Source organism: Equus quagga, chromosome 1 (genome assembly GCF_021613505.1).
Source record: "Equus quagga isolate Etosha38 chromosome 1, UCLA_HA_Equagga_1.0, whole genome shotgun sequence".
NCBI classification, from domain to species: Eukaryota; Metazoa; Chordata; class Mammalia; order Perissodactyla; family Equidae; genus Equus; species Equus quagga.
The window spans coordinates 100,379,627-100,447,347 of NC_060267.1; the positions used below are offsets into that span (position 1 = coordinate 100,379,627).

General features: G+C 42.2%; 2 protein-coding genes across 7 annotated transcripts; both read left to right on the plus strand.

Annotated features, from left to right (window-relative positions):
• Nucleotides 1-7,272: 7,272 nt before the first annotated feature.
• Nucleotides 7,273-17,721, plus strand: CNBP (CCHC-type zinc finger nucleic acid binding protein). 6 transcript variants are annotated; one of them, XM_046648080.1, is made up of 6 exons: nucleotides 7,288-7,430; nucleotides 14,022-14,094; nucleotides 15,295-15,411; nucleotides 15,530-15,622; nucleotides 15,796-15,997; nucleotides 16,722-17,721. In XM_046648080.1, exons 3-6 carry the CDS (start codon nucleotides 15,309-15,311, stop codon nucleotides 16,837-16,839), a joined length of 516 nt encoding a protein of 171 aa, XP_046504036.1. In that variant the 5' UTR covers nucleotides 7,288-7,430; nucleotides 14,022-14,094; nucleotides 15,295-15,308; the 3' UTR covers nucleotides 16,840-17,721. The 6 variants fall into 6 exon arrangements, with proteins under 6 accessions (XP_046503772.1, XP_046503883.1, XP_046503956.1 ...); XM_046647902.1 differs by having other exon boundaries at nucleotides 7,290-7,430; nucleotides 15,295-15,432; XM_046647816.1 differs by lacking the exon at nucleotides 14,022-14,094 and having other exon boundaries at nucleotides 7,273-7,430; nucleotides 15,295-15,432.
• Nucleotides 17,722-34,046: 16,325 nt separating this feature from the next.
• ISY1 (ISY1 splicing factor homolog) lies at nucleotides 34,047-55,956 on the plus strand. The gene is made up of 11 exons (XM_046647182.1): nucleotides 34,047-34,261; nucleotides 36,309-36,331; nucleotides 36,895-36,946; nucleotides 39,645-39,710; nucleotides 39,892-39,934; nucleotides 43,560-43,672; nucleotides 47,322-47,439; nucleotides 50,599-50,721; nucleotides 51,532-51,653; nucleotides 54,436-54,522; nucleotides 55,196-55,956. Exons 1-11 carry the CDS (start codon nucleotides 34,259-34,261, stop codon nucleotides 55,301-55,303), a joined length of 858 nt encoding a protein of 285 aa, XP_046503138.1. The 5' UTR covers nucleotides 34,047-34,258; the 3' UTR covers nucleotides 55,304-55,956.
• Nucleotides 55,957-67,721: the final 11,765 nt, after the last annotated feature.

Sequence of the window (67,721 nt, forward strand, 5' to 3'; positions counted from 1 at the left end):
GACCTTTTATTGCATGAAATAGGGAAGCCACCATCTAAATAAAGGGGAAAAATTACTTCTAATCATTCTTCAGATGCAATAGCAAAACGATGATTGCCTATTCACGAGTCCAAAATACCTCCTTTATATGTAATAAATCAGTGTAGAAAAGGAATTTCATGACTTAGAAGTGTCAGGCCCACAAAAACTGATCTTAGTAGTATTTTACCTTACTAAAACACTTTGGAATTTGCAAAGCATTTTCGTATATTATACTTATTTAATCCTCACCACAGTCCTTTGAAAATATCCAAAGCCTCTTTTCTTTAACATTTATCTGTATAGCATAGGTATAAATTTCATGCTCCTAGAAATCCTAGTACTTTATGTTTTTGCCGTGGTTTAAGGGGAAATTACAAGAAACTTTATATATCAGTTTCTCCATTGCCCATCGGGGGAATTGGAATGTTCATATAAATAAACTAGTCAAGATAATTTTGGTCACTGGATGTTTTATAAGGTAATTTATTGAAGTGAGAGCTGAATTTGGAATTGTTAACTCAGCTATGCAAACTGTTTCACTGCAAGCACCACACCCCAGCCGGAACTCTCAGTGCAGATGAGAAAGACAAGTCACTGAGCTCAGGACAGTACTGGCCGTGCCAGCTCGTACAATCCACAGCTTTATGGCCAAGACTGCAGAAGAGTGGCTTCCGCTTCCGTCAAGGGAGAAAGAACAAGTAGCAGATGGGAAAGTGAGCAAAGAAAAAGCTTCACTATTACCTGAAATTGCATTGGCTTTGGCTTGTCCAAAAGCTATTTCCCTTTTCAAAGTCACTTTGTGCGCATTGACCATACCAGAATAATCAGCATTCTCTGTGGCTGGCTGAATGGTGAGTCAGGATTCTAAATTCTGGCTGCAGTGCTGGGGAAAATGGAAACACCAGTGAAGGAGTACATCACGATGTCAGCAGTTTCTGAGGGCTGGTCAAAATGCTGAAACATATGGTTTTGTGATACAATAAGTGCATCTGAATGCCCCCCAAAAATGAGGCAAAGGTTTGCTAAAAGCAAATCTAAGGACTCATGGCATTTGCCCTCAAGTAGTTAGAAGTTGTGACATGCTCTGCCTGGCATCCAACATGCTACCAGTAAAGCATTTGTTGGCATTTCTCAAATACAAAGGAAATGCTACAAAGCATGAAGGGTGCAGCCGTCTCCCCAAACCCAGTGTGGGCAGCCCTGAATGACATTCCCTGAATGAAACTCCTCTGTCCCTTCATCAATGATTCAAATCCAAGTTTCAGAAATTCTTTATCAATTCCTAAACTTTACATGATGTTGAGAAACAATGATCACCAAAATGTCAACACAATCTTGTATAACTCACAAAAGATTGGTATTTAGAACCTATAAAGAACTCTTTGAATTCAGTAAGAAAAAGGAAAACAACAAAATAGAAAAAATGAGCAAAATTGGGCCCTTCTCAAAAGAGGAAACATTCTTGAATAGCCTACAAATAAATATACGAAGAGATGTTCAACCTCACTGGTAATGTGGGAAATGCTAATTGAAAAAACGAGATACTGAATGAACATTTATGTTCACATAAAAATCTATACATGAATGTTCACAGCAGCTTTATTTGTACTAGTCAACAACTGGAAACAGCACAGGGGGCCTTCCATGGATGCTGGTTAATCTGTGGTCCATCCGTACCATGGAATGCTACCCAGCAATAAGGAACAAGCTATTGATACATGCAACAACTTGAATGACTCTCCAGGGAATTATGCTGAGTGAAAAAAGCCAATCCCCAAAAGTTACATACTGCAAAATTCCATTTATATAACATTTTTGAAAGGACAACATTTTGGAAATGGAGAACAGGGATTAGGCAGGAGGGAGAAGGCAGGAGGAAAGCAGGTGTGGCTATAAAAGGGCAACAGGCGTGAATCTTGTGGTGCTGAAGCTGCTTTTTGCCTTGAGTGTACAGGTGGATACAGAGACCTATACATAAGATACAATTGTATAGAACTAAACAAAACACATACACAGAGTACAAGTAAAATTGGGGAAATAGGAACAAAACCCGTGGGCTGTATCAATTTCAATATCTTGGTTGTGACATTGTACCATACTTTTGCAAGATGTTACCATTCGGGGAAATTGGGTAAAGGTACATGGGATCTCTCTGTATTCTTTCTTTCAACCACATGTGAATGTACAATTGTCTCAATAAAAAGAAAAAAACGAGACACCATGTTTCACCCATCAGATTGGCAAAAAATGAAATAATCTCACAGTATAAAATGTTGGTAAAGATTTGAGAAACAATGGCGCCCTCATCCATGCTGCTGGGAGTATAATTTGGTATGGCAACTTTTGAGGGTAATACGGCAGGCAACAAGTGAAATATAAAATACACACCATTCATTGGCCAACCATTTTCCTTCTGGGTTTGTATACCCTACAGAAACTCTCCCACATGTGCCTGAAGAGACCTGTATAAAAGGGTGCTTATTACAATATTGTTTGTAATAGCAAAAGAGTGGAAGCAACATAAATATCCTACAATAGGGTAATGGATAAATATATTTATAGTACACAAAAGTAAAAAATAATGAACTAGATAAGATTATATATAATTATATTATATATGTATCAGAAACAATATTGAATTTAAAAAGCAAGATGCAGGGGCCGGCCTGCTGGCACAGAAGTTAAGTTCACTGGTTTGGATCCTGGGTGTGGACATGGCACGGCTTGGCAAACCATGCTGCAGCAGGTGTCCCACATATAAAGTAGAAGAAGATGGGCACAGACTGGCTCAGGGCGAGTCTTCTTCGGCAAAAAGAGGAGGATTGGCAGCAGATGTTAGCTCAGGACTAATCTTCCTCAAAATAAATAAATAAATAAATAAATAAAAACAAATAGAAAGCAAGATACAGACTGATATTTATCCAGCAAATATTTGAGTGCCACCATGCATAAGGAGTTGTTCTAGGACCTGGAAGTACAGCAGAAAACAGAGAAAGTCCTTGCCTGTGGAGATTATGTTCTTGTTAGGGAACATAAACAAATAAGCAAATAGGTATGGTACATTTATGTAAAATTTTTAATTGTTCATGTATGGTTTGAGATTATGCATATGTAGGTATATATGTATATATAGTAATTTTATAATATATATGTATGCATTATAAAAAATAGACCAGAAGGATATACACCATTTTTATGATATTGGGAGGATGAGAAAGAAGCAGGACTTGGGTGAGGAGGTCAAAGGGAACATTGGCTGTGTCTGCGATATTTTAATTTCTTGGAAGCCATTCTTTTGCCACGTAGAAATTCAAATGTTCTCTTTTGTAGTTGTAATTCATAACTGAAAGACATTTTCCTAGTATAAAAATTTAGAGTCTAAAGTTAATGTTACTTAAATTGAAGTCTGAGAATGTTTCTTAAGATTGAGAAATTGATTATTGATTCATCCTTGCCGAACTCCTAAGTAATTTATAAACTAGAATGGCCATTTGTGTTAATTTCCAAAGAAAAAGGCTGAAGATACATGCAACAAATGCACAGTATTAGATTTGGGCTCTCCTTTTCTTACCACCAATTAATTGGATCAATCAGGTCACAAGCACCTTCTGAGGTATGGGTGGCACCCTGGTTTAGTTTGTGTTAAAAACATCAGTTGTTTTTGGGACTTGTAGGAACTCTGTGCAACTCTATAGGTCTTCTTTACTCATTTCAAATGAGGGGATTAGATGAAATACTCTGAGATTAGACTAAATATTCTTCTAGATTTTAGACTCTAAATCACCCAATTACATAGTAGTTCTTTTTCAACTTTAACAATCAATTACATTATTTTTGTAGATTAGGGGAGCTACATGATCAAATTTTACACTTTATAATGCTCTCTCAAAGAACAATTTAAGACATCTTGTAAAATACTATTTGGAAACAATTTACACACACCATTATTTTGCTACACACTACCTATTTCAAAGTTTAATGTAGATGCTTGATTCAAAATTACTTTTCTTTTTTAAATGAATGCATCTACTTCTCTTTTAAGGAAAAAAAGAATGGGTGGTTTTACTTCGAAACTTTCAAAACTATTTGCAAATAAAGTTTCTCTTACCAGTTAGTTTGCGGAAGTATAGACAGTTTCAATTTGAGGTCACAGAGGAGGAAGAATGGAATGCTCACTAAATTATTAGTCAGTGTTTCATATTTTCCTTATCACGAATTAGCATTCCTTTCACTTTAATGGGCCAATAGGAAATTGTAGGATTGGGTTTCAATAACTACTGGGAGGCAGGAAGCCTTGTGTTTAAGCACCTGGGCTGCCTAAGCATCTGGACCCGATTTCTTGTTGGGATAATAAACCTATAGGGGCTTTGTGAAAAGCACTCAATAAATAACAATAATGATAATAATGGACAACACTTTAGTAGTAATTACTCTATGCCAGGCATTGTTAAAAGAATTTTATATATATTAACTAATAGCTATTATCGGTATAACTGATCCCTATTTCAGGATTTAACTTAGTAAACCATGTTCTGCTTCAGAAGAGGAGGGGAGCGTGGAAGCAATTGATTCTCCTTTAGTTGTATACTTTCTAAGTAAAGTCAGAGACTATCTCCCTGCTGGCAGAGAAAACAACACACGGAAGGGTTTAGACAGATATATGCGATATCCTCTCCATTTAACAGCAGAAGTTAAGGCATGTACTATGCAGTTGGGCATTTTAGGGGAAATTAAGAGTTGGCAGGTATTGCTCAACTGGTACTCATTTTAAAGAATCCTGAATCATGCTGAATCACAGCATTTTACCTGGTCTTCTCTCAGGACACTTAATACTTTCTTATGGCCCTTTTCGTCCTGTAAGATCTTCAAGGACAAGGTCTACGTCTTAACTAGTCACCTTTGTAACTCCTGCAATGCTGAGCACAACACCTGGGTAAGACTGAACACTAGACCGAAGGTGGGGGAGAAAACACTTTTCTACAGGAGGGAAATGTAATAGGAGCCTCTTTCTTCAGATATGGCTGGCAGTTTATCTTTCGAGTGGGTTGGCTTTTTCCTTTATCTTCAAACATCTCTAATGAAACAGGTGTACCCAAGGGGATATCCAGACAACACAAGCTACTGTAGTTATATTCCAGTATAGACTTTCTCTGGAGACAGTCATAATGCCTCATGATCAGTCTGGTTCTATTAATAATTGTCATTACAGAAAGCTGGATGCCAGGTAGAGAGGAGCCATTAGCTGTCACTACTCCCAGAGCCAAGCAGCAAAGACTACATTGTTTCCATTCCTTCCACTTACGTCTTTTAAAACCTATAGAAAAACATTACGTCCAGTGTCTCTAATTCACACCCACTCTCTCTCTCTCTCTCTTTTTTAATATTAGGAACATTCTGTCCCTGGATCTATAATGAATAGCAAACATTTTGTGCAGCACTGTGGTTGGAATGGCAAATAAAAATCAAGTCAGGAAATATGAACTTATAATTTTAACCTGTCCTCCTAATATGGCGTGGATATACCAAGGGTGGACTTCCTACACAGCCTCTTACATTATACTGACTCACTGTTAGGGCTTAGGAAATCACTAAAGTGCCTGCGATTACCACACTACTGCTTACCTCAAGATACTATAAAAATTAATCAGTTAGGGAGGGGAAGCCTATAAAGCTGCATAAGCTTCTTGGCAATAAAACTATAAATACAAAATACCATTTTACTATTGGTAACTCTGGTGTTAAAACTCAATACATAAACTGTTACGCAGTGCAATCTTATTGGAAATGGTGCCTTTTCATACTGAATTTAAAAATATGTTTACTTTAAAATTGTCTTGGTTGAAAAAAGTTAAAGAAAAATTGGTCCTTGAAATAGTACATTCACTCTTTGATAACTGCTACCTTTTATTAAGCACTGTGTTGAGCACAATCTGCTAAATGCATTACAGTGATTAAGCACTACTGATGTGAACCCAAGTTGAACGCCTGATTCTCAGCACGTGCGCTCTTAAACCCTCCGCTATCCCGCCTCCTCACAAACACGATTTCAAAAGTCGTACAGCCTCGGGACTCGGAGGATTCAACGAGAGCAAACTGGGAGCAAAACGATAGCTCGAGTCCGCACAGCTACCAGCCGAACTAATGCTACAAACAGGGCCTGTGCGTTCCAGTTTTAACGTCTTAATAGATCTGTGCACTTAATTTCAGAATAGTCATTAAAGGAATGGAAAGTACATTCCTCGATACACCAGCCATGGGCTGCATGCTAACCTCAAAGAACATATTAAACTTAGTATGAGATTTTAGTAATTTCAGGGCCTTTTAGAACTGGAAAAACTGGAGACTTCCATTCTTTTTTCATGTTTCCAATAAAAGTCTAAAATTTTCAGAAACTTTAGTTCATATTGAACAATTTAAATTGGTTTCATCCTGACAGAGTATCTATGACCACGCAACCTTTTGGAGAAAACACCAAATTTAAACCAAGGGCCATGCCTGAATGCACGAGCTCAGGCCCGAGGGCTCTCCTGGCATTCCCTCAGCCCTCGAGTCGCTGGGACGTCACTCCAGCGCGCTCAACAGGTCACAAGGTGTGCTGTGAGGCGCAGTCTCAGTGCCATCCTGGCCCGTCCTCACGCCGCCCGGAGCCGGCCCCCGTCCCTCAGCCCGCGTTCCCGTTTTGAGGGCGGTCTCCCAGTCCCGGAGGTGAAAGCAGCAAGGCCTTCCGGGCTCTCCTCCAGCTCACACAAAACCCAAAACCAATGTCAGAGCCGGCGGCCTACGGCCACAGTCCCTGCCGCGACTCGGCGGCCACGACTTCTCCCCAAACCGGGACGTGGGTATCGGGCAATGGGGCCTGGCTCCGCGCGTCCGAGCCAAGGCCTACGGGCACATGCTGTCTTCGGAGCCCGAGAAGGCGGAGGAGTCTTCCCGGTCCCACGCTAACCACAGCCACTTCCCTGAGACCCGTCCCCTGGCACCCCTCCTCGCTCGGTGTTGGGAGAAACCTCCGGGGCCAGGAAGCCCAAATTGCCCCCGGCCGCGCGGAGCCGGGAAGAAGCAAGAGGCGCCGGAGCGCGCCCGGGAGCTGAGCCTACGAGCGGGAAAGGCCTCGCGCGGGGCACGACGGGACAGGCCGCGGCGCGCGGAAGAAGAGGCCCAGCCCACTCCGCTCCGCGCTCGGTCTGGGCGGCCCTCCGACTCTGATTGGACGCCCGAGCCCAGCGCGCTGATTGGCCGCGTGGGCGAGGCGGAGGAGAGCCGTGCGCAGCGGCGTGTGTGGGGCCGTGTGCAGACCCGCGTGTGGCGCAGGCAAGGACCCTGAAAATAAACAGCCGCTACCTTGTGAGCGGTCTTCCTCGGGCCTGCGACAGAGTCTCCGCCGCTGCGGGTCTGCTCAGACGCCGAAGGTGAGGACCCGGAGTAGGGGCCGGGGTGGAGGCTGAGGGAGCCGCGGCGCGGGACCTGGCCCGGGGCGGACGGAGAGGGTAGGGAGCGGTGAGGCGGCGATGGCGGCCGCACTTTGGCCTGCTTTGCTGCTGCGTCAGGCGGGAAACTCGGCTGCCACTGCCGCCTCGGGCCCGGGTTTCCGGCCCCCAGCAGTCGGGAGACCCCTCTGCCCTTCCTTTCATCGTGGGAAGCTGGGCCGCCGCGCGTCCGGGCCTCTCCCGGGGCCAAGGCCGCACCCCAGGCCGCAGCCTGACAGCAAATGAGGCCCGGGCCCGTGCGCCCTTGGGACTGAGGCCCTGAGACTTGAGGGTCGCGGAGTGCTGGACGGAGGGTCGATTTGGCGGGAACTTACTGGAAGGAGGCCGGGTGGTGGGGAAAGGCCCCTGGTGTGGATGCAGTGGGGGATGGGGTTGGGTCCTTCTACGGGCCATGTGCTGGGGTAGTGGGCCTGGCGGGCCATGTGCCAAGGGTTCTGGTGGGTTTAGAAAACGGTCCTTGAAGAAGCACTTGTGTTTAGGATGGTGGGACACACTGCTGCAAGGCCTGAGAGTCTTTGGAATTCATACTTTCATACTTGATAGCTTCCCGTTTCTTGAATTTTTATCGTCATTCAAGTGCTAAATTATTTGGCTCACACTGTAATTCGGAAAGAGGCAGATAGAGCCAGCTTTCCGTGAATCGACGCTATCTGAGTTGGAGGGGCCTTCTAAAAACTCAATTATCAGAAGAAAACATGAATTTGTCAAACTTCCAAAATCATAGCAGCAGCAGTAGCCTTTGCATCATTTCTGGGGTTAATTAAACGAATGCAATTTAATCTAAAAACGAGACAGGAAAGTCGATTCGCCAGCCTCCATCTAGATTTCCCAAACGTGAAAACCTATTTTAGAACGGTATAATAGCCCATATTTGGATTTGGGTGTTGATTTTATTATGGGTAAGGATTATGCTTGTTGCCACATGTTAGCCGCATGGCGTCAGCCACAGGGCACTTCCCAAGGAAGTGACTACCTCTGGTCTTGGGGGGGGGTCTTAGAAAAGGAAAACATTGCTTAGTAATCACCTGTGATTTCAGATAGTGTGTTTCACGCTTTGTTCTGAAGGGTCCGTAGAAAGGGTAAATAAAGAAGCCAAGACCAGTTTTTTGTTTGTTTTAAGGTAAAGGGAGACTCATTTATAGCCTCATCTTGCCCCCGAATTACAAGTTTTTAAAAATAAGTTTTCCTCTTTTATTGTTTGACCCAATTTTGGAGAGAAAACAGAACCAATTAACTTGTGCGTGAATGCCTTAACCTTAAGTTAATTAAATTAGCAACTTTGTTACGCTTGTTCAAGCACGCTTAAGTAAGGTTTTGAGACTTTTAAAAAGATGTGAGTGCCAAAGTTCCTACCTCTTAGGCGTTTTCTCCCCCCCCCAAGCAGTTATTTTCAAATGCTTCAAAAAAATTGCTCTCATCATGGCTTAAACACCTACAAAGTGCCACGTACTTAGGTACATACTGTTTTTAGCTTGTTGAGCCTGATTCTTGTCTACAGGGAGCTCTCTGTACTGAAATCTAAAAGGAATAATTTATTAGATTCCCAAGGGCTGTATTGAATACTTAATTTTTTTCCAAATTGGAACTCTTGGTGACAGTTTTTCTAAAAAAGCTAGCAGTATACATTTGTGTACTTATCTATATGCGTCACATTGGAAAACTTGGGTAAGTTTTTCTTAGCAACCAGAGGTCCACGTTCGTTTTCATATTAATAACAAGAGAGGTAATGTATTTCAAACAAATGTGCAGTCTGTAAAATAATTTTGAGTCAAATCAGTGGAAGACCAAAGGGTATTTATGACACTGGCATTTGAACATCTGGAACAGGCAGTCATATCTTTCTTTAAGGCATTATGAATGGGTTTTGTAATATGGTTTTTTGACTGGATCCTTTTTACCTTTCTTTTAAAATTTAATATGTGGTATGTACATGGGAAGGTACCCAATTGGTGCTCAAAAGCAATGGAACTGCAGTTTGACTTATTGGAATGGTTGGTCTGTTGGCTACATACTTAACCACAAGAGGGATTTTGGTTTTTTTCGCTGTAGGAGTGAGAGGGTTTTTTAAAAAAAGATTTTGGCTTCTTTCCTCTTCCTAGCCTCCTGACAGTAAGTGGAGAGCCAGAAGACTGATGCCAAGGCATCCTGGCTGGCTGTGTGGAGAACCCTCTTTCCATACTGTCTCACTTAACAGAACTCCTGTTCTGGCAGTGGCAAATGTTGCTGCAGTAAGGGCATGCTATTGAGGGATTCCAGTGAAGTATGCACCATTTTGATGTTGCAAAAAACTGGTGGGATAATAAAATGAAAGCTTGTGACGGACCCACTTTATAAGTAGATGGATTCTGTTAGGAGGAGAGGGTAGTACCGTGATCACCTGGAGTGGCTTATAATTAGAAATGAGGGTATTAACTAGTGACGTCAGGTGGCCAGTCTGGGTCTGTGGTGACACTCCTAAGTTCTGCCTCAAAGAAGGTTAAGAAAATCTATCTTGGCTTAAAATTCGGGAAAGCTATGAGATGGTATACTGTGAATAAATTCTTTTATGGCTGTGGTTTTTTAGAAAGTTATCAATTGTAATTTTATTTTTATTAAAGAGAATTATAGAACAAACGCTTTTTGCATTCAAATTAACGTGTGCTTTATATAATTATTTGCTATCTAGTGACAGTACCCTGTGTAAATTTTTGAAGTAAGCGGTGAATTGGTATACTCTTCTGATAATAGCATTTTCACGCACTTTATCACTTAACCCTAACAAAAGCCTCTCTACAGAGGACTTAGAGCCAGACTGTTGAAATTTTCACTCTGGAACTTTCTAGCTTTATGGCTTTGAGTAAGTCACTTGGTCTCAGATCTTCAGTTTCCATATCAGTAAAATGGAAACAAGAATACATAACTTGCAAGGTTGTAAGGAGTATAGATCATACGTTGTTTAACCCTTGGCTCATAGTAGATATTTAGTTGTTAATTAAAACCCTTTAGGGGTCAGGGGAGGCAGAAATGGATGTAAGTAACCAATGTCATGCAGTAAATGCAGGAACCGGGATAAGAATCCAGAATTGCTCCCAGTATTGTACTCTCTTTTTCACTGTTCTGGCCACAATGCAGGTAATGCACAATGTAACTTGCTTCCTTCCGGTCTATCTATAGTTTATTTTTATTACAACAGTCTGAAGTGTTTCAGTACTGTTGGAACACTAAACCCACTTATTAGAGCTTAACAGTGAGTGCATTGGGAGGGGGGTAAAAGCTCCACAGTGGTCTAAAGGCAAGTAGGTCAACAACGCAGAAGAGTCAGGAATAACCCTCAGCTTGGGGAAAATAGCTAGGGATACAGCAAATGTGATTATATACAGCTGTGTTAGGAAAAAACCATATAGAACAATAAAGCTAGATTCCCATCATACTTTGTCATCCCCCACCCCCAACTTGCTGTTGCTGTTTATTTTAAATGTAATATTTATAGAGTTATGGTCTTTTATTCATTGGCACTCTTATTGTTAGTTTTGACCATGTACTGTTTAGATTTAAGTAGTTTACTGGCTTTATTCTTGGTATCAAAAATGTGATACAATTACTGACATTATTGAAGACAAATTAATATAGCCATTTGAGTTTTGGTACCAATTCCAGGATTTGAGTGGTAAAGCCTACATGAGTGCAAAATTTGTTAATAGGCCTCTTAGCTTAGCATACATGGCCCTTCACAGTGAACCTTCCGTCTTTTTAAGACTGCCGTACTCCTGCTGCCTGGCATGCCTTGTGCTGCTACTGCATCTTTGAATGTGGTTTGTGTCATGAAAATTCAATACCGAAAAATTGAAATGGAAACAGATACCTGATCTCTGTTGAAAATGTGAAGTAATTTGAAATTCACCCATTTTTCTTTTCTTACCCCTTCTCCACTCCATTTATGAAACAGACTTTATGAGCTAGGCAACTTGAGTATAAGCAGACTTAGCCCCACTCTAAGCCTGCTCTCTAGACAGGGGAATGCTTTCTAACCTACCTGTAAGCAATCTAACTTAATTAGGGGAAGAGTAGAAAGGAAAGAATAACTATGTAAGCAAAAGAGATAAACCCTTAGAGCTTTTTAAATTGAGCATCAGGCACCTGGTAACAATTCTCATCACAGACCAGTTTTATTGTCTTCCTTTTCCAGATAAGGACAGGAGAGGGGTCAAGTGGTTGGTTAAGTGGTTAACCCAACCTTAGCTATGGTCCCCAAGTCTTTTTACTGTGTGAGGATGCGTAAGTGTAGATGCAGCAGTGATTTTTAGCAGCAAAAGGAAGAAAATATATGCTCTCCTACTGCCTGGCAACAGCGAGAACACAGTATTTTGTCTTTTATCTTGAATTAGTATAAAGTTTTGTAGCATTCCATAAAATATTACAGAGATCTAGTTGATTGTGAATTCTTGGAGTAGTAGGAAGAGCCTGGTTGCCAAGTTAGAGTCCTGTCTTGGTTGCTGACTTTTAGTGTGACTTTCCCAGTTACATGTGGGAATTTTATTAGATAATCTGAAATAAATACTAATTTAGAGTGATTGTAGTCAATCCTTAATGAGTACATAATTGAAAATACATTGTTGCTTTAAATTAATTGGTGTAGTAACTCTTGTGATAGCAAGAATGTTTTGTTGTCAGTACTTGATTAGATTGAATTGGATCTATACAAAAAACGCAATTCAGTTCATTCAGCAAATGACTCTTAGCACTCCCTCTGCCAAAAAAGGGGCAGTTAAAATACTGAGTTACATAACTGCTGCTAAATGCTTAATTATATGGGGTGTTGTGATGATTCAAAGGTGAATAACTTGGTCTCTGCCCTCAAGGAATATGCTAAAAGGCACTATGGTAGTGCCGTCAGACATATTAACAAAGTGCCCTGGGTCTATTATTTAACAGGAAGGAGAGTTCCAGGCTGGGAGATGTGGTCAGATTCTTTTATAGAGTTGGCATTTGAGTTGGCTCTTGAAGGTTGAAAGAGGTTGTGACAGGTGGAGAGGGTGGAGGCAGGACAGTACAGCAAAATTCCAGCCAAGAGCAGTCATAGGCAGTGAGAATCACAGAGCCATAGTTCTCAGCTCTGCCTTACCTAACTGCCTTTAGTTTTCCTAAGGAATAACATGAAATCCTCTAAAGAGAATACATTTGTATATGAATATTAGAATGGGGCCCTGCCTCCTAGGATAAGTAGCATGCCTCTAAAACATAGTGGAAATCAGTTGGTTTAATGTTACTAAAGAGCAAATCTATCACAAGGGACTCTGAAAATGTAGACTTGGCCAAAGAGGGAGAAGGCAGATTGCATACGCATTACCTAAGCCCACTGTGAAGACATCTTTAAAAACACGTGACCTATTAATGATGAGTCTTTCGGATGTTAATAAAATTAATGTTTCTTTTCCCTTTAAGATTGTGGGGTTTTTTTTTTTAACAGTAATTTACTCTAGTAAATAAAATTATGTGAGACTAAAATTTGTTGATGGCAAAACAAACATCTAAAACTAGTTACAGTGTATAAACTTCTGCTTTTGCCACTGAACTGTGCATATCTGTTTTACAGATTGGTTTAATTGCAGTCTAAATGGAGAGAGACTGCTTTCCTAAATAATTTGCAGTTCATATGGAAATGATTGCATTTTAACCAACTTTCAGTTAGGAATTAGGGTTGGACAAAGTAGAGCTTAATGTTTAATCTTAAAGTGTTATTTTAGCTAATCGTTGTCTTTCCAGGAATACTTTTCCTGTCATTTCTTTTTCCTCTATTCACTTTGGATCTGGGTCCCATGAATAAAAGTAAGACAAAATGGGGAAAGAAATAGTTCATGAAAAATCTACACATAGGTTAATCAGTTCTTGAGTAGCTAAATTGTTTGAACTAGTATTTCTATGCTGAAAGTAAACCTAAAATTTTAAATGCTGACTTCATTCTGCTGATAAACATTTGATGATTGATTATAACATATTTCCTTTGCACTTTACTATTATGAAATAAACAAGGTCCTTTAAGGCAGCAGTCCAGAGGGGAGATTGCCCAGAACTATTATTTCTTTAGCTTTAGAAATACATATTGAATATTGGATTGTCATATTTTCTAAAAGATAAGTATCTTGTTTAAATATTAAATTATAAAATTTTAGGATTTGTCAGATTGCCTGGATTACCTTGTAAAAGCAAGTGCTCTTTTCTGCGCAAAGAACTCATCGAGAGCCATAGTGAGATATGCTCAAATTGGTCTGACTGTAAACTAGAGGAAGATGCAGATTGTATTTGTTTATCCTGTTTTCTCTGGTGGAAACCAGCATTTCGTGTGATTGAGAATGCTAACACCAGTGTAAGAAAGCAAATGTAATCTCACATTTTACAGAAATGCATTTTTAATCCTCAATGGCTGATTTCTTCTGACTAGAAATGTGCATTATACTTCTGAAACCACTACAAGTGTCACAGGCTTCTCCCCCCCCCCCCCCCCTTTTTTTTTTTTTGGAATGTTTATATGGCAAGTGGCAAGGCAAGAGTTGGTAGAAAGATTCTTCTGAAAATTTATCCTGAATCTGATTGCAGAGAGTTGGAATAAGTAAGTATTGAGTTCTTTTTAGTCACTAGATTTCTCTTCAGCTTAAAGATGAACCAGTTACTGAGAGGAGGGAGGGAGGCCGTGCCATTTGAGTTTAGGTGCTGTGGTTGGTTTTCTAGTTCCACTAGCCAGTCTTACTCAATTGGAACAATATGTTTTGCCTAGGTCATGGTTCTTATGCTTGGCTTTGAGAAGGTATTTTTAAAACTTTGTGTACCATTGCTTAACAACTGGAATTCAGGGTAAAAATCTTTAGATATGGAAGTGTGGAAATTTAAAAGTTACCTTGTTTTTAGTAGCTGGTTTTTTTAAAGGCCACTTTACTAGGAGTTTGTCCTGCAACATTCCATTCCATTCTATTCCATTCCATTCTCTTCTATTCTAGGAAGAGCCCCTGTTTATTTTTAGATTGTTACATAAGTATAAAAGCCATTTGCTTTAGTGGGAACTTTGCTTTTATTTTGACACAATTTCCAATAAAGGAGTCTATTATGAAATTCCAAGTGGCCTTGTTTTAAATGTAAAATTACAGAAAAATTGGAAAAGAGGAAAATAAAAGTAAATAAATGGTCCCAGTGCTTTAGATGCCATTAGCACTTGGGTAGTGTACCTCTTTGTCGCTTTTCTATTATTTTTAACACAGTGTATCTTCTGGAGACTGGTCAGAAAGCAAGTGCTACAGTATAACTAGGCACACTGTGTTAGATGCCAAGGTAACAGAGAAATTATTTTTCTTCACTTACCCTTCACTCTCAGAAACTATACTACAGCTTCATGGGTCTGGGTTATTCCAATTTTATGACTAGTAAATGATTTCCAGTTGTCCAAAATAAAGTTTACTGGCTTATGACCATGAAAGTGTGTTCATTAAGTTGGACTTGAAATGAGGTATTACTAATTATTTCTGATGGATGTTCTGTAAATCCCATCACCCCATCAATAACTGAATTAATGTCTGTATTTTAAAGATCAAAAATTGTATGAAAATATGTTTTACAACGTTTTTCACTTTTAATATATTTCATAATAGGCATTATAATGCCTAAGTATATAGTTGTGATTATTTTTCTCACCAGTATATAGACTGGCTCCCCCCTGCCCCCCGAATAACTATGTCCAGAAATACACTGTAAGGGGAGGAGAATAAAGGCTAAAAGTAATTTTAAGTGGTTTAACGTTTTCATTTTTAATATTTTGAAGATCTGACTGCAGCCATGAGCAGCAATGAGTGCTTCAAGTGTGGACGATCTGGCCACTGGGCCCGGGAATGCCCTACTGGCGGAGGCCGTGGTCGTGGAATGAGAAGCCGTGGCAGAGGTGGTTTTACCTCGGATAGAGGTATTTTTGTCGAATAAAAAATTTTGAAGTACTTCAGTATTCGTTAGTATCAAGACTGGTCTAATTAGCAAAATTCTTTTGTTTCTGCCCAAAATAGGTTTCCAGTTTGTTTCCTCATCTCTTCCAGACATCTGTTATCGCTGTGGTGAGTCTGGTCATCTTGCCAAGGATTGTGATCTTCAGGAGGATGGTAAGTGTTTAACACTTCCTTTTCATACCCATCTAGAACTTGGAGAGGTGAGCATGTGCTACTGCACATAGCATTGGAAAAGATTTTCTGTCTTTGAGGTTTTGTATGGTTTAAAAACAGCAACGTTTTGTAAAGGTTTTATAGTCTTGGTCTGCTTCTTTTCCTTATTGTTGAAGCCTGCTATAACTGCGGTAGAGGTGGCCACATTGCCAAGGACTGCAAGGAGCCGAAGAGAGAGCGAGAGCAATGCTGCTACAACTGTGGCAAACCAGGCCATCTGGCTCGTGACTGTGACCACGCGGATGAGCAGAAGTGCTATTCTTGTGGAGAATTTGGGCACATTCAAAAAGACTGCACCAAAGTGAAATGCTATAGGTAAGTTGTTAGAATGTTGCTGGCGGAAAGCTCATTGCAGAGATTCTTTGAGATGAATTAACTATACAAACGGAAGGACCTTGTAAATCAGTACATTCAGTGACATTTGGCTGTGACCAGGTGAGACACATTTTAGGCATACATAGCTAGCAAGCAGCCTGTCTATACATTAGTTAGTATTCTGCCGTGATAGCTTATGGCAGCTGGACAGCCTATATAACTTTAGAATTTTTATTGTTTTAAAAATAAAAATGTAATGTTACAATACTTTGGAGTTTTCTGAGACTTTGTAGACAACTGTATAATTCATATACAGAAATCTTTTGTCGTGTAACCAGAAATCTTTGCCTATCTGTGAATGTGACATAGAATAAAATGAATATATTCAAAGTGTGAAATTTAGGTTTTGGTGTATACATACCTGTGAAATCTTAAGAATTAATTTGTATGAGGATATGACATCTTTGCTAGTGTTTCGGTTTGGTGTTTCTCTCTTACGGCGAGTATTTTAATTTTATGGTTTAGGCTGCACAATAGCTAGTTGAATTAGTTAGCTAATTCTTCCTTCCTGCTGTTATTTTAGGGGTTAATAAGACTTAATGTCTTGAAAACAAGAATGTATTGCTTCACTTGTCATTACTTTTTGTTCTGCACTGACTAGTGCTTTAGTACAGTTTTACATATTCTGAGCACCATTGTGAAAACTATTAATTTTTCTTTTTAGGTGTGGTGAAACCGGTCATGTAGCCATCAACTGCAGCAAGACAAGTGAAGTCAACTGTTACCGCTGTGGCGAGTCAGGGCACCTTGCACGGGAATGCACGATTGAGGCTACAGCTTAATTATTTTCCTTTGTCGCCCCTCCTTTTTCTGATTGATGGTTGTATTATTTTCTCTGAATCCTCTTCACTGGCCAAAGGTTGGCAGATAGAGGCTACTCCCAGGCCAGTGAGCTTTACTTGCCGTGTAAAAGGAGGAAAGGGGTGGAAAAATATCGACTTTCTGCATTTAACTACAAAAAAAAAAGTTTATGTTTAGTTTGGTAGAGGTGTTATGTATAATGCTTTGTTAAAGAACCCCCTTTCCGTGCCACTGGTGAATAGGGATTGATGAATGGGAAGAGTTGAGTCAGACCAGTAAGCCCGTTCTGGGTTTCTTGAATATGTTCCCATGTAGGAGGTAAAACCAATTCTGGAAGTGTCTTTGAGCTTCCATAAATAACTTTAATTTTAGCTTAATGATGGCCTTGGATTGTCTGACCTCAGTAGCTATTAAATAACATCAAGTAACATCTGTATCAGGCCCTACATAGAACATACAGTTGAGTGGGAGTAAACAAAATAAAAAGACAAATGTGCGTGTTAATGGCTATGTGAGAAAAATCGGGATAAAAGCCTAAACAGGAACAACTTCATCACAGCGTTGATGCTGGATATACAGATGGTGATGGCAAAGGTTTAGAACACATTTTTTCAAAGACTAAATCTAAAACCCAGAGTAAACATCTATGCTCAGAGTTAGCATAATTTGGAGCTATTCAGGAATTGCAGAGAAATGCATTTTCACAGAAATCAAGATGTTATTTTTGTATACTATATCACTTAGACAACTGTGTTTCATTTGCTGTAATCAGTTTTTAAAAGTCAGATGGAAAAAGCAACTGAAGTCCTAGAAAATAGAAATGTAATTTTAAACTATCCAATAAAGCTGGAGGAGGAAGGGGAGTTTGACTAAAGTTCTTTTTGTTTGTTTCAAATTTTCATTAATGTATATAGTGCAAAATGCCATATTAAAGAGGGGAATGTGGAGGACTGAAAGCCGACGGTTTGGACTTGTCTCTTTGTACTGACTCAGTCATGTCCTCAGTAATGAAAAACAGCTGTTATAAGGAAGCATAGGCTTTAGATATTTTGGTGTCAGTTGTTTTGCAGTGATAGAGAAATTTAATTTTCTTTCTAATCCATTATAATGGTGCCCTCCTGTGTTCATTCTGCACAGTTTTAATACTATTGCTATGTTTTAACATTTCCTGGGCTTCACAAGGATCTGAAATGTTGGATTCCTTGTTTTTTCTCCTAGCATCAGGTCTGAAGTTGAGAAAGAAGTTAGAAATCATTTAGTTGAATAAACTCACTTTATAGATGAGTTACTAGAAGCTTAACCCAGAGCCTAGAACCTTAAACATCCTTCCTACCCTGTGCCCTCTGTACTTTTTTGTCTCCCCACTGGACTAAATACAGTTAGTGACATGTGCTTTCCTGACTTAGTGTCCCCCGAGTGCACTGTGATTTTTCACCTTGGATATATTGTGGATTTTTCATCGTAAATGTAGTCTGGTCAATTTGTTACGGTACATCACTGCAGTGTTAAAATGGTGGTGTCTCAGCTGTGCTGTGTCAGTTCCAGTTTTGTCCAAAGCAGGCAAGAAAGTGAAGTCATGACATAGGTTCATTTCCTTATGAATATAAGCTTACATACTTTCTTTTTTCATTTGAAATTTTTACTGAGCAAATGGTATGCCTCAGTGTTAATTAAAGGCATCACTGCTGAATTAATTAAGTTCGGGGTTGTAGGGGTGGTGCACATGGGATGTTCCCCCCCAAGGTTTCCAGCCTCAAGTACTAAAACAAAATATAGCAAATGAGATATTTAGAACTACTTTACTTCACAGTCTTTTTTTGCTGAGGAAGATTCACCCTGAGCTAACATCTGTTGCCAATCTTGCCCTTTTTGCTTGAGGGATATTTGCCCTGAGCTAATGTCAGTGCCAGTCTTCCTCTATTTTGTATTTGGGTCGCTGGCCCAGCATGGCTGCTGCTGAGTGGTGTAGGTCCACGTGCGGGAACTAAACCCTGGCCGCTGAAGTTGGGCGTGCCAAACTTAACCACTATGCCATGGGGCCGGCCCCTTCACACACACAGCCATTTTTTGTGCTGCGTTTGTAGTACCTAGCACCCTTTGCTGGGAGACTGTTTGAGTACATAATTAGGGACTTATTCACAGCAGACCACAAAATGTTCTTTGATAAGATAGTGTTTATTTTGTTGTCCTTGATGACTCTGAGCAAGTGCAACATGAAAGTGTGTTTTTTACAGGGAAATCAAACTACTGCCAATGAGCAGTTCATGTAAGAATTAATGCCTTGTATGACCTGTTTTTAAGGCAACTTTTTAAAAAGTTTTCAGATAGTAAAGTTCCATTGATAGGTGATTGGTTTTAGAAGTGAGGTTTGCTTGGGGCTTAGCAGCTTTCACTTTTGGGTAAGAAGCCTGATTCTTAACTTGAAGTGAATTCTTCCTCCAGGACATAGGGCCTAGGAAGAGACCAGTCCCTTGTGTTTCTCCAGTATATGCTGAGATTCCCATCCAGCAAGATAGATAAAAGGTCAAAGGTTTCTCCTGTTAGTAACGTGGCTTGAGGGGATGAAGGAAAGATAAGTGGAGGTACTACAATGAATTTTGCATCGTCTAATGGATAAAACTTCATCTTGCTTTTGCATCTCTGTTGAGTTTTACTTCCTTTTTGCCTACTTTCTAGAATAGCTTTCTCAACGTCTTGAAGCTTCTTCATCAATGACTTAAATGAGTGGTTCACATGCAGCTCTTACCTACAAACATATTTTGAAGAATTTCATCAAGAACAGTTAAAAAGAATAAACCAGTACAGTGAACACTTAGGTATACTCCTAGATTTTGATAGCAAACATTTGTTGCTGAGCCATTTGAAAGTAAGTTGTAGATGTGACACTTCACCCCTGAATGTTTTGGCATGCATCTCATAAGAATTAGGATGTTCTCTCTCATGATCACAATACCCTTATCATACTTAGGAAACTTAAGGGGCCTGCTTGGTGGCACAGCAGTTGTGTTTGCGTGCACTGCTTCGGCAGCTCAGGCCTCGCCGCTTCGGATCCCTGGCAAGGACCTACCACTGCTTACCAAGCCATGCTATGGCAGGCGTCCCACATATAATGTAGGGGAAGATGGGCAGAAATGTTAGCTCAGGGCCAATCTTCCTCAGCAAAAAGAGGAGGATTGGCAGTGGATGTTATAATCTTCCTCAGGGAGGAAAAATATTTAATGTTTCCCTAGTACCATCTGATACGTAACAATATTCAGATAGCCCCACTTGTATCAAAAAAGTCTAAGCCAGTTTTTCCAAACCAGGATCCAGTTGGCGTTTATAAATTGGTATTTGGTTAATAAGTTTCTTTAGTCTCTTAATCTAATGGTTCCCTACTTTTTTCCCTCATAACCTTGATTTTTTAGACCAGAGCAGTTTTCTTGACTGTCTTATATTTACTGATTTTTTTTCCTTCATGGTGTCATTTAGCTTGTTTATATCCCCTGTATTTCCTGGCCTAGAGGCCTGATTATTAGGTTCATCTTGAACTTGTTTTGGCAAGAATGTTTTAAAAGCGTGTAATGTGGGGCCGGCCCTGTGGCCGAGCGGTTAAGTTTGCGTGCTCCACTTCAGCAGCCCGGGATTCGCTGGTTCAGATCTTGGGCGTGGACCTACACATCACTCATCAGGCTGTCCTATGGCGGCATCCCACATAGAAGAACTAGGAGGACTTACATGTAGGGTATACAACTATGTATTGGGGCTTTGGGGAGGAGAAAAAAAGGAAGATTGGCAACGGATGTTAGGTCAGGGCCAAACTTCCTCACCAAAAAGAAAAGTGTAAAGTTGCGTTACATCACTTTTACTGTTGATACAGGACTTGATCATTTAAGGCAGTCATTTTTTTCATTGTAGTGATAACCATTTCCTTGAAAACCTAGTCATCTCTTGGTCCTCAGTATCCTTTTATATACCCCTTATGCACATGTTGCTTTGAGTTTATAAAATTCTTACACAATTGATGGGAATGTAGAATTTTGCTGAACCCCACTGGTTCAGGAAAATCAAGTTATACTGAGAGTGATATAGTGCACTTCATGGTTTTGAGGTTCTTTATAAATATTGAAGAAAAATATGTGGCTAAAAAAGCTACGTAAGGAAAAGTTGGTTTTCTTAATAGAAATGGTCACATGTTGAGGTTGTGGGGAAAAAATTTCCAAAGTGAACGTTTATGGTATATAGTGCCTTGAAAGATTTTGTCTGAGAAGATTATAGCTATTGCAATGGAGTTATTTTGATTTTTTTATATGCTAAATTATTCATGGGACATGCTCTTAGCATGTGGCAATTCTAGGGTCAGGAGGTCAGACACTCGGTTTTCTAATCATGGCAGAGTATGAGACATTTTCTCCGGGAAAGGAAGTTGTCCACCTAATTGGAGGTGGAAAGCTTATTTAATACCATATTCCGATTGAGAATTCCATGTAATTTAGATGTGCATAGCAAAGAAAGCTACACTGTTAAGGTTTTTTAGCTATGACCTACCATGGAGTCTGCATTTTTTGCTTATTTAGCAAAGCAGTCTTTTTTTTTTTTTTTAAAGATTTTATTTTTTCCTTTTTCTCCCCAAAGCCCCCCAGTACATAGTTGTGTATTCTTCGTTGTGAGTTCCTCTAGTTGTGGCATGTGGGACGCTGCCTCAGCGTGGTCTGATGAGCAGTGCCATGTCCGCACCCAGGATTCGAACCGACAAAACACTGGGCCGCCTGCAGCGGAGTGCGCGAACTTAACCACTCGGCCACGGGGCCAGCCCTAGCAAAGCAGTCTTTTAAAATGATCATTTGGTCTGTGCATTTTTGCTTTGGCACTTTAAAAAGAACTAAGAAGTTCCTCCTTTTCCCTACAATAGGTAGGTCAATAATTCCCCTCCTCCCCACAGACCCAATAGGCTGTATTGCAATGAAAGGTCACAGTGATGGAATTAACTTAGTGACGCATTGTTTACATGTGGGTACCTGTGCACATTGTGTTGTGTTTTCAGGAGTCCAGTGCAGCATTGCACTGCAATGTGCAAAAAACTGCATATTTGCCTTAGATCAGTAGCATAGGGTTTTGGGATGGTTGGGTCTTTTCCAGAAAACATTTAGACTATGCTGTCTGGTACAAGTGCATTTATAACTTTGTCTACTTAAAATGCCAGAAGTAAAGCCTTGAGATTTGGGGGATGTCAAAGAAGTTTTTAGAGCTACTTTTACCATCTGTCTCTTCCTACTCCCTGTTTTGGATGTGTTTGTGTTAGTGTATATAATATTCATATTTGTTGTGATAGTCGAAACCTCCATGATTTAAAAACTGGTAAAAATCGTAAATTCTATAGGAGATTTTGAGCACATTATTTTTGCAACAGACTATGATATGTAATAATGAGCATTAGGCATTCCATTTGCTGTAACTAACGTAAGTGTTGGGCTACTGTTGTGACCCTTAGATGCTTGCTATGTAAAGCATATAACTGCATAAATCCTAACAGTCTCAATGGAATAGGAGTTAGTAACATCTTTGGTAGAATTAGAGATGCAGACCTTTGCATTGAATTTGTCAGAGTGGGTCCTGAGCATCAGTATTTTATAAGCCTCCAGGTGATTCTAGTGGCCACTGGATTGAAAACTATTGGGATAAGTAAGGTTTCCGCCTGACTGGTGCAGCTGGAATTTGAGAACAGCTCAGTCCAGTGTTTATCCTTTTAATTATAGTGGTTTAAGTTTAATTATCCTTTTTTGCTTTCCTTAGAAGTGAAAGCATTCATTAAACATAACTGCTTCACATCTAACCTTTTTCAACCCCACTACAAACCTTGACAAGGAACTTTAACTGCTACTTTTAATCTTTCAGTAAATGTTTTGATAGCAAGCTGTAGTATTGAACCTGTCTCCTAAGATAGCTGATATGTATCTGATGGCAAGGATGGTGGTAGTGGTTTCTTAAAAATAACAAACTTGGTCATTTTTGCACCTCCATTTCTACTCTTTCACTTGTGAAGCATACTTCCTAAGTAGGCCTGAGGAGACCAAGGCAGTTTCGTTGAGTAGTGTCGGTGCATTTTAGTCCTGATATTTTCCAGTCTTTTTTCTCCCTGCTATTGTGGTTCTCAGTTTTCAGCACTGGATTGAAGATACTTTGCAGTATGACCCACAAAGCAGGGCCTAAAACCTCACTACTCTTGTCTCCCCAGCAGAACATTGCCAAGTGACCAAGCTTAGGCAGAAATAATTTGGTAGCCTAGAAAGAGGTAGTTAATTCAGTGACTTAGTAAGAATTTTTCCAGTTTATTGAGTTGAATTTCTTTCATAAGCATGGCTATCTGCTCTTTTGATCATCCCATCTCATGGCCTTGCCTTCACAGAGTAACCAATCTCTTTCCTTAGGTTCAGTTTAAATATTCTTACTTGCATTCAGCTTGCCCCCTTGTGCCCCCAGTAATGATAGTCACGGGAGCAAGGTGTTACCACAGTGGGGCTTCCACTTGAAGCGGATGTGTGTGTGGTGGGACGGGGGAGCGGTTCCCCAAAGGAGAATGAGGAACTCCAGTCATTCCACCTACTACATTTATACTTCCTGGATCAGGCCACAAAGTTTCATGCTTTAGACACATGAACTCAGGATGTTTCTTGGTACTTGATACTTGGCTGATACATGTAGCATTTTATGAGGTAGCCCTATATGATCATTGGAGCTGATAGGAGCCTTCTAATCAGGAATTGATTAGACCTGGATGAATGGTTCAAGGTCAGATTTCTGGCTCATTTAGGCATAAACCTGCTTAAAGGGATGGGCTTTTCATTCAGTGCTTCCAGTGGTGTTTTTAATTTGGAAAAGTCAGAAACACATATTTGTGCAAATGATATGGTCTGGCTGGCACAGATGAGGTGACATTTGTCTCTACACTGTGACCATTTTCTTGTCCACTAATGTTTTGGGTGATAGTTTCCACACAGTGATCCTGAACAGGTAATGGCAGAGGTCAGAGCTTGAGTCACAGACCCTTTTTTTGAAAAATTCAGAGGCAAGATTTTTGTTCTGATTTTTAAATAGTACACCTGAGAGCAAAAGTAAGAACTTGGTGTCTACTTTGAAAGCTTTGCTGGTTCTCTGTTGTAGGAGGAAAAGGGTCTGTTCACTCTAGTGATTTTCCTGCCAGTTTTCGGGATTAGATCACAGTTACTCTAGCTGCCAAGTTTACATCAACTTTTTCTTCACTAGCTAGGTTTCTGAATGAAGTCAACTAAAAACTGCCTTGGAATTGGAATATTACTAAGATGATAAGTGGTCATGTATGGAAGAAACATGATTTTCCATTTGATTTCAGTTTAACTTTTAAAAACATTTTTTCACTATGGAAAATCTTGGGGGGCCAGCCCCGTGGCCGAGTGGTTAAGTGTGCACGCTCTACTTTGGCGGCCCAGGACTTCACTGGTTGGGATCCTGCGCGCGGACATGGCACTGCTCATCAAGCCACGCTTAGGCGGCATCCCACATGCTACAACCAGAAGGACCTACAAGTAAAAATACACAACTTTGTACTGGGGGGCTTTGGGAGAAAAAAGAAATAAAATCTTTTAAAAAAATTAAAAAATCTTGGAGTAGAGGCAATAATAGTACAAATTGTGTTGCATCTATTACTCAACTTCAGCAACCATCAACTTCCTGCTCTCCCCTACCCTTTTTTGTTAGACTATTTTAAAGCAAATCTCAACCATCGTATAATTTCACTCATGAATGTTTGTAAAACAACCAGACTGTTAACATTTGACCAGCTTAATAATTCTTTTGTAGCATGAAAAACTCAGTCTTCTGTTTAGTTTTCTTCAGTGGATGCAAGAATATTTTTCTAATTCGTTTGTTTGGATCAGGATCCAAATACTCTGTATACATTGCATTTGGTAGTGTCTCTTATGTCTCAAATCTGTAACAGTTCCCTGTCTATATTGGAAAAAAAATTGAAGAATTCCCATTGACCTTTATTTGGCTGATTGTATCCTAGTAGTATTGTTTCGCATGGTTTTATCCCCCAGAGGTTCTGTAAAGTGGTATTTAGATCTAGAAACTTGATTATGTTTTGGTCTTTTTCTTTTCTTAGGCAAGATACATGATAGGGGGTGCTCTGTACTTCCTGTTAGATCTTATCAGGAGGTACGTGATGTCAGGTTGCCTTACTTTTGGTGATACTAAGCTTGACCAGTAGGTTCTGGTGATGTCAGTCTTTTCCATCCATTATAAATTCCCTCATCAGCCTTGCACCAAATGGTTTTGGTAGCCATGGATGATAAATATCTAGATCTGTGCTAATACTTCAGTCATGAAGAACAATTAGTGAGAGGACCCTAAAACCTTAAAAAGGCAAGCCGAGGGCAGAGGACCCCGGGAATTAACATGTGTGACTTCTGAAACCTGGCCAGGTAAGCTTGGACTTTCTCCTCTGGGGTCTCGGTATTGCTGTACTGGGGCTTCCAAAACCCTTCTGATTTTAGCAGCAGAGGCTTGCTCATTCTTGAGGCTGTGTAGCATCATGCAAACAATATGGGCTGTGGTGTTGGAATCTCAGCTCCAAGTCAGTTGTGGGTTTAGATTTGAAACTGAGCAAGTGGCTCTCAGCTCCAGTTTTCTCATCTGTAAAGTGAAAAAAAAAAAAAAGACTTGATCTTGCAGGATCACTATGATGGATTTTTTTTTTTAAAGATTGGCCCTGAACTAACATCTGTTGCCAATCTTCCACTTTTTTCTTCTTTTCCCCAAAGCCCCTCAGTACATAGTTGTATATTCTAGTTGTAGGTCCTTCTGGTTCTGCTATGTGCGATGCTACCTCAGCGTGGCCTGATGAGCGGTGCTAGGTCTGCACCCAGAATCCGAACTGGCAAAGCCCTGGGCCGCTGAAGCGGAGTGCATGAACTTAACCAGTTGGTCACGTGGCCGGCCCCAGTACCTGTTGTTTTAATTCAAGCTCTTCCTACATTGCCACCAGATTCTTTGCATGCCACCTGAGAGGAAGGAATGCCTCTCAGTACGTTGGGTAAGTCTGAAATGGGCCTGGTTGAACCTGTTCAGGGCCGCCTTTAATGTATGGCCACTAACTCCCGAGCCTTTGGAAGGCAGCAGATGGTAATAGGAGTGAAGCTGGTCAGCTGGGAAATGGAAGAGGTGGTGGTGTAGGGAACTGGAAAAGAGCCCATAGCCCTCCGCGGAGAACGACAGCTGCTTGGCTCTGCTGAACTGAGGAGAGATTCTCTGACGCTTTGGTGCATGGAGGGAGCTGTCTACTATTTCAAACTTTGTTTAACGCATACTTTGTTAAACTTGAGCAGCATTTTGGAAATGAGTTTTTCCTGGGCATTTAGATCTTGTTTCCAAATTTGTTTGCAGTTTAAACTTTGGTTAGAAGTTTAATTTGGCTTTGAAAACTTGAAACAGAAACACTACAAATATAATGGTTTAAAGTTTTATTAATAACTTTAAATTTTTCTTAGACCTTTGTGATGTTCCAATCTACTTCTTCCTAAGGATTTTAATAATTCTCCAATGTTCTATTTTTATAGTTTTCTTGGGTGTTAATATTCTCATTAGACCCAAGAGAAAAAATGCCGTCTCAAATCAGGATGGGACTTTCTGGTACTTTTGGCTGGTTAACCCTAGGTTAAAACACAAGCCCAAAGGCAATTAAAACCTGAGATGCTAGAAGTAAGGTTGACTCCTCTTTCTTTCTTTTTTTTTTTTTTTTTATAATTTTTTGTTTTAAAATTTTATTTTTCCTTTTTCTCCCCAAAGACCCCTGGCACATAGTTGTATATTTTTAGTTGTGGCATGTGGGATGCCGCCTCAGAGGGCTTGATGAGCGGTGCCATGTCCGCACCCAGGATCCAAACCGGCGAAACCCTGGGCTGCCAAAGCGGAGCATGCAAACTTAACCACTTGGCCATGGGGCCGGCCCCGCGACTCCTCTTTCATAACAATTTCTCTTGGTATGATGGGTCTCTTAGCCCCTATCTTTGAAACATTTTAAATGTTTGGATTATTTTTTCCAGAAATGAAGTGTTTTTACAATATTTATATTAGGCCACAGGTGTTGATCAAGCCTTTTTTATCTTAGTATAGTTTATAAATTTTCTGGATTGTTTAGCTGATTTGGGCATTTTTATTTACTTCTTCACAGGTGAAACTGGTACACATCTATATAATTAGAAGTGTCCTTAACAGAAGAACTTCATATTTATATCTTTACAACTTTTTTTGTGTGTGTGTGTGAGGAAGATTGGCCCTGAGCTAACATCTGTTGCCAGTCTTCCTGTTTTTGCTTGAGGAAGATTGTTGCTGAGCTAACATCTGTGCCAATCTTCCTCTATTTTGTATGTGGGACACTGCCACAGTGTGGCTTGATAAGCGGTGTGCAGGTCCACGCCTGGGATCTAAACCTGGAAGCCCCAGGCAGCCGGAGTGGAGTGGATGAACTTAACCACTGCGCTACTGGGCCAGCCCTAAACTATCTTTTGTACACTTTTAAGTTTTCTTAGCAAAATTATGATGGCCTTTTACAAATTTTTATTAATGTTTATATTGTCACATCCTTATTTTCTGCTAAGAACAGAATGTTCCAAGATCCATTCTGATTTTTTTCTTGACCTAAGACGGAATTGACCACTATATTAGTTTCCTATTGATGCTATAACTCAATCACATCCACAAGTGCTTGTGCTATGTAAGGTAACATTCCCAGCTTTTGGGGATTAGGACATGGACATCTTTGGGAGGGTATTCACCTTTCCACCTCAGTCTGGCGTCTGACCCCTTAAGATTCACACCTGTCTTGCATGCAAAACATGTTCACCTCATCTCAGCAGCACCAAAAGTGTCAACCCATTACAGCTCATCAAAGTAAAATCTTATCAGCTTCAAAGTCCCAAATCTCATTATCTAAATTGCCTAAATCAAATATCGGTGGGATCTGGGTATGATCCATCCTGGGGCAAAATTCCTCCTCATCTGTGGTTTTATAACTTGTTTTTAAGTTATCTGCTCCCCACATTAAATAGTAGGATAGGCATAGAACACCAGTAACAGACATTGCCCTTCAAAATGGGAGAAAAGGGAAGGAAAAAGGGAGTCACTGGTCTCAACCAATTTAAAAATCAGCTGGGCAAACAATATTAGTTTTTAAGGACTGAATATCCTCTGGGCTTGAGCTGCCTCCCTAGGAGTCATCCATTCTTTTTTATGAAGGGTAGCACTTGTTTATAGCTGAGTAGGTGTGGGGTTTTTTTTTTTTGGTGAGGAAGACTGGCCCTGAGCTGACATCTGTTGCCAATCTTCCTCTTTTTGCTTGAGGAAGATTGTCACTGAGCTAATATCTGTGCCAATCTTCCTCTATTTTGTATGTGGGATGCCACCACAGCATGGCTTGATGAATGGTGTGGAGGTCTGTGCCTGGGGTCTGAACCTGCCAACCCTAGGCCGCCAAAGCAGAACATGTGAACTTAACCACTACACTGCCAGGCTGGCCCTACAGCTGAGTAGTTTTATCAGCCTGTTTCTTACCTCTAGGATTTTAGGAGTTCAACAGCCTTCTTTGATTTTCTCCTCTCTCTGTCCCTTGCAGTCCAAGCTAGCAGTGTTTCTACTGGTGTAAAATTCTCAATCTTGTGAGTCTCCTGTGCATGCCATGGGAATTCACTCCATTAGACAAGAGGCTCCTCTGCAGATCCTTCCTGGATAACCCCATCTCCATTCCTAACTTCTGCTGAGATGATTGAGGTGATCCATGAGTCATACACCTAATCTCTTCAAAAAGCCCTCTGTGTGGATGAATATTCTGAACTTTTGGTCCTTCTGAGACACCAGAAAAAGGCTGTCCAACCACACCCTTGGCTTTTTCTCCAGAGCACACTTCCCTTAACAGTGAATCTCCTAATTTTAGCATCTTTTGCATTGTGGATAGGCTGAGAATTTCTCAAATCAAGGTTTTTTTTTTTTCTTTTGAGGAAGATTAGCCCTGAGCTAACCGCTGCCAATCCTCCTCTTTTCGCTGAGGAAGACTGGCCCTGAGCTAACATCCGTGCCCATCTTCCTCTACTTTATATGTGGGATGCCTGCCACAGCATGGCTTGCCAAGCAGTGCCATGTCCACACCCGGGATCTGAACTGGCGAACCCCAGGCCACCAAAGCAGAACGTGCACACTTAACTGCTGCACCACCGGGCCATCCCTTTGATGTTACTTTTGAACAGTTCTTTCCTAGATTTATCTCTATGCTCTTTCATTTTACTATAAGCTTCAAAAAGAAACCAGAAATTTCCCTCAGCTAAATATCCAAGTTGGTCATATACGAGTTCTGCTTTTGGCGTAACTGTCAGATACAATTCAGCTAAGTTTCTACCACTGTCTGAGGATTCTCCTTTTTTCCAATTTCCAATAACATCCCTCAGTTCTTTCTGAGCCCTCACCAGCAGTGCTTTTAGTGTTCATATTTATTAATAACCTGTTTATGATTACATACTGTCTAAGACTATAGATTTCCTCCATTGTGCTCTTCTGAGTCCTCACCGGCAGAGTTAACATCCGTGTTTCTACTGACAATTGCACAAAGCATTCTGGGTGTTTTTCTGTCATCCTCATATTTCTAGCCTCTGCCCATTGCCCAAATCCAAAACCACTTTTATGTTTTTAGGTATTTCTTACAGCAGCACTCCACTCATAGATAGCAAAATCTGTATTAGTTTCACGTTGCTGCTGTAACACATTATCACAAACTTTGTGGCTTAAAACAGCACAGATTTATAATTCTGAAGGTCAGAAGTTCAAAATGGGTCTTATAGGACTAAAAGTGTCAGCCGGGCTGATTTCCTTCTGGAAGCTCTGGGGAGAATCCTTTCCTTGCTTTTTCTAGCTTGGAGAGGCTGTCTGGATTCCTTGGCTCATGGCCACATTGCTTCCAGTCACACCTCTGACTCTGACCCTGGGCTGCTTATAAGGATCTTTGTGATGACATTGGGGCCGTCAGGTAATCCAAGATAATCTTTCCCATCCTAAGATCCTTAACTTAGTCACACCTGTAAAGTCTGTTTTGCCATGTGAGGTAATATATTCACAGGTGTCAGGGATTGGGATGTGGACGTCTTTGGGGGGCCAGTTTTCTGCCTACCATACCTGCTCTCCAATGAACCCTTGTTCATTTAGTGAACAATAATTGAGGCCCTTAGATGGGTGCTAGGGGACACATATATGAATGTTGCTAGGCAAGAGTACTGCCTCTTGCTTGTTGGGCCAGACAGAGTTGGAAAAGGTCTTTTTGAATATCAGGAGGTTTTTTCTACCCAGTTAAATGTATTACATTATTCTACTTTGCTTATAACATGGACTGATCTAACACTAGGATTTTTCACCTGTGTTAATAGTTACCGTGCAGGAGTATGGGTTTACTGTTGCCCCAAATCAGGATTTTTATGTGAGATTTTCCAGTTTTTATAACATGATGTAAGTCAAAGCAGCCCCGTAGGCCAAATTCAGACTGCTGGCCAGAAGTGTACAACTGCTGTCTTATGGACTAGTGATGTGATCTAATGCGAGGTCACAACTGTGGATGGACTGAGAGATAAGACATGGGTGACTGACACTGGCATGTGAACACATGAGTCTCAAAACTACAAAAATGCTGTTCAAACTTACAGGGTGGCTAGGAAACACAATATAAGTTGGGGCTGTTGGCACAGAAAGAAGGCCGGGCAGCACTATTGTCTCTGCTCCTTTACTCATTCAGCCATCAAACCTTCCATGCCAGGCGTGGGTGTGGGGATGGAGATAAAAAACAAGATAGGATTCCAGTAGGGTGAGGCCTGTAAATTTTAAATCTGGTGATTTTAAAACCGAATAGGGCTTTTACAAAGTCCTGCAAGCCCCTGAGCCTGGCCCAGCTGACTGTCCATGGGGGTTAGGTAAGGTCACATAATAGATCTGACTGTAGAGCATAGGGTTGTTTCTGAAATAATTATTGAGAACTTCACATAGATCTATTTTGAGCATTTTATATGTAGTGTCTCCTTTAGAACAACAGCTCTGTAAGGCAAATGTCCCAATTTCATGGATGAGGAAAAATGAGAAGAGAAAGATACATCCTATAAGCCAATTTCACAGCAGAGTAAAACTTAAACAGAGAGGTTGAGTAAGTCATCTAGGGCCACAGAGCTAATAAGTGGCAGAACCAGGTTATGAATCCAGGCTGTCTAAACTCTCAAATGATGAGTAGGTATAAAGAGGCAGGTTTGTTAGGTGGTAGGATGGAGGAAGGGTGCTGCGGGCAAAAAGAACAGTATAGACAAAGCAGGATCAGTGTGAGCAGAGAAGGGACATGTAGTAGACTGTGGCAAGATAAATGGTATAATCTGGATTCTCTTAGTTTCAAGTATCAGTAAGTTTGACTTTTACAGGTTTCAACACTAAGAGGAATTTATTGGTTCATATAACTTAAGATTAAGTACTGGGCTCGAGGTAAGGCCTCATTGGGCAACTCAATGTCACCAAATACTGAGAATCATTTCCCCTTGGAGTCCAAAAGTGGCTCACATCAGCTTCTGGTATTCCATCTGTTCTGACATCCAATAGGATGTATTCCGTCCAGCATTGCAAACAAGTCCTGAGACTCACTCTGTGCCAGCTTGGGTTTAAGCGCACCAATCAGCACGCTCAGGGAGATGGGATGGATCGATTAGGTTAACCTAGCTCTCCCAGCCCACTCTGAAAGCTGGGCTTGCAGTTCCTTCCCCAGAACCGTAAGGTTCCCAAGTGGAATTCAGGTGTGTGTGTGGGGGGGGGGGGGGCGCGGAGGAGGGGAATGGATGCTGGAAGGACAATCAACATAGGTAATGCCTCTTGAATCCTTTTATGTATTATATCTGCATCCTAGAGTCAGGGATTTAGTGGATAAAGGTATAGAAGTGTGAGAAAGTCTCGTTTGAGTGAGGAATGACCCTCCTATATTAAGATTAGATTAAGTTGTAATAAAAGACCCTCAACTGCAGCAGCTTAAACAAGATTTCTCATTTTACAGAGGTAGCTGTTTCAGAGCTGGGAGGAGATCTGGCATCCTCACAATACTTCCATTTCTGAGTTCCCAGTGCTCGTTCTCAGAGTCACCTCTAAGCAGAGAAGGGAAAAAGGCTCAGGGGAAAGCAAGTCTTTAACAGCACCACCTAAGTGGCACACATTCCTTTTATTCAATTCTCATTAGCCATTATTTAATCACAAACCCACACCTATCTACCAGAGAGGTGGGAAGATGGAGTCTAGTGGAATGGTCATATGCCAACCTAAAACTTGTAACGAGAACACTTGTCCTTGTCATGGTTCAGACACGAGAAACTGGCATCTATTCTTCTAAGTACTTGTCTGTCCTGTCTGATCCTGAACCACATGTCAGCTGCTTCTGTCGCTGGCTTGTGCCTCCTGGCTGCAGCTAGAGTGCCCACCATTGGTTAGGTTCTCTGGTGGAGGAAGCCACCACGGCAGACGCCATGCTTGAGAAGGGAGAGCTGCTGTACCTGGCTGAATTTGCTACCGGCCCTCACCTCAATTCCACACCATAGCTCACTCCTTTGCTGACACCCCATGGGAGAAGCCAGCCACCAGAACCATTCCTATCAGTGGCCTCTACCCGGTCTTCCTGGTCCTTGTCTAAGGATCTTCTGACCAGCAATGTGCCCATGACACACTGACCACATCTCTCTGGGCAATGACTCACATACCACCTTTCTAATCATCCTTCTCCAAATAAGTGCCCTTTTTTCTCCGGGACCCTAAATTTCTTATTTTAAAAGAGGATGGAGGGGCCAGCCCTGTGGTCCAGTGGTTAAGTTTGCACGCTCTGCTTCTGCGGCCCAGGGTTTCGCTGGTTGGGATCCTGGGCGCCGACATGCCACCGCTCATCAGGCCACGCTGAGGTGGCATCCCACACGCCAAAACTAGAAGGACTCACAACAAAAATAAACAACTGTATCCTGGGGGGCTTTGGGGAGAAAAAGGAAAAATAAAATCTTTTTTTAAGAAAAGAGGGTGGAGGGGCTGGCCCCGTGGCCGAGTGGTTAAGTTCGCGCGCTCCGCTGCAGGCGGCCCAGTGTTTCGTTGGTTCGAATCCTGGCGCGGACATGGCACTGCTCGTCAGACCACGCTGAGGCAGCGTCCCACATGCCACAACTAGAGGAACCCACAACGAAGAATACACAACTATGTACTGGGGGGCTTTGGGGAGAAAAAGGAAAAAATAAAATCTTTAAAAAAAAAAAAAAAAGAAAAGAAAAGAGGGTGGAGGCAGCCCTGATGGCCTAGGGGTTATTAACGTTCGCTGCGCTGCGTGGAACCACACTACCCATCTGTCAGTGGCAATGCTCTGCAGAGGCTGACACACAAGAAGCAGAAGAACTTACAACTATACACAACTATGTACTGGGACCTTGTCAGGGGGAACGGAAGAAGAAAAAAGGAGGAAGACTGGCAAGAGATGTTAGCTTAGGGCGAATCTTCCCCTTAAAAAAACCCCAAAAACCTGATGATTGTGCAGCCCTCTCTTAAATAGATAAGTAAATAAAAAAGAGGGTGACCTCAAGTACTGGTCAGGCTCTGATAGGCCCCCGTGATTCCAGGAGGAAATCGAAAAAGTACAGGCCCCAAGTAAATGACCGGGAAACGCGAAGGAGTTTACAAAGCCAGGCCAGCTCCGACTCCTGGAGAACAGGCTATCGCCGCGATCTGCCCAGAGAGGCGCCTGGGCGCTGGGCAGCGGGAGACCGCAGCTTCCACTTCCGAAGCTGCCTCTCCACGCGGGCGGCTGATGCTGCGGTCCAGCGGCCCCGGACAGTTGTGAGGACTCAGTCCATTCAGAGGGATGACGACGAACTTCCAAAACGGCACGTTAGCTCTCACAGAAGCAGCAAACAGGGAGGCGAAGAGAAGCGTACGTAGAGCAGCAACCAGATCCCACCCAATTACAGTCGGCGTCGCCCGCGTCCACACAACCAATAGTTAACGCGAGAAATTTCGCGGTTCTTACCGCGAGAGCAAAACCAGCCGCGCGGCTGAGTCAGAGAACTGTCGGCCCCACTACGCAGGCGCAATCTTGCCCACGTACCTGCGCGTTGGTGCGACGTCCAGACGCCGAGGGAAGGCCGACTGCAGAAGCGCGCCTGCGTTTCCTCTTCTTACCCCGGCCATTTCTCGGTTTCATTTCCGGTCCCCCTCCCGTATCTTCCCATTTGTCCTTCCGACAGAAAAATCGGTGGTGTGGTCAGTTAGAATCTTCAGTTCCCGTCAGGTTGACCTCGCCTGCGGCCGTGAAGCTCCCTGGGCTTGGGCCGCGCGGCCCACGGACGGCGCCCGCCTCGCACCATGGTGAGTAGAGAGGGGGTGAGTGGGAGCGCTGCGAGGACCCCCAGCCCCGGGCGGGGCTCGTAGCCCAGGGGTCTGCCCGGCGTCACTGCGGGCTTCGGGCTCCTTGGCTGTGACTGGGGGATTCCCTTCCTGCCGCGCTTTAGTTGGAGGAGGCGATGGAACCCCGGGAGCCGGGTTACCACCTCCGACAGTGTTGTAATCTCGATGAAGCGCTTTACGTTATCGATGGGGAAAACTCAGGCGCAGAGAGGCTCAAGGACCGGCTCCGAGTCACGGTGCCTGGCGTGGGCCAGATCCTTTGCCCCCAGGTCCCGTAGGGGAGATGAGCAGCGGTTGTGACTGTATGTTTCTTGATTATTTGGTTTATGTCTCTTCTGGGTCTCCCTCAGAAGATTTCAGCTTCACGAGGATAGTCTTTTTTCCATTGCTTCCTTAATGTCTGACAGTGTCGCACGTTGTAGGTGTTCAGTAACAATTGAATGAATGGCATAGTGTTATTGCATGAGGGTGTGATCTCTGTGGTCTGGCGCGGTTCATTGGCTTCTTCATTCGTTCGAGAAGCGCTAAGGATGTGTAAGTATGAGAATGCATGTAGTGCTGGTACAAAGAAGATACTCGTACATGTCGGCTGCTCTAATATTTTCATGAAGTGAAGCCCCATGAGAAAGCACGCAACGCTGTAGTGAGGTTATAGAAGATGCATTGGAAGCCGTTATAGATTCATGAGCACAAGATCCCAAGGAGAGAAACCAGTGGGCTAGAAGCAGCCCTTTTTGTGGGAGGATGTGCCCCAAATTACTGCTTCATACTGTCCTGTTCACCCTCGAAGATCTTCGTTTCTGAACTCTGACGAGCACAGAGAATCTCCTGTCTCCATTCCCTAGCAGGGAGAAAGATCCGTGAGCCTGGATATTTCTGGCTACAGGAGTTATTGGGTATTTTATATATTGTCACCACCACACATTCATATTTGTGGGCTTCCATCACCCTGGGTTCATAACCCTATTACATTGATTCATTGTTTTGGGGTGAAGTTCCTATGAATTCCCTCAAAAGGAAGAATCATGGCCAAATTCTTAGCACCTAGCATGGTGTTTAAAGCATGGAGTAAGCATTGAGAAACGCTGAGTTAAATATTTAGAATCTATATGCTTTAATGAAATAGGTAGGACACAGCCTCAGCCTTCAAGATGATGGCTTCCTTTGGGAGAGGCTCTCTGCTTTTTTTCTCGGTAGATATTGTGTTCCTTTATCCACCAAGCATTTGCCAAGTTTGTTTCTGTGTCCATTGAAAGGGAGGGTCAGAAAGGAGATTTAAATTGAGTTCACATTTGCTGAGCATCTATAAATTGCATACCTGATGTCTTCGTGTATTTATCTCATTAAATCATCATGACATCTCTGAGATAAGAGGTATGATACCTGCTGTGAAGATGGGGAAACTGAGGCTTAGGGAGACTACTTCTCAGGGATGGTAAGTGGAAGAGCTGGGAGTAAAATGCAAGTCCCTGACTCAGCAAGCACTCTTTCTACTTATACTACAACCCAGAAAATATGTTCCCTGCCTGACTCTGTGTTTCAGGGATAATTGATTTGACAGCGGTGTGACAGTACTTACACAAAACTCACTTTGTGAGAACCAGCCCCTCCTTCCTCAAATTCTGCTGACAGGGAACAGATAATTATAATGCTGGGTGGAAAGTGCCATGGTAGGTATAAACCCAGACAAAGGGCGACAGCCTACCTGGGAAGAAGGGGTCATGGAAGAACTTTCTGAATGGTGATGACACAGGTAAATTTTGAAAAATGAATAAGAGCCAGATCTAAGTGGGTGGGGATAGTGGAGAAGTAAACATTTTAGGTAGAGGGAGCAGCATAAAGTCAGTCACAGGATTTGAACATCTTTCCATTTTTTTGTTGTTACTGTGTTCATATACTAGGTTCAAGCATTCTGCTTGTGACTGTGTCCTTTTGAAATTTTAAAAGGTAAATGAAAAAAAAGGTGTTTTAAACATGGGCATTTTTCTTCTCTTCTCTCTCCTTTTAGGCCCGAAACGCAGAAAAGGCCATGTAAGTATCAACTCGATTTTGTCTGTAGATTTTATGTAACTTAATTACCACTACAGAACTCTTGTTGTGTTTGGTCCTTTTGGTGTTTGAGCCTTTTGGTAGCTGTTTCTTTCTCTCCATGTGTTAAAATGGTATTCTCATATTTGCCCATTTGTTTTCCCCGTTAGTGTTTTTGGTCAGCTCCCAGAACTTACACTGGATGAACATTCGTTCATCTGGGGATGGTGCAGGGGCTGTGAGAGTGACAGCTGGGGTACCCCATGATATTAGTCTTCAACATCTAGTTGTGTTGCTCGCTACAATGTATGATAAGTAGAGTTTTCCCACAGTCCTTGAATGCAGTGTAAGTAAAATAGATGCTTGGGTGTTCAAAAACACAAATGGTCTTATGAGCCCTAATCTTTGGAACATGGAAGCCCATAACTTCTCTGTGGTTACTTAATTACTATATATATATATGAAGGACATTAAGTGTGGTCATGAGCAGATTTAGCCCATCCAAGAACTTGGGTGATAAGAAATCTGTGAATAGGGTCTGATGGAGTCTTCTCTTTTCCTGGTAGGACGGCCTTAGCAAGATTTCGCCAAGCTCAGCTGGAAGAGGGAAAAGTGAAGGTTGGTGTAAATCTTCATGAACGTAAAGTATCCAGAGCAAATGCAGTAAAAGTCCCTCCTGAGCAGACTTCCAACTCCGCATCTTCCTATTTCTCGTCTATACTTGCTGACACTCTTAGGAGTCTATACACTGGAATTTCAGGTGTATCTCTATGGCTGGGGCAGTGTGATGATCTGGCTGCTTGTTCTTCTGTCTCCTCTGTAATATGATGATTGGCTTCCCATATTATCCCAGCTCTGTCTAATATTGAATAATAGGAAGTGGAGTGTACTGTGGGGAACATCTCTAAGCTGAAACAAGTAAATGATCTCAACTAATGGAGACTCAGCCAGGTTAGGGATAATATATACCATTCTTTGAATATTTTTGTTTGTTTTTTTTAAATTATGCACACACACTTACATATATGCAGTCATGTATCACTTAACAATGGGGATCCATTCTGAGAAACACATTGTTAGGTGATTTCGTCATTGCGTGAACATCACAGAGTGTACTTACACAGACCTAGGTAGCATAGCCTATACTATCCTATACGGTAGTAATCTTAGGGGACCACCATCAAATATGTGGTCTTTCATTTACCGAAACATTGTTATGTGGCGCGTGACTGTACATATGTTTCTTCTAAACACTGGTAGCCATCTTTTCTTTTTTTTTTTTAAATTTGAGGTAATATTTGCTTATCACGTTATATAAATTTCAGGTTTACATCATTATATTTCAATTTCTGTGAAAACTGTAGCATGTTCACCACCATCTAATTGCCATTCATCACTGTACACAGGTGCCCTTTTACCTCTTTTGCCCTACCCTCTCCTGCCTTCCTCTCTGATAGCCACCAATCTAATCTCGGTGTCTATGTGTTTGTTCATTGTCGTTGTTGTTGATCTTCCACGTATGAGTGAAATCATATGATACTTGGTTTTCTTCCTCTGACTTATTTTGCTTAACATAATGCCCTCAGGGTCCATGTGTGTTGTCACAATGGCAAGATTTCATCTTTTTTTTTTCCTAAGATTTTATTTTTCCTTCTCCGCAAAGGCCCCCAGTACATACTTGTATATTTTTTTTTAGTTCTGGGTCCTTCTAGTTGTGGCGTGTGGGATGCCGCTTCAGCATGGCTCGATGAGCAGTACCAGATGCGCATCCAGAATCTGAACCCTGGCCCGCTGAAGTGGAGCACGTGAACTTAACCGCTTGGCCACGGGGCCGGCCCCACATCTTTTTTTTTTTTGCTGAGGAAGATTCGCCCTGAGGTAACATCTGTGCCCATCTTCCTCTATTGTGTATGTAGGTTGCTGCCACAGCACGGCCACTGACAGAAAAGTCGTGTATGTCTGCACCTGGGAACCGAACCTGGGCCACCAAAGCGGGGCAGACTGAACTTAATCACTAGGCCATGGGGCTGGCCCCAAGATCTCATCTTTTTTTTATGGCTGAGTAGTAATCCATCGTGTATATATACCACATCTTCTTTTATCTATTCATCCATTTATGGACAGACAGGTTGTTTCCAAGTGTTGGCTATTGTGAATAATGCTACAATGAAGGAGTGCATATATCTTTTCAAATTGGTGTTTTTCTGTTCTTTGGATAAATACCCAGAAGTGGAATAGCTGGATCACGTGATAGTTCTATTCTTGGTTTTTCAAAGAATCTCCATACTCTTTTCCATAGTGGCTGCACCAATTTGCATTCCCACCAGCGGTGTTGGAGGGTTCCCTTTTCTCCACACCCTTTCCAACACTTGTTATTTCTTGTCTTTTTAATAATAGCCATTCTGACTGGCGTAAGGTGATAGCTCACTGTCGTTTTGATTTGCATTTCCCTAATGATTAGTGCTGTTGAACATCTTTTTATGTGTCTGTTGGCCATCTGTATATCTTCTTTGGAAAAATGTTTTTTAAGATCCTCTGCCCATTTTTTAATTGGGTTTTTGTTTTTTGTTTTTGTTGAGTTGTTACGAGTTACTTATATATTTCGGATATTAAACTCTTATCAAATATATGATTTGCAAATATCTTCTCCCAGTTGTCAGGTTGTCTTCGTTTTGTTGATGGTTTCCTTTGCTGTGCAGAAGCTTTTTAGTTTGATGTAGTCCCATTTGTTTATTTTTTCTTTTATTTTCTCTGCTGGAGCAGATAGGGTATTTGAAAATATACTGTTAAGGCCAATCTCAGAGAGCTACTGCATGTGTTTCCTTCTGGGAATTTTATGGTTTTATGTCTTAGATTCAAGTCTTTAATCCATTTTGAGTTAATTGTAGTGTATGGTGTAAGATAATGGTCTCCTTTTGCACATGGCTGTCTAGTTTTCCCAACAGCATTTAGTAAAGAGACTTTCCTTTCTCCATTCTATGTTCCTGGCTCCTTTGTCGAAAATTAGCTGTCCATAGATGTGTGGGTTTATTTCTGGGCCTTTGATTCCATTCCATTGATATGTGTGTTTTAAGTTGTTTATAGTTATTCAGTGTACTAGATACAATGCAATGAGTGATTTTGCCTGATAGTTGTTTCCTAAGGAGAGATTGTAGAGTGAGGTTTAAGGCTTGATGAAGATCATCTGGAACTGCAACTTCAAATGTGTTTAGACCGTTAGACGCCTTAGACTTTAAGCCTGAATCAGTTGAATGTTGCATGAAGCTTGTAACTTCATATAGTACAGTGGCTACATGTATATTTTGCTTCTCCTTAGGAGCGAAGACCCTTTCTCGCCTCAGAATGTACTGAGCTGCCCAAAGCTGAGAAGTGGAGACGACAGGTAAATTCTGGGTGAATCTGATCTTAGTAGAAGTAACAACTCTCTCAGTACTTATTATCTAAATGACTCTTAAACCAGAATTCTAAGTATTTTTAGTTACTAATTTTGAATTATATTTTTCCTGTGCTTTCAGACATATTCAGAAAGCATAAAAATGTATTACATTTTATTTTTTTCACAGATCATTGGAGAGATCTCTAAAAAAGTGGCTCAGATTCAAAATGGTAAGCAGTCTGTCTGCTTAAATTGCTTGATTGTCAAATCCACATTTAGACTTGGGAACTTGAGCATTCCTTTCTCAATAATCAATAGAACAAGTAGAAAATCAGTACGGACATAGAAGAACTAAACAACAGTACCCATCAATTTGACCGAAGTGACGTTTATAGAACACTCCACCTAACAACACTCCACCCAATGTGAAAGAATACACTTTCTTTTTTTAAGAGCTCATGGAACATTCACCAAAATAGAATATATTCTTGACTATAAACCAAATGTTAGCAAACTTAAAATAATTGAAGTCTGGGGCTGGCCCTGTGGCCGAGTGGTTAAGTTCGCGTGCTCCGCTGCAGGCGGCCCAGTGTTTCGTCGGTTCCAATCCTGGGTGTGGACATGGCACTGCTCATCAAACCACGCTGAGGCAGCGTCCCACATGCCACAACTAGAAGGACCCACAGCTAAGAATATACAACTATACTGGGGGGTTTTGGGGAGAAAAAGGAAAAAAATAAAATCTTTAAAAAAAACAAATTGAAGTCATACACAGTATGTTCTCTGATTATAGTAGACTTAATGTAGAAATCAACAACAGGAAGATATCTGGAAAATTCCTCAATACTTGGCCATTAAACAGTAAACTTCTAACCAACCCATGTGCCAAAGAGGAAATCACAAGGAGATTAAAGAACATTTTGAATTGAATGAGAATGAAAACATGATGTCAGAATTTAGGGGATGAAAAAATTTATGACATTTAGCTAAGCAGTGCTTAGATAAAAATTTATAGCTCTAAAATAATAGGAAATAAGAAAGGTCTTAAATCGTTATCTAAGCTTCTACTCTAAGAAACTAAAAAAAGCAAATTAAGTCCGAAGTAAACAGAAGGAAATAATAAAGGTAAGAGCAGAAATTAATTAAATTGAAAACAGAAGATCAATAGAGAAAAGAAAAGCTGGTTCTTCCAAAAGATCAATAAAATTGATAAATTTGTAGTCAGACTAAAAAAACACAAATCACGAACATTAAGAATGAAATTGGGAACATCACTACAGATTCTACAGATATTAAAAGGATAATAAGGGAATATTACAAACAAGTTTATTCCCATAATTCAACCACTTAGATGAAACGGGCCATTCCTTGAAAAAGACAACCCGCTAAAGCTCACCTAAGAGAAGTGGTTCTTAGCCAGGCGTAATTTCACCCCCCAGGGGACATTTGGTAGCATGTGGAGAAATTTTGATGGTGACAACTGGAGGGGTGCTACTGGCATCTAGTGGATAGAGGCCAGGGAGCTGCTAAGCATCCTACAAAGAATTGACCCAAAACGTCAGTTGTGCTGCTGTTTAGAAACACTGTTCAAGAAGAAATAGAGAACCTGAGTAATCCTATGTCTATTAAAGAAGTTGAATTCATGGTTAAAAGCTTTCCAACAAAGAAAACTCCAGGCTCATTTCGCTTCACTAGTCAGTTCCACCAAACATTTAAGGAGTATCAATTATATACAGTTTCTTCTAGCAAATTGAAGAAGGAACACTTCCTAATTCATCTTATAGGTTTTAGGATGTGTTACATTGATACTAAAATCAGAAAAAGACGTTATAAGAAAAGAAGAACTATAGACCAATATTCCTTATGAAGGTAACATAGAAGTTCTCAACAAAATATTAGTAAATCAAATTCAGCAATTTATAAAAAGGATAATATATCACAACCAAGTGGAATTTATCCTGGGAATGCAGGACCGACTCGACATTTAAAGATTAATTAATATAATTCACTATATCAGCATTCTAAAGAAGGAAAACCATATTATCATCTTAGTAGATGCAGAAAAACTATGTGACAAAACTTAACCTTCATTCATGACAAAACTCTCAGCTAACTGGGATTAAAAAGGAACTTCATTATCCTGATAAAGCACTTCTACAAAAAAACCTGTAGCCAGAATCATACCTAATGGTGAAAGATTGAATGCTGTCCTTGTAATATCAGGAAGAAGGCAGAGACAACCATTCTCACCTCTTCTATTCAGTATTGTACTGGGATTCCTAGGCAGTGCAGTAAAGCAAGAAAAGGAAATAAAAGATACACAGATTGGAAAGGAAGAAATAAAATGCCATATTCTCAGGTGATATAATTTTCTGTGTAGAAAATTCCCAAGGAATTTACAGAAAGATTTCTTGAATGAATAATTGAGCTTAGCAAGGTCACAGAATAGAAGGTCAATACACAAAAATCAATTCTATTTTTATATACTAGCAATGAAATTTGAAACTAGAACATTTTTTTAAGAGTGGTATTTACAAAAGCACCAAAATACAGAAATACTTAGATACAAATCTAACAAAATATATGTGTGATCCGTATGATGAAAACTGAAACACTGGTGAAGGAAATCAAAGAAGACCCAAAGAAATGGAGAGACATACAGTGTTCCTGGATGGGAAGACTCAACATAGGAAAGATGTCAGGTTCTTTTCTTTTCAACTACTGTCACAATCAAAATCCCAACAGGATTTTTTTGTATATATTGATGAACTGTTTCTAAAATTTAAATGGAAAGGCAGAGGAACTAGAATGGCCAAAACAATTTTGAAACAGAACAAAATTGGAGTAATCATACTGTTTAATTTCAAGATTTAATTAAAGCTACAGTATTTTTTTTTTTAAGATTTTATTTTATTTCCTTTTTCTCCCCAAAGCACCCCAGTACATAGTTGTATATTCTTAGTTGTGTGTCCTTCTAGTTGTGGCATGTGGGACGCTGCCTCAGCGTGGTTTGATGAGCAGTGCCATGTCCGCGCCCAGGATTCGAACCGACGAAACACTGGGCTGCCTGCAGCGGAATGCGCGAACTTAACCACTTGGCCACAGGGCCAGCCCCAAAGCTACAGTATTAATGTGATTTGGTGAAAGAGACACATAGACCAATGGAACAGAATACGAAGTCCAGAAGTAGAGCCACGCATATGACTTTTGACAAAGGTACAAAAGCAATTCAATGGAGAAAGGGAGGGATGCTCCCTTAGAAACAGCCGTACGGTGTTTCATTTCAATATCAGGGTTGTTTATTGTTTTCCCTCTGTGGTAAGTTGCCCCAGCTTCTCTCAGCTCTTGGCCTCCGTAAACAACACCTCAGCAAGATCCCTTGTGGACATCCCTTTAAATTAGTCCCTTCGCCGTGATTCTCAGGCTGTAGTCTTTGCCAAAAGATTTTCCCATTTAGCAACACATTGTTTTCCTGAAAGGACTATACTGACACAGAATGCTGCCAGGCACCAGTGCCTATGCCAGCCTCACCGCCTTTGCTGGCATTGGATGCTGAGTCTCCTGAGCTCCACGATTACGCTGTTTTAATTGTTGTGTAAATAGAACTGCAGGATTGCTTCAGTTTAAATTTCTTCTGTTGCTAATGTGGGAGTTTTCTTTGAGGATGTTTTTTCCCCTACGCTGGTGGGAACCATATTTATAATCCTTGTCCTATGATTTATTTGGGTGTTGATGGTTACTCTTGTAAATTTAAATGAGTATTTTCGTGTTGTGTACCTTTGTAGGTTTTAACATTCAATTTTAAGGGTATGACATTGAGTGGTATTTTGAAGAAATTATCATTTTGTTTTCTAGCTGGTTTAGGCGAATTCCGAATTCGTGACCTGAATGATGAAATTAACAAACTGCTAAGAGAGAAAGGACACTGGGAGGTCCGGATCAAGGAACTAGGCGGTCCTGATTATGGAGTAAGTGAGCAGCAGCCCAGAGGCTCTTGGGAGTGAGTGAGTGAGCTGCTTTGGCAAGCTGGGTAGGTCCTGTCCAGCTTTGCATCCGCTGTAGCTCCCAGCCCTTGCCTGCCAGAGTAGGCACTCGAGAAATGAAAGAAGGCATAAAAGTGCCTGTTCCACATAGACAGGAAACCTGTCCAGGGATGGGTCGGATGAGGCTTCAAGACTCCACAGCAAAGGCCTCAGAGCAGACTGGGCATCTGCCTTTACCAGCCAGATGTTCTTGAGTAAGCCACTTAATCTCTCTTGACCTCTTACGTAAAATGACATGACCCTCTCACATCCTTCTTTGAACTCCTTGGGAATTGGGGCAACCATTATTGGATCTTTACCTGAAGGGACGTTGGGGGCACTCTCTTCTTTCCTTTCTTTGGACTCTTAGAAATGCGATACCCTAGAACAGTGACTTTCAAGCTGTTAGGACCATGACCCATTGTAAAACAGACACACACAGGGGCCAGTCCCGTGGCCAGGTGGTTAAGTTTGCACACTCTGCTTCAGTGGCCTGGGGTTCGCCGGTTCGGATCCTGGGCGTGGACCTACACACCGCTCATCAAGCCGTGCTGTGGCGGCGTCCCACACAGAAGAACTAGAATGACCTACAACTAAGGTATGCGACTATGTACTGGGGCTGTGGGGAGAGATAATAAAAACAGGAAGATTGGCAACAGATCTTAGCTCAGGGCCAGTCTTCCTCACCAAAAAGCATACCTTTAAAACACGCACACACACACTTTGGATCACAACCCAGTACACACAAAAATGTGTTGAAAAAATACTTAGTATGTGTTGATGCACTTTTATATTTTCTATTCTGTTCTATTTTTTTTTTTTTTTTTTAAAGATTTTATTTTTTCCTTTTTCTCCCCAAAGCCCCCCGTACATAGTTGTATATTCTTTGTTGTGGGTCCTTCTAGTTGTGGCATGTGGGACGCTGCCTCAGCGTGGTTTGACGAGCAGTGTCATGTCCGCGCCCAGGATTCGAACCAACGAAACACTGGGCCGCCTGCAGCGGAGCGCGCGAACTTAACCACTCGGCCACGGGGCCAGCCCCCCTCTATTCTGTTCTATTTTGATTTTTAAAAAATTAATGATTATGACCCACTAATGAGTCTCGACTTTGAAAAATACTGCCCCACGTCCTGCCCCATCTACCCATTTGTGAAGAGATCTACCTCAGTTCATTTGAACAAGAAGTTCAATCAGTGGGCTGTAATATATTATGTAAGAAACACATGCAGTGTTTCTATGTGATTGTCTTTTTGCCTTTATGAAAGTCTTAACACAAAACCGTGATTCTTAGTTTAGTATCTGATGTAAAAGAGAAGCATTTATTCTTCCTGTTGCAGTAGGAAAGGCACTCATGTTTCTTGAGCACCTGTTCTGTTCTAGGCACTGCCCTAGGAACTTTCTCATTTAACTTCTTCAGCAGTTCTGTGATGGTGATTTTTTTTTTTTTTTTTTTGAGGAAGATTAGCCCTGAGCTAACATCTGCTGCGAATCCTCCTCTTTTTTGCTGAGAAAAACTGGCCCCGAACTAACATTCGTGCCCATCTTCCTCTACTCTATATGTGGGACGCTTCCACAGCATGGCTTGACAAGCAGTGTGTAAGTTCACACCCAGGATCCGAACCACTGAACCCCGGGCCTCCAAAGTGGAGCGTGTGCACTTAACCACTGCAGCTCCGGGCCGGCCCCTGTGACGGTGATTTCGTTTCCTGTCGGACTGCTTTACAGTAATGCAGAAGTTTATTAACCTTCCTAGAAAAGTGGCCTCAGAAGCATGACAAAATTAATTTGTAAGATATTCTTAAATTCCACCACCCAAAGTCAACATTAATGTTTTTATATGTTTCTTTCTAGACTTTTTTTAATGCTTAAGAATTTATTTCATTTTCTATGTATAAAAGTAATACATTTAGAGTTTCAGTTTTACAAGATGAGAAGAGTTATGGAAATGGATGGTGGTGATGGTTGCATGACATTAGGAATATATTTAATACCACTGAACTGTGCCCTTAAAAATGGTTGATGGTAAATTTTATGTGTATTTTACCACAATAAAAAAAAAAAAAAGTTATACATTAAGTTGAGAAAAGTATAAGCTGGAGAACAGCAGTGATAATCCCATTGCTTAGGTGCAGCCAGTTGGATATTGCCTTCCATCGTTTCCCTGTGAATGCCGTAATAGATCATAGTGTGTGTATGGTTTTGGTTCTAGAGTTTGTATTTCTTTTCAAAATTGTAACATTGATTATATAAACAGTATGTACTTTTATGCAAAAAAAAGAAAAATTGTATAAAAATTATAAAATGTTAAAAATTTTGTGAATATTATATTCTACGTATGATATAGAATATATTATAGATTTTCTTACCAGCCCAAAATAACTGCTATTGACATTTTCTATTTATCTTCCTGGCATTTTTTTCTATGCATATATATGTTTATTTTTACAGCTATTGGTTCATATTCTGACTATATGCTTTGTTCACTTAATGGTATATCAGGAGCGTATTTTCATGTCAATATATAACCATTTATATAATTATTTTAAAAAGCATTTTTGAGCTCACAAAAAGTTGCAACAAAGTATGGAGAATTCCTATATACCCTTTATGCAGACTTAACGAGTTTTTAACATTTTGCTTACTTGCTTTATCATTTTCTGTGTGTACCTTGAGATTTATCTTTTCTGAACCATTTGAAGCTTAATTACCTCATGGTCCTTAATACTTAATAATTCTATGTGTATTTCTTAATCAGAATGCTCTCTGTTATAACCATGGTAAAGTTAGCAAGTTTAAGACATTTAACTTTGATACAGTCATTTTATCTAGTCCACTTGGCTGTTTTGTCGATTTTCCCAATAATGTCCTTTGTAACATTTCCCCCTCAATCACAGGACCTCGTCCAGCATCACATACCACATGTAGTTGTCAACATTAATTTTTGTTTTTTGTGGGGTTTTTTTGAGGAAGATTAGCCCTGAGCTAACATCCACTACCAATCCTCCTCTTTTTGTTGGAGAAGATTGTCCCTGAGCCAGCATCCATGCCCATCTTCATATACTTTATATGTGGGACCCTTGCCACAGCATGGCTTAATAAGCAGTGCATAGGTCTGTGTCCAGGATCTGAACTGATAAATCCCGGGCCGCCAAAGCAGAGTGCATGAACTTAACTGCTACACCACTGGGCTGGCCCCCCAACATCATCATTTTTAATGGATAGATTTTCATCCTCTGGACATCTATCATTTGTCTTCTGTTTGTCATTTAGGTTGTTTTCAATGTTTTTTAAGCTTTTGTCACTTAACATCATATATGAGCGTTTTACTAAGTCAATATAAGAGTTTCATAAGAACCATCATTTTTAAGGTCTAGAATATATTCCATCTGTGACCATGCTATAGTTCACTTAAATCATCCTTCTACTGTTAGGTATTTAGGTTGATTTTTAAGGGATAAAAAAATGTATCTAAATATTTCTCTGTACATAAATATTTTCCATGTTAGCATTATTATCTTAAAATATATTTGCAAATATGGAAATAAATAGTGGCTTTAAGGATCTGATCCACCTTCTCTATTTCCTTCCCAATAAGAAAGTTGGCCCTAAAATGCTGGATCATGAAGGGAAAGAAGTCCCAGGAAATCGAGGTTACAAGTACTTTGGAGCAGCAAAAGATTTGCCTGGTGTTAGAGAGCTGTTTGAAAAAGAACGTAAGTAATTAATATTTGTGAAGGTTTTAGCCTCTAATTCTTGGTAATCATCATAACAGTAGACATGCTGTGTCCTAGGTGCTCTTCCTGTATTATTTCTTAGCTGCACAACAGCCCTGTAGTATCAGAATTATTATTCCCAGATTTTAAATGAGAAACCTTAAGCACCGGCAACTGAAGTCACAGACCCGGGATGCAGAACTGGGGCTAGAAAGTGAATCTAAAATTGACTGGTGCCGAATTCCCCACTCTTTGCACGTGCCAGTCTCTCAGTCTGAATGAAGAGTTTCTGTATTTGAAATTCCCCAAAATTATCTGGGCAGGCTCTGAAGTTCATTGAATCAAGTTCGTGTTTTAGTTATTATTTGAAAAAACTATAACTGAAGGACAAGCAAAACCTTGGGCCAAACCCCAGTATATAAAAATGGAGAAAAGTGGAGCTACTCTGTGTGAATCCAAGCCAGGCGCCCTCACGCTCCTGCCTTTTCCCTCCGTGGCCCTGGGAACTTCAGCCAAACCTCGGCCTTCCAACATGCAATTGGAAACCAGTAGTCTGGAGTTTATGTGTATTTTAATTTTGCCTTTTAGAAAAGTAGTCTAAACACTTTATAGAAAAAAGTGTGAAAAGCAGAGAATGATAACAGTATGCTCACCACTGTTGGCATTCTGCTCCGTTTCCTTTCAGTGTTTTGTTTGTTTTTTTTAATTTATTTTTTTGAGGAAGATTAGCCCTGAGCTAACATCTGCTGCCAATCCTCCTCTTTTTCCTGAGGAAGACTGGCCCTGAGCTAACATCCGTGCCCATCTTCCTCTACTTTATATGTGGGACGCCTGCCACAGCATGGCTTGCCAAGCGGTGCCATGTCTGCACCCAGGAACCAAACCAGTCAACCCCGGGCTGCCAAGAAGCGGAACGCGCGAACTTAACCATTGCGCCCCTGGGCTGGCCCCTCAGTGAGATTTTCTATTTGTTTAAAAAGATAATTCTACCTTTATTATACTCTGCTTATTTTTAAATTCATTATGCCGCAACTGGTTTTGTATACATCGTTAACATCACTTAAAAATAGTTCATGGTTTAAATATCATGCCATTCATTTTGAAAGCAATATAATTTTATTAGAAGTTGTAAAATACAGAAAGTCAGAAAAAAACCACCCACATGTTCACAGCTTGTAGATGAAGATTGTTGACATGTTGGGGCATATTGCCTTCCAGTTTTTAAAGGGCTATGCATGGGGGCTCCTAAATTGAAGTTATCCTGTATATGTTACATTTTTTTTGCATATACATTTTTTCTAAATTTATTTTTATTCTAGCCATGGATCTTGTTTTTAATCAGGAAAGTGTATGAGTCAGTCTTAATGAGTATAATTCAGACAGCGCAGTCTCCTTGGCACCCCATCCCTGTCTCCCTGCTAAAGATAACTGGTAACCGTTATTTTCTGGTCCGTTCCCTTCCAGGCCTTTTTCCATGCACTTCTGTGCTTATTTTATCAGCTAAACTTCATCATTGTAAGTGACAGATGACTCAACCCCAGTTCACATCAGGCAGAAAAATGGATTTATTGACTCACATAACTGACAAGTGCATAGTTTGCTTTCAGGAGTGGCTGATTCCAGGTCACATTTCTCCATGTTGCAATTTTGACTTCCACTGTATAAACTTTTTTATCTGTCTAGCGCTCTGCTTGTGGTGGCAAGTTGTCCCTCATTGACTTAAACATTTTGTCTCTCTCAGCAAGAGATTTTTCCCCCCAAGCAGTTCAAGCAAAATTCCCAGAATAGAGTCTAGTTGGCTTTAACTGGATCATAGTTCCGTCCTTAAACCACTCCGTGTGGCTGGGAGGTATTCAGTGCTTCAAGCCAGCCAGGTTTCAGTTCTGTACCCTGTCCTGAGTGCAGCCAATAGAGTTTTGGGATGTGGACCCAGAGTGGCGGAGCTGTGGACAGAGTTGCTGTGACCAACATCAGGGCGACAGGTGGAGGCCTGCCAAAACACAGTGGCTCTCCCAGACCTGTTGTATTGTGATGTCCATTGACCCTCCCATGGTTCTGCTTAGAGCTCTGTTAGTGGATGTGAAGGATTAAGGAGTATCATGGTGTGGATTAATCATACTTCATGGAATCATTACTCCTTTGATACAACTTTAGTTATTTCCAGTTTTTCATACATATAAAATTTTTGCTGATCTGATGGGTGAAAGAAATATTATTTTTATTTTTTATTTCCCTGATTACTAAAGAAATTGATAATGAATTCAGCTGCTAATTGAAATTTTTATACATTTGAACTTTTTTCTTCTTAAATTATCAGCTTTTATTCTTTGACCAATCTATTGGGTTTTCATTTCCCTTTTGATTTTCAAGAATTACTGAAATATCCTGACTAGTAATCCTTAGTCTGAAAATATTTTCTTCAGGACTTTCTCATTTTATCTTTTTTGTTTTTTTATAGTTTCTTTTTTCTCATCTATCTACTTACGTTTTCCCATCATAATGTCACTAGACATTATGGCATTTCCTATGTTATCAAAGCACCTTGTGAAACAGCACTCTTGGGGCTGTGGGATACCCTGCAACTTACAATCGTAAGATATTCCAAGTTTTTACTACTATATAAATAATGCTATGATGCACATCTCTGTGCATAAAGCTTTGACAGCTTCTTTTTTTCCTTAGGATAGATTCTTTTTTTTTTTTTTTTCAGGAAGATTAGCCCTGAGCTAACTCCTGCCAATCCTCCTCTTTTTGCCGAGGAAGACTGGCCCTGAGCTAACATCCATGCCTATCTTCCTCTACTTTATATGTGGGACGCCTGCTACAACATGGTGTGCCAAGTGGTGTCATGTCCGCACCCGGGATCCGAACTGGCAAACCCCGGGCTGCCAAAGTGGAATGTGTGCACCTAACTGCTGGGCCACTGGACCGGCCCCCAAGGGTAGATTCGTAATGGACTATATGGGTCACAGTTTTCAATGTTGATGTAAAAAAGGTTGATATCATTTACATAATCCTACTACTAGTATAGAGCAGTGCCTGTTTCATGGTATTTTCACGAATACACGTACTACGTGCCTGTGTAACACTGTGTAGGGAGAAGGCTTGAGTGTGATTGTGATGAGGAATTCAGCTAAGTTGGTGTTGTTTTTTTTTTAGCTCTTCCTCCTCCAAGAAAGACACGTGCTGAACTCATGAAGGCGATTGATTTTGAATACTATGGTTACCTAGATGAAGACGATGGTGTTATTGTACCTTTGGAACAAGAATATGAAAAGAAACGTAGGTCTCCGGGCATTTCACTTCATCGTCGATGGCACCTAGTTTCTGTTCTCTCCTTTGAAAACGGGTGTTTCAATAGTGCTTTATGCCAGAAGGGAGTTTTCTTCGTTGCTAGTGGTCTTTAGAGGGAGTGGTCTGCTAGTGACCTAACCTCCGATAACTCTGAAGCAGTCAGATCCATCTTGGGCCAGAAGCAGCAGGTTGGGGAAGCCACAAGAGCAGCATCTGATGTGGTCCCTGTCCGCCAGAGTTCACTATCTAAACTCCTTCCCAAACTGGCCTTTCTTGAAATCATGAAATGGTGCCCATTTAGGTACCTTTTAGATCTGCTTTAAACACAGCTGACAGGTTGTCACTGTAGAGCAAGATGGGTGTCCCTCTCTGAGTGCCTCCTCTGTGCCAAGCACTGTGCTAAGCCTTTAGCGGACATTCTCTCGAAGCCTCATGACGACCCTGTGAGGCATCAGTGATTGCTGATTGTCATGTAGTGCATCGAGCTGGGGCTTTGCAAGCAGGTGTTCAGGAGTCTGAGCTCTTTTCCAGCATGCTGTGCCACTGTGTCTCCATTTTCATGTGGGCGTGCAGGAACCCACTCAGGTGGTTGAACTGGGAGGGGATCTGGGGACGTCCCCTAAAAAGCTGCCTTGTAGCTGTTGTAAGACCACACTGCTCTTCACGTCCGATTCCCACCCACCAGGGCAGAATGAAGGGTGTCCCTTTCCAGAGAGGACGTCTTGGCCTTGCCCTGCATAGTATTTAAAGCTTATTTAGAGACCAGAGTAAATAACACCTGCTCTCCCCTGTCTTCAGTCAGAGCTGAATTAGTGGAAAAGTGGAAAGCAGAGAGAGAGGCCCGGCTAGCAAGAGGAGAAAAGGAAGAGGAGGAGGAAGAGGAGGAAGAGATCAACATCTATGCTGTTACGGAGGAGGAGGTACTGGGTGGGCAGTGAGGGTCTCCCTGGCACTCAACTGCCCTCTGCTCACTCTCTGAAGCCTGCGCCTCAGGAGGCTTGGGTGGAGTGGTAGGGAAGAATGTCAGCTTACAGACCAGGGGTCACTGTCAAAGCCCAGGTCTACCCCTACCTCCAGCTGTGGCCTCAGCCTCTCCTGGAAGATAGAGATGAAGATCACCTCCTAGGATCACAGGGAGGGTTCCAGAAAGGAATGGCTGTGAGACCAGTTGGTAAACTGTGATTTACACCAGGATTACTTTCTTGTTTCTTGGAGATAGGCCCTATGGACTATACTGGAATTAGGTTTATAAACACATTTGAAGCTATATGAGTTTTAGCCCGTGACTTCATCATTTCTTTTTAAATGGCAGTGCCAGTAGCTCTTTTCTAGTCTTAACACCCCGTTTTACAGACAGAAACCAGCCCAGAGTAGATAAGGGACTTACTCAGAGTCACAGTTGGGAATGGAGCTGTGATCCTTGCCTCTCAGGCAGAGCCTATGGCTTCTGCCTCCTCTGCAGGGCCTATTGTATGCAGGCCTGGCTCCTTGGATAGGTCCAAAATGGAGCTGATTTGCTGGACTGAGAAAGGGGAGTGGAATCACCCATGTATAGACAATGGGTCAGGTCCTAGTGAGGGGCTTGCCATGACATCACTGGCAAGGAAGCAGGCTCAGAGAGGTTCAGTGACTTACTTAATATCACACAGAATATAGCAGACCTGAGGTTCATGCTCAGGTCTGGCTGATGAGCGGTGGGACAGTGATGCATTTGAAGCAGGATGGCAGCATGCCCTAGCAGGATTTTCTTTAGGTGCAAGTATCCATCTGCTTTTTCAGTGGATTTTTGTTTAGTTAGTGGCTGCTGTGAGCCAGGCTCATGCTGGCGCACGGCAGTAAACAAGCTCTGCTTGTAGCTCAAAGTCCAGGGGAAGACAGTTCCATAAGCAGACACAGTGGAAACTGCAGCTGTGACGGGAGCTCTGAGATAGGAGCATAGTGCAGGGAGAGCCTGTGAAGGCTTTCCTGGGGAGGTGACCCTTCAACTGAAATCTGGAAGACGAGGAAGGGTTAACCAAGTAAAGAGTCAGTAAGAAAAAAGTGTCCAGGCAGGGGGAACAGTGTCTTCCAAAAGACTCCTTGGGCATGTGAGGGACAGGTGATAGGCCAGTGTGGCTGGAGCTTAGTGTGTGGGCTGTTGGGTCTGAGATGAGGTGAGAGAGGATTGAGGTGGGGTGAGCTAGAGTTGGTGAAGAGAGTTTTTCTTTATCGTAAGAGCAATGGAAAGCCACTAAGGATTTTTTTTTTCTTAAATAATTATAGATTTACAGGAAGTTGCAAGGGTAATAGAGAGAAGGCCTGTGTATCGTTCCCCTAGTTTCCCCCAGTGGTTGCATCGTACGTAGTTATGGTCCAATACCAAACTAGGAAATTGACTTGGTGTAATGAGCGTGTAGAGTTCTGTCTTTCATCACATGTGGATTCCTGTAACCACCACTGCGATCAAGATATAGAACTGTGCGCCCCTCAAGCTGCCCCTTTATAGTCCCACCTCCCCCACCTACCATCCCTCACCCCGGCAGACTCTAATCTGTTCTCCATCTCTATAATTCTGTCATTTTGAGAATGTTTTATAAATGGAATCATACTGTGTGTCACCTTTTGAGATGGCCTTTACTCTCAGCACAGTGCCCTTGAGATCCACCCAAGTTGTTGAATTCAAGAATTCATTCCTTTTTATTGCTGAGTAGTCCATATACTGAAAAGTACGTAAGTTGTAAGTGTTTAGGTCAGTGAATTTTTACAAGCTGAACATCTCCATATAGCAAATAGCAGGTGAAGAAACAATACGACCAGCACCCCACAAGCTTGCTTCTGCCCCTGGGTGTCACTCTTCTGAACTCTGATAACCCTTACGTTTTCACCTTTTTCTGAACTTGATATATCAGTGGAATCACGCATATGCTTTTGTGTCGAATGGTCATGGGTATTTGCTTAGTGTCCAGTTTGGGGCTCTGGCCAGTAGGGCTGCTGTGGATTTCCTTGCTCACTGCTGCTGTTTGAATCGACACTAAGGCGTGGAATTTCCAGGTCATAGGGTGGGCATGTGTTTAGCTTCAGTGGATACAGCCAAATGGTTTCCCAAAGTGTTTGGACCAGCTTCACTCCCACCAGCAGCGATCTGAGTTTCCACCACAGAGTTTCTAGCCAGCGCCCCTGGCAACTGGTGGGAAAGAGGATGCCACAGGGCATCTGGCACTGGCACAGTAGCCCCACCACCTCACAGAGTCCTCGCTCCTCCTATTTCCAGTGTTATTTCCGTGTTATTTCCTTAGGTCATTAGTAATTGCTATTGACTCATGTAGCCTCTGAGTTGATCTTTTTTTTATGTATGGTACATTTTTAAAATTTAATTAAAGAAATAGATGATGTATTCAGAAGATTCAAAAACCAAAAAGTATATAAAAACGTTCAACAAAGATTCTCTTTCCTAGCCCTGTCGTCCACCCACTGAGCTCTCACTGCTGTCACTAGTTTCTGTCCTTATTTTCTCTCCTCATACAAAAGGCGGCAGAGTGCACACAGTGCTCTGCCGCTTGTTGTCTTTAATGACGTGTCTTGGGTGTCTTTCTGTGTGAGTGCAGAGCTTACTCATTCCCTTTGTTCCTGTTAAGCGGCTGCAGGGTAGTGAATGTTATAGTGGTACCAACATTTATTTAACGGTCTCCTACTCACAGAAATTTGGTTGTTCTCTGTTTGTAGTCTGATGAGGAAGGCATCCAGGAGAAAGGAGGGGAAGACGGGCAGCAGAAGTTCATCGCTCACGTCCCAGTGCCATCTCAGCAAGAGGTAGGGGAGAGGCCAGGAGTTCCCTTATAGGTGGAGCTTCCCAGGTGCCAGAGGCCTTGCCTCTGAAGGAGGCTGCACGGAGTGCTTTAGTGGGTTTTGTTTTGTTTTGTTTTTTGTGGGGTTTTTGGTGATGAAGATTGGCCCTGAGCTAACATCTGTTGCCAATCTTCCTCTTTTTGCTGAGGAAGTTTGTTGCTGAACTGAAATCTGTGCCAATCTCTCTCTGTTTTGTGTGTGGGACATGACCACAGCATTACTTGATGAGCAGTGTGTAAGTCCACACCCAGGATCTGAACCTGCGAACCCTGGGCCACTGAAGCAGAGCATGTGAACTTAACCACTATGCCACCAGGCCGGCTCCTTTAGCTGGTTTTCTTTGTCCTTCCTCTCCGTTAGGGCAGCTCTGACTCCTGACCACATGGGACTGGTCACTGTGCTCATAATGGGGTGTGGAATCCAGAGAAGGCAGGATTTCATCTGCTTTAGAAGAACCAGACACGCAGTCTGTTGTTCACATGCTTCCAGTGGGATAGTGGGCCTCTTGAGACCACTCTGGATAGTGGGCAGCTCGGTGGCCTCCCTCACCAGGACTCCCTCCCAGCTAGGTTCTGGCAGGACACAGAGGACCTTGCTGGGAAGTGAAACATGAGCCCTTTACTCTTGCTGTCCACAGATCGAGGAGGCACTTGTTCGAAGGAAGAAGATGGAACTCCTCCAGAAGTATGCAAGTGAGACCCTGCAGGCCCAGAGTGAAGAGGCCAAAAGACTCCTGGGATATTAGGGCCAAGCTGGGACCCTCCTTGGGGTCTGGAAATCTGCGGGAGTTCTTCATCCTCTGCTGGCCCTTGCGTTCACCCACAGGGCTCTGCCATTCTAGGACTGCAGACGGGCTGATCAGCGATATGAGGCTTCCTGCTGCTTCTCACCATTCATCCTCCACTGACCTTTTCTCACCTCATCTGAACTGAGGGAAGGGTCTGCCCTGCATCTCCCCAGCAGACCATCTGCCTGCTGCACACTCGGCCATCGCCTTGATACAAATGTTTGCCTACTGGATCAACTCACTTATGTTTATCTTGCGTGTGTAAAACAGGCTGCTAACCGGCTGCCTTTAAGTGTTTTATTTAGCCTTCTACTGTCATTTGGTGGGCAGGATGATAATTAGTGACCACCATTAAAAATTTGCAGTTTTTCCTAAAAAGACATGTTTGTAAGTGTCCTTGAAAAATGAGAAGATGTGTGAACCACATTCCCATGTTTCAATAGCCAGCTAGAGCTATCCTTTTTGGGCCAGGCGTTGCTCCCAGTTCTTTATGGCCTGCTCAGCGTGCCTCACTCCGTTCTGCCTGGGTGGCAGGAATTTGAGTTTGCTACTTCTGTTTTATGACTGGTTCTTCAGAGAGCTTTTTTATTAAAGATTTTATTTTTATTTGAGTTCATAATAGTTTACATCATTGTGAAGTTTCAGTTGTATGTTATTTCTTGTCTGTCACCATGTAAGTGCTCCCCTTCCTCTGCTGTGCCCCCCACCCCGTGACCACTGAACTATTTTCTTTGTCTATGTGTTTGTTTATATTCCACATATGAGTGAAATCATCTGGTGTTTGTCTTTCTCAGTCTGGCTTATTTTGCTAAGCATAATTCCCTCCAGGTCTTTCCATGTTGTTGCAAATGAGATGAATTTGTCTTTTTTTTATGGCCGAGTAGTATTCCATTCAGTCATCAGTTGACGGGCACTTAGTTGGTTCCATGTCTTGGCTATTGTGAATAGTGCTGCAGTGAACATAGGGATGCATATGTTACTTTGGATTGTTGATGTCAAGTTGTTGGAGTAGATACCCAGTATTGGGATAGCTGGGTCATATGGTGTATCTATTTCTAGTTTTTTGAGAAACCTCCATACTGTTGTCCATAGTGGCTGCACCAGTTTACATTCCCACCAGCAGTGTATGAGGGTTCCCTTCTCTCCACACCCTCTCCAACATTTGTTAATTTTAGTCTTAGTGATTATAGCCATTTTAACAGGAGTACGATGGTATCTTAGTGTAGTTTTCATTTGCATTTCCCTGATGATTAGTGATGTTGAACATCTTTTCATATGTTTATTGGCCATCTGTATATCTTTGGGAAAATGTCTGTTCATATCCTCTACCCATTTTTTGATTGGGCCGTTTGTTTTTTTATTGTTCAGTTGTGTGAGTTCCTTATATATTATGGAGATTAATCCCCTGTCAGATATAGGATTTGCAAATATTTTCTCCCAGTTGATCGGTTGTCTTGTTGTTTTGATCCTAATTTCTTTTGCCTTGCAGAAGCTCTTTAGTCTGATGAAGTCCCACTTGTTTATTTTTTCTTTTGTTTCCCTTGTCTGAGAATACCTGGTATTCAAAGAGATCCTTTTAAGATCGATGTCAAAGAGTGTACTACCTATATTATCTTCCAGGAGTTTTATGGTTTCAGGACTTATCTTCAAGTCTTTGATCCATTTTGAGTTTAATTTTGTGTATGGCCTACTTTTGTGAGGTCTACTTCATTCTTTTGTGTGTGGCTGTCCAGTTTTCCCAACACCATTTAGTGAAGAGACTGTCTTTTCTCCATTGTATGTTCTTGGCTCCTTTGTCAAAGATTAGCTATCCGTAGATGTGTGGTTTTATTTCTGGGCTTTCAGTTCTGATCCATTGATCTATGTGCCTGTTTTTGTACCGGTACCATGCTGTTTTGATCACTATGACTTTGTAGTACATTTTGAATTTAGGGGTTGTGATACCTCCAGCTTTGTTCTTTTTTCTCAGGATTGCCTTAGCAAGTCAGGGTCTTTGGTTGCCCATATGAATTTTAGGATTCTTTGTTCTATTTCCGTGAAGAATGTCATTGGGATTCTGATTGGGATTGCACTGAATCTGTAGATTGCTTTGGGTAGTATAGACATTTTAACTATATTTATTCTTCCAATCTATGTGCATGGAATCTCTTTCCATCTCTTCAAGTCATCATCTATTTTCAATGATGTTTTATGGTTTTCATTGTATAAGTCCTTCACCTCCTTAAATTTATTCCTAGGTACTTTATTCTTTTTGTGATTGTAAATGAAATTGTATTCTTGAGTTCTCTTTCTGTAAGTTCATTATTAGAGTTCAGAAACACAACTGATTTTTGTAAGTTCATTTTGTACCCTGCAACTTTACTGTAGTTAATTATTTCTAATAGTTTTCCAGTGGATTCTTTAGGATTCTTCTATATTTAAGATCATGTCGTCTGCAAACAGCAAGAGTTTCACTTCTTCACTCCCTATTTGGATTCCTTTTATTCCTTTCTGTTGCCTAATTGCTGTGGCCAAAACTTCCGGTACTATGTCGAATAAGTGGTGATAGTAGGCATCCTTGTCTTGTTCCTGTTCTCAGAGGGGTGGAATTCAGTTTTTGCCCATTGAGTATGATGTTGGCTGTGGGTTTGTCATATATGGCCTTTATGTTGAGGTAATTTCCTTCTATCCCCGTTTTAAGAGTTTTTATCATAAATGGCTGTTGGATCTTGTCATCTGCTTTCTCTGCATCTGTTGAGATGATCATGTAGTTTTTATTCCTCATTTTGTTAATGTGGTGTATCACATTGATGTGTGGATGTAACCATCCCTGTGTCCCAGAAATAAATCCCACTTGATCATGATGTATGATCTTTTTGATGTATTGTTGTATTTGATTTGCTAATATTTTGTTGAGGATTTTTACATCTGTGTTCATCAGCAATATTGGCCTGTAGTTTTCCTTTTTTGTGTTGTCCTTGTCGGGCTTTGGTATCAGAGTGATATTGGCCTCACGGAATGTGTTAGGAAGCATTCGATCTTCCCTAATTTTTTGGAATAGCTTGAGAAGGATAGGTATTAAATCCTCTCTGAAAGTTTGGTAGAATTCCCCAGGGAAGCCGTCCAGTCCTGGGCTGTTATTCTTTGGGATGCTTTTGATGGCTGTTTGAATCTCTTTCCTTGTGATTTGTCTATTTAGATTCTCTATTTCTTCTTCATTCAGCTTTGGAAGGTTGTAAGAGAGTAAGAGTTTATCCATTTCCTCTAGATTGTCCATTTTGTTGTCATATAGTTTTTTTTGTAGTATTCTCTTATAATCTGTTGTATTTCTGTGGTATCTGTTGTTATTTCTCCTCTTTCATTTCTAATTTTCTTTATTGGAGCTTTCTCTCTTTTTTTCCTTATAAGTTTGGCTAGGGTTTTTGTCAATTTTATTTGTCTTCTCAAAGAACCAACTCTTTATTACACTGATCCTTTGTACTTCCTTTTTTGTTTCAGTAGGATTTATTTCTGCTCTGATTTTTATTATTTCCCTCCTTTTGCTGACTTTGGGCTTTGTTTGTTCTTTTTCTAATTCAGTTAGTTATAGTTTGAGATTGCTTATTTGGGTTTTTTCTTGTTTGGTAACGTGAGCCTTATTGTGATGAATTTCCCTCTTAATCTGGGTTTTGCTACATCCCATATGAGTTGGTATGGTATGTTTTCATTTTCATTTGTCTCCGGGTATTTTTTAATTTGTCCTTTAATTTCTTCAATGATCCATTGGTTGTTCAGTAGCATGTTTTTAATCTCCGCATCTGTGTCCTTTTCTCAGCTTTTTTCTTGTAATTAATTTCTAGCTTCATAGCATTGTGATCGGAAAAGATGCTTGTTATTATCTTAATCTTCTTAAATTTATTGAGGCTTGCCTTATTTCCCAACACATAGTCTATTCTTGAGAATGTTCCATGCGCACTTGAGAAGAATGTGTATTCTGCTGTTTTTGGATGGAGTGTTCTAATATGTCTAGTAAGTCCATCTGGTCTAGCTTTTCATTTAATTCCACTGTTTCCTTGTTGATTTGCTGTCTGGATGTTCTATCCATTGATGTGAGTGGAATGTTGAGGTCCCCTAGTATTATTGTGTTGTAATTAATATCTTTTTTTAGGTTTGTTAATAGTTGCTTTATGTACTTTGGTGCTGCTGTGTTGGGTGCATAGATATTTATAAGTGTTATGTCTTCTTGATGAAATGTCCCTTTGATGATTATATTCTGCCCCTTTTTGTCTCTCTTTATCTGTCTTATCTTGAAGTCTGCTTTGTCTGATGTAAGTATTGCAGCACCTGCTTTCTTTTGTTTGCCATTAGCTTGGAGTATTGTCTTCCATCCCTTCACTCTGAGCCTGTGTTGTCATTGGAGCTGAGATGTCTTTCCTGGAGGCAGCATATTGTTGGGTCTTGTTCTTTAATCCATGTCACCACTCTGTGTCTTTTTATTGGAGAATTCAATCCATTTACGTTTAGGGTGATTGTTGATATATGAGGGCTTAATGCTGCCATTTTATTACTCATTTTCCAGTTCTCCTGCTTTTCCTTTGTTTCTCGTCCTGTGTATTTTTGTCTACCAATGAAGTTATGTAGTTTTTTAATGTTCTGTTTCTTTGTTTTCTCCTTATTTATTATTTGTATCTCTGTTGTGCTTTTTTGTTTAGTGGTTACCCTGAGGTTTGTATTCAAGATGTTATGGATAAGATAGTCCCTTTTCTGAACTCCTCTAATCTCCTTAGACTAAACCGATTCAGTCCTTTCCTCTTCCCCTCCTAACTTGTTTTTCTCAAATCTTATTCCATCTTGTGTTATGAATTTGTGGTTAATGACAAGATTATCTTTGTTTTTGGTGTTTTCTTTCCCTTTGTCTTTAATGCTACACTTGAGTATTTGCTGTCCTGCTCTGATTCTGTCTACCTATTTAACTCCTTACTCCATGCTTTGTAACTCCTTTCTCCCTTTTTTTTTTTTAGGTATGAGGGCCTTCTTGAGGATTTCTTGTAGGGGGGTCGGTCTCATGGCTACAAACTCCCATAGCTTATGTTTGTCTGGGAAAGTTTTTATTTCTCCATCATATCTGAAGGGTGTTTTCACTGGATAGAGTATTCTTGACTGAAAGTTTTTGTCCTTCAATGATTTGAATACGTCATTCCAGTCTCTTCTAGCCTGTAAGGTTTCTGCAGAGAAATCCACTGAAAGCCTGATGAGGGTTCCTTTGTAGGTTATTTTCTTCTGCCTTGCTGCCCTTAGTATTCTTTCTTTGTCATTCAGTTTTGCCAGTTTCACTACTATATGCCTTGCAGTAGGTCTTTTTACATTGACATATTTAGGAGATCTGGCAGTGTCTTCCACATGGATTTCCTTCCCTAGATTTGGGAAGTTCTCTGCTGTTATTTCTTTGAACAAGCTTTCTGCTCCATTCTTCTTCTCTTCTCCTTCTGAAATACCTATAATTTTTATGCTGCATTTAGTAATTGAGTTGGATATTTCTTGGAGACTTTCTTCGTTTCTTTTTAGTCTTAATTCTCTCTCCTCCTCTATCTGGACCATTTCAACATGTCTATCTTTGATTATGCTGATGTGCTCCTCTGTGATGTCTGCTCAAGTGTTCAGGAAACCTGTATTTTGGTTTTTTTATTCCATTGTGTCTTTCATCTGTAATATTTCTGATTGATTCCTCATTATCATTTCACTCTCTTTTGTGAAGTAGCTCCTGAACTCGTTGAATTGTTTCTCTACATTCTCTTTTACCTCACTGAGTTTATTGATTATAGCTGTTTTGAATTCTTTGTCATTTAGATTACATATTTCTGTGTCCTCAGGACTGATTTCTGGGTTCTTGTCATTTTCTCTCTGGTGTGGAGATCTAATAGAGTGTTGTTTTTTTGTTTTGTTTTGTGTTTTTTAAAGATTTTATTTTTTTGCTTTTTCTCCCCAAAGTCCCCCTGGTACATAGTTGTATATTCTTAGTTGTGGGTCCTTCTAGTTGTGGCATGTGGGATGCTGCCTCAGTGTGGCTTGATGAGCAGTGCCATGTCTGCGCCGAGGACTCGAACTGATGAAACACTGGGCTGCCTGCAGCAGAATGCGCAAACTTAACCACTCAGCCACGGGGCTAGCCCCTAATATGTTTGCTACTGTTATAGGGAGTGGCTCTGTTCTTTCGCATCCTGGTGTTATTTGTTGGCAGTTACCACCTGTTGCCACTGGGTGGGGGTCAAGAGCCATGTATTCTGAGCCCTCTGCTTTCAGTGGAAATCTGAGGGGCTGGAGCTGCAGTGGGTGGGGGGAGGGGCACTTTCTCATGCATGCTCTCTGGGTTTTCTCCCTCTGCTCTTGCTATCTGCTCTCCTGGGGTGTTGGCTTGATATGGTCACCCCCTGCGAAAGCTTTCGCCCTCATAGAGGGCTTTCCTCTAGTCTGCAAAGGCCCCTGGGAGTCCTTGATGTGCCTGTGAACGAATGTCCCCTGCCCTGTTTTTTCCCCCTTTGAGGCCTCCTGCTGTCCCGTTCGCAGTCCTTAAGGGGAGGAGCGAAGATTTCTCTTACCCTGTGCCACCTCCTCCTAGGTGGAGCTCCAGTCTCTCCGCCCTCTGTTGTATGGCTGTGTGGGTCTCTCTGACATTTTTTGTGTTGTGTTTGGATGTCTTCTGTTGGATTCTGGTTGTTTTTTTTGTTGTGTATTGGAGGGAAAATATTTCTGAAGGACCTCACTCCACCATGATGCTAACATCACTCTTAGGGATTTTTATATGAAAGAGAAACCCTCACTCAATGTCTGCAGCTTGTTCCCTGGGCTACCTGTACTCAGGCAATGGTAGCACTTGGATGTGAGGTTCACAATCACTACAGGGGAGAGAGTCCTGAAACACGTAGCCTGGGTGTGGAGGGATGGGACCAGTCCCGGGCTCTGGGAGCTCAGGCAGGTGGGCAGAGAATAGGGCTAATGGGGGCAGGGCCTCCAGTGCTGGCCTGGGTGAAAAGCACACTGTAGATGCCCGGGAAGCCAAGCTGAGTCCAGACCTGCCTTCGGAGCTGGCTCTCTTCTTTCCTGTGGGGACAACCAACAGCAGAGGCTGCAGCCTCCAGGCCCGCATCTGTAGGGGCTTCTCCAAGCTCAGAGGGTGCTGGGAGTGTCCGGGAGTCAGTGTCAGGACCAGGTGGTTGTGGTTTGGGGTCAGGGCCCCAGCTTGGTCTCTTTGTGAACAGGAGCCCCTGCTTGGAGAAGCCCATCACACAGCAGGGGTTCCAGTTCTTCAGGTGGGTGGGGGATGGTCTGCCTGCCCGGGGGCAGCACATTCTGGAAATGGCAGAGCCCTGTGTGGCTGGGGTGGTGAGTGTCAGGGGACAGGGCAGCTGGGCCGTGGAAGATCCTGGCAGGCCTCCTGCAGGAGACTGAGGGCAGCAGGGAGCCATGCAGAGCTCTGAGCAAGGGAGTGACCTGGTCAGTGTGGGGCTTGCTTTAGGAAGCTCCCTGCAGCCAGCCAGGCGTGGAGAGGAGTCAGGCGGAGACTGGGCAGAGGCTGGGTGGGGTGGGGAGTGGCCATAGGGAAGGAGACCGAGGATGGATATCAGAGGTGATGGAGCTCAAGTCCCAAGTGCTGTGAGGGTGAGGGTAGGGGACATGACTGGGGCAGAGGCACCCAGCGTCCTGGCTTCCCTGAAGGAAGGGCTGGCGGGGTCCCCCCTCATGGAGCCCCTAGGGGAATGTGTGCAGGGAGCAGGGAGGGGTCAAGGTTGGAGCTTTGGGAGCCCCCGGGGAAGGAACAGGGTCAGGCTCAGCTCTGGGACCCAGCACCCAGCCCAAGCCTGGCCCGAGTTCCCAGGCTCAGAAGCAAACTTAGTGGGTGCCTTGAGCAAGGCAGGGTCCCAGGACAACCTGGCCCTGGTGTTGGTGGCCCTCTGGGAGGTGTTGCGGGGACCTGGCCCTGAAGAGCCCAGTTGTGAGTTTCCTTCCAGGGGTCACAGGCGGGCTTGGGGCTGCCTCACATTTGATGAGAGCAGGAGATTCAAACAACTGATGTTTCTTCTCCCTGGAAAAGAACGTTGGCAAATGCCTGGAGGGCAGCCCGTCGGGGATGTCCAGGGCTCCAGGGCTGCCTCCCTCAGTCAGTGCAACTCAGCAGGCTTCTAACCACCTGGACAGAGACAGAAACAGGGGCCCCTGCTCTGGCCCTTCAGTTTACAGAGCCCCTCCCCACTGGGGATCTCATCGTAGCTTTGCGGGATGCAGACAGGACAGGAAGTAGTGTCCCACATCTGAGGAAACGGAGCCTCTGAGTGCAGAGGCAACCCACCAATGTCCTACAGGTGTCCCTAGCAGAGATGGGACCCAACCCCAGGCTGCTTCTTGCCCTGCAGGCCCTTGCTACTTGTCTTCCAGGGGCCCCAGAGGGAAGGTCTCAGCAGGGCTCCCACCACAGGCCTGGATCAGCAGGGAAATTGGCTTGCAGGGTGGGACTACGGGTGGGGGTGTGGTTGCCGGGGCCGAGGCAGCATTTGATCGGCTCTTTGACAGGGTCCAGCCGATCAAGAAGAGCCAAGGGGTGGAGGGCGCCCCTCCGCGAGAATATGAAGAGCCAGCCTTTCCCCAAGCTATGCTGAACTTTAAAAACTTATTTTTCTTCCCTTTGTCTTATACCCATTTTCCTACTCATGCTGTAATTTTCCATATGGCCGCTTTAGAGAAAAGAGCATGCTCCCCCCGCGGAGTTGGTACTGAGAAAAATATGTGACCACCTGCATAAGCCTTCAGAATATCACAAGGGGCAAGTTCCCCCTGACGCACATAGATAGTGGGAGAACTTTTCTCTCTAATGAGGGGTTCGTACTGAAGAGAGTATTTGGATCAAAGCAGCTGCCTCCTTCTGGTTGATGTTTTGCTCTTCCCCCAGTTTCCCTGGTGGGAGTGGATGTACTTCTTCCTCTGTGGTTGATTGGAGTGTTCCTCCATGTGTTAGTTGTTGAAAAGTGTATTGTTCCCCTGCATGTGTTTGGCAAAACATTATAGAAGTCTTTTCTTAATTGCTGAAGTCGCTTTTGTGCAGGAAAAGATAGTTAACCTCTGCCCCCCTAAAAGTTAACTCTGTTCCCTGTAAGATTATACTTATCAGTGATTGCTTTTTGGTTTACTCTGCAAGAACATCTGTACTGCTGTATTTATCCCCTGCTAAAAAAGGTATAAAAATGCTGTAAAAACCAGTAAAGGCAGACTTGCTTTGTACTTCCTTATCTCTCTGAGAATATTTGTAGAGCTAATCCTGAAAAATATAAAAACGACACTTGTGCACAGTAAAGACAGGCTTGATTGCACCGACTCAAGTCTCACATCCCCTCCTTCACTGTGCCGACTCCGTCTCTCCCTCAGGAACCTGAATTCTGCTGGAGCTGGACTCCGGCATGTGGTCACCTTGGCCCAGCTCATTGCCCACAGGTGACAGAACTAGTCTCAGGAAACTTTGGTCGACAAAATCTGTTTATGGTTCGTTTCAGCTCTGACTCTGCGTGCAGTTTCCAAAACAGCAGCTTTCCGTACACACGTTTCTGTAGTCTTCCCTCCCTTCCCTCACCCCACCTGTCCTCTCTGAGACTAACACGTCAGCTTTCCTCCTGCTATGCTTTAAGGTTTCTCACAGCACCACTGAGGCCTCAGACTGCCCTCCTCCCCCTGCACCCCAGCCCCTGCACTCTGCCCCCTGACCCCACGTGCTCCTGCTCTTGGGCAATTTATAAACAAGGAGGAGATTAAAATCTTTCTCCTCCTGACGCTGACTCCCTGGACAAGCCTGCCACAGGGAGGCAATGGGGCTGGTTTTGTTGCCTCACAGACCCCCATGCCCCACCCCAGCCTCTACAACTTCGACTGGAGAAGAGGGCATCAGCATCTCACCCCTTCCTCTCAAAGCCCCAAGAGAGGAGGGGTGAGGGTCTCACCCCTGCTCACACCACCTGCAGCAGGATCCCACCAGGGGGCCTCAGGCCTTCCCCAGCTCCCGCAGGCGCTGCTTGACTAACAAGCAGACAGGTCCACTGGGAAACTAGTGGCAGCACCCCACCCCTTCAGGCATTCTCACATCTGCCCCCTCCTGCTTCACCCTCCTCCAAAAAAGAAGAATGTAGAGGGAAGTTCTCCTGCAGGGCTGACCCAGTTCCTGCCACAGAGTATTTTTCTGCAAGTCACTGAGCCTGGTTTACTGCCTCAGTAAGATGAGAAGTGGGGAGGGCAGATCTGCGCCCAGGTCCCTTCGGCTGGGTCAGGTAGGATTCTGTGAAAACTAGCATGTTTGAGGGCCTTGGAAATAGAGGAGGGGCCTCAGGGCAGGGGAGCAGATGATGCTGAAGAGGTGCGGTGGGCCTTGAAAGTGTGGGACTTCCTGAGGGTCTCGGGCTTGTCACAGAGTGGGAGCAGGGGCAGCCAAGTAAGAGCACGCCTCACAGGCCTGCTTGGTGGCGTGAGCGGCCGCAGGGCCAAGCAGGAGCGGAGATGGGCTGAAGCCAGGGCAGTCTTCCAAGGGCGGCGTGCACCTGGTCTGGGGGTAGCAGTAGGGCTGGGAGGGCTTCATGGAGGTGGTGGAGGTTGGAGGAGGGGTGCTGAGAGCCTAATGATCCCATATTTCCAGTCAGAGCGTCACGTGTGAAACTGGTACCATCAAACGAAGCAGGGTTCATTTGGCCCGTGTTTATGATAGTTTGTGGTTCCAGGAGGGGAGAGAGAGCTGGATGGACCACGTTTCTTTGGCCAGCAGGGGAACTGAGGGCTGCTCCCGGGAGGGAGCCTCCCCAGCCCTCAGCCAGCAAAGCCCAGGGCACCTAAGTGTACAAAGGCTGCCATATATTTTTGTGTTCTTGCTGCTTTTAGTTTCTAATTTTTTTTCATTTTTTTTAAGATTGGCACCTGAGCTAACAGCTATTGCCAATCTTCATTTTTTTTTTTCTTTTCTTCTTCTTCTCCCCAAAGCTCCCCTCGGTACATAGTTGTATATTAGTTGTGAGTGCCTCTGGTTATGCTACGTGGGACGCTGCCTCAGGATGACCTGATGAGTGGTGCCATGTCCACACCCAGGATCCGAACCGGCAAAACCCTAGGCCACCAAAGTGGAGCGCGCGAACTTACCCACTCGGCCATGGCACCGGCCCCAGTTTTTTAATATTTTGCAGCAAGCAGTCTTCTGTACTAAGAACACAGGGTATCATGGTTTGTGTCTGGTCTTCATGGCGTTTTTTCACCTTTATTTCTGTTTGGAGCATATTTTCAGCACTGGCCTAGGCACTGCCAAATAAAGAAAACTTGGATGATATTGTTAGAGGCTATGTATTTTATAATGGTAACTGTAGAAGGAAAGAAAAAGATGAAAAAAGAAAGAAGGGAGGAAGAAACGAAGGAAGGAAGGAGGAGAAAGGCACTTGTTCCTCTAACCACTTGGAGGAATTCTGAGCCACAGAACAGTAGGCTGACAGCAGATGCTTCCAGTTGTCAACTAGGATGGTGCCACCGTGTGGCAATAACCCAAATACAGGGAGAATTCACTCTGCCTATCCACCATCAGCTTTAAGAATTTTAAATTCTTGACACATTTAAAAACATTTGTGATGCACATTATTTCAAATTTTGGGCAGTGAGACATCATTAATGTTTTTTAATTGCTCCATTTTGAACAAAGATAATTCAATTTCAGATAAAATGGCACAGGAATTTGCCATCAAAAAAGAGGAAATGCAGATATTTTTAAACAGCTTTATTGAGGTATAATTTACATACCATCCATTGTAGGAGTACAACTGAATGATTTTAATAAATTTCCTGAGTCATGCTACCCTCGTGATGGTCCAGTTTTAGAATGTTTCCATCACTCCACAAATGCAAGTGGTTTTCTGGGCTGGGCTTTCTGGTAAAATCCATACCCAGACTGCTAACATGCTCCCACCCAATCCCAAACCAATTCCAGGCAAAGACAATGTAAAGGCCAGTTTATGGGCTAGCTCCAGTGGCCTAGTGGTTAAGTTTGGCACACTCTACTTCTGTGGCCTGGGTTTGGTTCCCGGGTGCAGACCTACACCACTTATCTGTGGCCATGTTGTCACAGCGGCTCACATACAAAAAGAGGAAGATCAGCAAAGATGCTAGCTCAGGGCGAATCTTCCTCAGCAAAAAAGGAGGAAGACTGGCAATAGATGTTAGCTGAGGGCAAATCTTCCTCAGTAAAAAAACCATAAAAAGGCCAGTTCAGCTATCCAGCCACTTGTCCAGCTCACCCCAAAACTGTCAACATTCTTCCTTTCTATCCCCAAGCCTCTAATTGGTGAGAACCTTGGCTCATCCTGGTTCCTGGACTCACCTTTCCCTTCCCCCTCTCCTCCGTATGCTCCGAGTA

Coding starts and splice junctions, on each gene's coding strand:
- ISY1 (XM_046647182.1), top strand. Junction 36,947..39,644: donor TGGAAGAGGGAAAAGTGAAG/GTTGGTGTAAAT, acceptor GCTTCTCCTTAG/GAGCGAAGACCCTTTCTCGC. Junction 47,440..50,598: donor AGAGCTGTTTGAAAAAGAAC/GTAAGTAATTAA, acceptor TTTTTTTTTTAG/CTCTTCCTCCTCCAAGAAAG.
- CNBP (XM_046647816.1), top strand. CDS start 15,309: ATGAGCAGCAATGAGTGCTTCAAGTGTGGACGATCTGGCCACTGGGCC. Junction 15,433..15,529: donor TGGTTTTACCTCGGATAGAG/GTATTTTTGTCG, acceptor TGCCCAAAATAG/GTTTCCAGTTTGTTTCCTCA. Junction 15,623..15,795: donor TTGTGATCTTCAGGAGGATG/GTAAGTGTTTAA, acceptor TCCTTATTGTTG/AAGCCTGCTATAACTGCGGT.